This window comes from Macaca fascicularis, chromosome 2 (assembly GCF_037993035.2).
Source record: "Macaca fascicularis isolate 582-1 chromosome 2, T2T-MFA8v1.1".
Classification (NCBI taxonomy): domain Eukaryota; kingdom Metazoa; phylum Chordata; class Mammalia; order Primates; family Cercopithecidae; genus Macaca; species Macaca fascicularis.
This window is the reverse complement of record NC_088376.1, coordinates 82,305,284-82,377,372: the sequence shown is the minus strand read 5'-3', so window position 1 is coordinate 82,377,372 and position 72,089 is coordinate 82,305,284. Positions and strand designations below refer to the sequence as shown.

General features: G+C 38.8%; 2 protein-coding genes and 1 long non-coding RNA gene across 4 annotated transcripts in view; all 3 read left to right on the top strand.

Moving 5' to 3' along the window:
- Positions 1-16,381, top strand: part of EIF5A2 (eukaryotic translation initiation factor 5A2) — a 20,543-nt gene extending 4,162 nt beyond the window's left edge. Inside the window, exons 4-5 of the mRNA XM_005546368.5 lie at positions 10,337-10,468; positions 11,354-16,381. Coding sequence (XP_005546425.1) covers positions 10,337-10,468; positions 11,354-11,413 — 192 coding nt within the window. The 3' untranslated portion in view covers positions 11,414-16,381. The remainder of the gene's footprint in view (positions 1-10,336; positions 10,469-11,353) is intronic.
- Positions 16,382-23,526: 7,145 nt separating this feature from the next.
- Positions 23,527-27,382, top strand: RPL22L1 (ribosomal protein L22 like 1). 2 transcript variants are annotated; one of them, XM_005546366.3, is made up of 4 exons: positions 23,527-23,563; positions 25,332-25,421; positions 25,585-25,706; positions 27,179-27,382. In XM_005546366.3, exons 1-4 carry the CDS (start codon positions 23,555-23,557, stop codon positions 27,321-27,323), a joined length of 366 nt encoding a protein of 121 aa, XP_005546423.2. In that variant the 5' UTR covers positions 23,527-23,554; the 3' UTR covers positions 27,324-27,382. The 2 variants fall into 2 exon arrangements, with proteins under 2 accessions (XP_005546423.2, XP_005546424.2); XM_005546367.3 differs by having other exon boundaries at positions 25,329-25,421.
- A 4,828-nt stretch (positions 27,383-32,210) lies between these two features.
- On the top strand, positions 32,211-40,695 carry LOC135969668 (uncharacterized). The gene is made up of 2 exons (XR_010585027.2): positions 32,211-37,937; positions 39,571-40,695. It is a non-coding gene; the product is annotated as an uncharacterized lncRNA (long non-coding RNA).
- Positions 40,696-72,089: the final 31,394 nt, after the last annotated feature.

The following is a 72,089-nucleotide window of genomic DNA, read 5'->3' as shown; positions in this document are numbered from 1 at the left end:
TGTATCAAAAAAAAAAAAAAAAAAAAAAGTTCTGTGAGCCTTTCTATTTATATTTATTGTGCTTTGGTGATCTTCACTTACCTAACCAAGTACCTTGATTAAATACCTACTCATTATTTGGCTGTGTGTAATCCTTTATATTTGCTGAATTCAATATTTTGAGTGCCAGTTTGGCAGTTGGCTAAAGAGAAATATGTATTCTGTTCATTATAGTAATTAAAAAGTAAACAGGAAACAAAACATATTAATATTTATAGTTTTAATTTTATGTGTTTTAAAATAAGTTCAGAATGAAAGAAAAAATGTCTCCTGACTCCTTTTTCAAGATTAGCTTGGATTAGAATTGCTTATTTACATTACTTCTCCCAAAAGTAGTTATAGATGTCTGGGACTCAGTGATGGTGTAAATTATAAATACATCCAGATATAACTTTGGGAATCCCCAAATTCATAGAGAAATGCTTATTCAGACGTTAGTACACTCTGGAATCATATTTCTTTGGAAAGTTCTGTGTTGATATAAACCTCACCACAAGTTAAATGCCGTTTCTGCATTTACTAAAGTTTTACCTGCCATTTGAAGAACATTTTCCAGAAGGAAAACTAATTACTACAGACACATAAAGTACATATTGTGGATCTTTGGATTATTAGTGAATTGCCAAAACTGTGACTATTAAATCCTAGTATATTCTTCAAATATGTAATATATTATTTGAATGTTGAGATACGTTAATTGAATTCAAATAAGTAGTATATCATTTGAATGCTGAGATGTGTTAATTGAATTCCAATAAGTAGTATATTATTTGAATGTTTAGATATGTTAATTGAATTCCCTGAGCTTAAAGTCTTTCTATAATTTTTACCTGTTTCATGGGAATCCTTGTGTTCTCAGATGGAAGCAGTCTTTCTTTGGAAATAGAAAACCTCTAAACCAATAGGGCCCAATATTGCAAGGACTAGAAGCAAATATTTGTTACAGGATCATTAAGGGTAATCATGAGAAGAGCCACTAACTTTAGTTCCTAGACCTGTGTATTCTATTATGGGAAAAATAGCACCATATATTGAAATATATTGTAACCTGCCAAAAACAACACTCTAGGCCAACAAAGTACCATCCAGCAGGTACCATATGTGAGTCTTCACTAGGCCGATCCACAGAGGCAAGCTGTTTTGGAATGATAGGGTACATGAACCAGCGAATTATCTGGGTGTTTCACTCCCTCGTTACTTTGCCTGTAAAATTAGTTTTCTAGTCAGAAGTGATGCAATGTGAGATACTATGACAGGAGTGAGGCATTCTGTAAATTGGGATGAGATTTTAGCAGAAGCACTGCAGGCAAGAAAGGCAAATCCATATGTAGAGTAAAACTACTGCAATAAGAAAAAATTGCTGCCTGTTTCATGATGGAAGGGGTGCAGTCAGGTGACCAGCTGTTCTTCTGGGGAACATATCAAGACTTCTTGTTCATTTGTTCTATGTTCTTCCTCTGCCATATCAAGACTCTCCTGTTGCTGTGAGGTTTTCAGTAGTGGCTGTAGTCAGATCAGTATTGGTGAGAGAAAGCCTGTGTCATTGATCCCACTAAGCAAAGACGAGGGAAGCTACAAAAAGAAGCTGAGGTCAGGTGCAGTGGCTCACACCTGTAATCTTAGCACTTTGGGAGGCCAAGGCGGGCAGATCACGAGGTCAAGAGATCGAGACCATCCTGGCCAACATGGTGGAACCCTGTCTCTACTAAAAATATAAAAATTAGCCGGGCATGGTGGTGCGTGCCTGTAATTCCAGCTACTCAGGAGGCTGAGGCAGGAGAATCACTTGAACCCGGGAGGCAGAGGTTGCGGTGAGCTAAGATCCCGCCATTGCACTCCAGCCTGGGCGACAGAGCGAGAATCCATCTCAAAACAAAAAAAAAAAAGGCACCTGTATGTCTCTACAAAAAATACAAAAATTAGCCAGTGTGGTGGCACGCACCTGTAACCCCAGCTACTCGGGAGGCTGAGGCAGGAGAATTGCTTGAACCCGGGAGGTGCAAGTTGGAGTGAGCTGAGATCACACCACTGCACTGCAGCTGGTGACAGAGCGAGACTCGGTCTCAAAAAAAAAAAAAAAAAAGCTGAATGGCATTCACACATTCACAGTGAGAATCACCTTGTACACCTAATTTTTTAGAGCCTAATCTCTACAGATTCCCTTGGGTGAGCATTCATGTGGACACATTCTTCAATTATTTGGAGAGGTCTGTAAACATACCACTTCTCCAAACCTTACTGTCAGCAGTTTTCCTATCTTGTTCTTTCTGTGTCCTTAACCTTCCAGCCAAATTGTTAGCTACAGCTGCTAATCAGTGCAAATACACACTTCTGGTTCTGTCTTCTTTCAGGTCCAGTGCTTGAAGTTCTTCCCAAACCCACTTTCAGGCCGACCCCTGAATGGCGGCGTCATCATATAATGCATAACCATCTAGAAACCATTGTGAATATTTTCCTTTCTCAGTCATAGGCAACTCTCCATCGAGTCATTGGTATGAGCTGAGGGAGAAGTGTCAATGTGGTAAGAGAAGGTGTTTTCTGAGTCTGAGCCACTTCTTTTTTTTTTTTTTTTTTTTTTTTGATTCGGAGTCTTGCTCTGTTGCCCAGGCTGGAGCGCAGTGGCCGGATCTCAGCTCACTCACTGCAAGCTCCGCCTTCCGGGTTTACGCCATTCTCCTGCCTCAGCCTCCTGAGTAGCTGGGACTATAGGCGCCCACCACCTCACCCGGCTAGTTTTTTGTATTTTTTAGTAGAGATGGGGTTTCACCGTGTTAGCCAGGATGGTCTCCATCTCCTGACCTTGTGATCCGCCCGCCTCCGCCTCCTAAAGTGCTGGGATTACAGGCTTGAGCCAGCGTGCCCGGCCATCTGAGCCACTTCTTATACAACTTGTTTGTACGTTTAGGTCCTTCTCAAGCTGATCTCATATACGCTACTTCCACTCAATGATGGAGAGCTGCTGTGCCTTCCCAGTTGTGTGGCTTGGTGGGTTAGATGAAGGGTCAGGTGATGGTGGTGTTATTTGCTTAGGCTGTATAATAATGGTGATCAAGCATTCAGCCTCTACCAGGAACCAGCAACTCTAAGGAAGTAGCACCAGAGTGCTACACTCTGGGGGAAAAGAAGGAAGAAATAAAAAGGAATAGGTGTTACCTAAACAAGTCTGGTTGTTTTGAAATAGATTGAGAAAAAAAATTAAATTCAGAAATTAGAACTAAGAAGGCACCTGGCCACGCATGGTGGCTCACGCCTGTGATCCCAGCACTTTGGGAGGCTGAGGCGGGCAGATCATGAGATCACGAGTTCGAGACCACCAGTGAGGTGGAGGTTGCAGTGAGCTGAGATTGCGCCACCGCTCTTCAGCCTGGTGACAGAGCTAGACTCTATCTCAAAAAAAAAAAAAAAAAAAAAAAAAAGAGGAAGGCACCTGTAGGGATAATATACCTTCTCCAGCCTTCTGTTGTATATCGGTAGTACAAATGAGGCAAAGTAGTTTCCCAATAATTCCCCCTTTTCAGTGTTCTTTCCTATTCTGACTACATCTAAGACAGAATCTGTAGTCACTAACTCTCCCCACACTCCCTTTTAGATCATGTTTTGCTTCCTTAGCTTACTGTGCCTCCCAGCACTTAGTGGTTATGGTGCTTGTTCTAGAATTCATATATACTATAGCATTTTTTGTTTCACTTTTTATTGTGGAAATTTTCAAAGTGTAGTATAATGAATCCTGTGTACCTGTCACTCAGCTTCAACAATTACCAGTGTGATTACTTCTGTCTCTGCAAGTTTTTGACAAAGACACTGGGTCATTTCTTCTGTAGACTTTCCCACTGTATGGATTTTGCTAATTGCATTTCCTTGTTTTCTAACATGTTCCTCTGTCCCTTGTGTTTCCTGAAACTTGGTAGTAAGATGTAGAGTCTTGATCAGATTCAGTTCAGATTTTTATTTTCTTCCTTTCTTTCCTTTAACAGGACTACTCCATAATGTTCTATGCAGTCATTAGATAAATAAGTCTGATTGTTTCTCCTTTTGTGATATTATCAGATATGTGATCACTGTCTCAATCTATTAATTGGAGGAGACAAAATTTATGATCTGTCATTCCTTCATTTGTTTTTCTTAGCCAGAATACTCCTATAAAAAGAAACTTCCCTTCATCAATTTTTGTTTGTTTACCTTAAGAGAGAGTGTCTGTGTATGTAGCAGGGGTGGTTGTATTTGACTCTTTCCCTTTAAGGTACAGTTTATGAAATAAATTGGTTCCTGGCATCCACTGAAGATGACCAAATACATATTTTTTCATTATAAACTCAAACATTTAGACATACTTGTGTTTCAATCCACTGTTGTTATTGTCCTTATTGATTCTCACATTGTTCCATCTTGGTCAATGGGAGCTTATTCAAGTTAGCTCTTGAGTCCCTTTGACATGGGCCAAATTTTAATTCTCCTTGATAGCTCCTTGCTTTTTAGTACAACAGCTTGCTCCAGGTTCATCTTACACACTTCCTGATCTGGACCTGGAATTATCCAAGGAGCCCTGGATTATTTTAGTAGGAAATAAAAAATACCACATTCTTTTTTTTTTTTTTTTTTTTTTTTTTTGAGATGGAGTCTTGCTCTGCCATCCAGGTGGGAGTGCAGTGGTGTGATCTCAGCTCACTACAACCTCCACCTCCTGGGTTCAAGTAGCTGGGACTCCAGATGCCATCACATCCAGCTAATTTTTTTATTTTTAGTAGAGACAAGGTTTTGCTATATTGGCCAGGCTGGTCTTGAACTCCTGACCTCAAATGATCTGCCCGCCTTGGCCCCTCCTGAAGTGCTAGGATTACAGGTGTGAGCCACTGCACCCAGCCAAAAATACCACATTCTGATAGCATTATAACTTCATATACTGTTCAGGAGCTTGGTACACCTTCACATGCCTTACATCTCTAAAGTTTTTTGACCCTCACCTCTGCTGTCTCCCTGCTTGCTACTAACAATAATTACTTTCTACCAAAAAAAAAAAAAAAACTGTTCAAAAACATCTAAAAGTTATCAAATCAGTAGGTTTGTTTAAAGGTAAAGGACCAGAAGAAGATACTTATAACAATTTCCTTACCATCCCCACCTTCCAACTCTATGGAGTCAGAGAGAAGATGGAAACATTTGCACAAAAATATGCTTGGGGGCTTGACAGTGACACTGTTGCCTTTTTTTTTTTTTTTTTCTTAAAGCTTGCAAATTACAAAGGGGGAAAGTGTAACTTTGGAGTGGAAAAATCTGGTAGATAACTACCTTAGGGTATCAAAATTGGCATCACTTGTAATGGGACAAATTGACATTTGCCTCCTGATAGGATACTCTGAGGGCACATCATTTGTATAGTATTCCTTTCAAAAATGTTACCTTAATCATGAGGAAACAGTGAGACAAACACAAACTGAGGAATATTCTATAAAACAGTGAACCCCCAGGAGTTTGAGACCAGTCTGGGCAACACAGGAAGACCCTGTATCTACAAAAATAAAAATAAATTTAAAAAAAAAAGGCATAGTGGTTGTATGCGTGTGGTCCCAGTGACTCTGGAGGCTGAGGTGGGTGGATAACTTGAGCCCTGGAGGTTGAGGCTGCAGTGAGTCATGATCATGCCACCACAGTCCTGCCTGTGTGAAAGAGCAAGACCTGGTCTCACAAAAACCAAACCCCCCAAAAAACAAAAAGTTGATGCCATGAAAGTTAAGGGGTTGGGGAAACTGTTAGAATTAAGAGACTAAACTGATATGATAGCCAAATAAATACAAGATATGACCCTGGAGTTAGGGAAATAAGTTGCCATCAAGGACAATACTAGGATAATTGGCAAATTTAAATATGTACTATATATTGAATAATAGGTTATCAGTATTAAATTCCCTGACTTTGAAAAATATATTGTTGTTATCTAAGAGCATATACTTGTTCTTGAGAAAAATATACTGAAGTTTTAATTGCTGAAAAGTCATGGCTGTTGCACTGAAGTATTTACTGCTGAAGAATCATGATCTTTGGAACTTACTCTCAATAGTTCTGTAAAAATAATAAGAATGTATATGATAGATGTTATATATGTTGGATGTATACATAGAGAAAATAGTGCACATGTGATAAATGTTAACAATGGCAGTATCTAGGTAAAGGATATGGGATTTCATTGCATTATTGCAACTTTTCTATAGAACTTAAGATTTTTTAATAAATAATTCAATTTAAAAGATTGTATTAGTCCATTTTCACACTACTATAAAGAACTACCTGAAACTGGGTAACTTATAAAGAAAAGAGATTTAATTGACTCACAGTTCCACATGGCTGGGGAGGCCTCAGGAAACTTATAATTATGGAGGAAGGTGAAGGGGAAGCAGGCATGTTTTATATGGCAGCAGGAGAGACAGCAAGCAGGGGGGTACTGTCAAACACTTTTAAACCATCAGATATCATGAGAACTCACTTACTATCATGAGAACAGCATGGAGGAAACTGCCCCCATGATCCAATCACCTTCCACCAGGTCCCTCCTTTGACATGTGGGGATTATAATTCAAGATGAGATTTGGGTGAGGACACAGAGCCAAAGCATATCATTCTGTCCCAGGCCCCTTCCAAATCTCATGTTCTCACATTTCAAAACACAATCATGCCTTCTCTACAGTCCCTGAAAGTCTTAACTCATTCCAGCATTAACCCAAAAGTCCAAGTCCAAAGTCTCATCTGAAACAAGGGAAGTCCCTTCCGCCTATGAGCCTATAAAATGAAAAGCAAGTTAGTTACTTCCTAGATACAATGAGGGTACAGGCATTGGGTAAATGCTCTCACTTCAAATGGGAGAAATTGGCCAAAACAAAGGAACTACAGGTCCCATACAAGTCTGAAACCTAGCAGGGCAGCCATTCAGTCTTAAAGCTCCAAAATAATCTCCTTTGACTCCACGTCTTACATCCAGGGCATACTGATCCAAAAGGTAGGCTCCCAAGGCCTTGGGCAGCTCTACCCCTGTGGCTCTGCAGGGTACAGCCTCTGCAGCTGCTTTCAGTGGCTGGTATTGAGTGCCTGTGGCTTTTCCAGACACATGGTGCACCATTCTGGAATCTGGAAGATGGTGATCCCCTTCTCACAGCTCCACTAGGCAGTGTCCCAGTGGGGACTCTGTGGGGGGGATCTAACCCCACCTTTCCCTTCCACACTGCCCTAGCAGAGGTTATCCATAAGGGCTCTGCCCCTGCAGCAGACCTCTACCTGAACCTCCAGACATTTCATACATCCTCTGAAATCTAAGCGGAGGCTCCCAAACCTCAACTCTTGCCTTCTGTGCACCTGCAGGCCCAACACCATATGGAAACCTCCAAGAATTAGGGCTCACACCCTCTGAAGCAACAGCCCAAGCTGTACCTTGGCCCCTTTTAGCCACAGCTGGAGCTGGAGTGGCTGGGATACAGGGCACCAAGTCCCAAGGCTATACAGAGCATCAGGGCCCTGGGTCTGGCCCACGAAACCATTTTTCCCTCCTAGGCCTCTGGGCCTGTGTTGGGAGGGGATGCCATGAAGACATCTGGAATGTCCAGAAACATTTCTGTGAATTTTTTTTTTAAAAAAACTAGTTCTCCAGCCTGGGCAATGTGGTGAAACCCCATCTTTACAAAATTTTCCCCATTTGCAACATTTTCCCCATTGTCTTGGCTATTGATATTCAGCTCCTTGTTACTTGTGGAAATTTCTGCAGCTGGCTTGAATTTCTTCCCAGAAAATGGGTTTTTCTTTTCTACTATATGGTCAGGCTGTACATTTTTCAAACTTTTATGCTATTCTTGCCTTTTTTTAAACATGAGCTCCAGTTTTAGATCATCTCTTCGTGAATGCATATGACTGTATGCTTTCAAAAAAAGCCAGGTTACCTCTTGAACACTTTGCTGCTTAGAAATTTCTTCTGCCAGATACCCTAAATCATCTCTCTCAAGTTCATAGTTCCACAGATCTCTAGGGCAAGGCAAAATGCAGCCAGTCTCTTTGCTAAAGCACAGCAGAAGTGACCTTTGTTCCAGTTCCCAGTGAGTTCCTCATCTCCATCTGAAACCACCTCAGCCTGGACTTCACTGTCCATATTACTGTCAGCATTTTGGTCAAATTCATTCCACAGGTCTCTAGGAAGTTTCAGACTCTCCCTCATCTTTCTTTCTTCTGAGCCCTCCAAACTGTTCTAGTCTCTGCCTGTTACCCCGTTCCAAAGTGGCTTCCATATTTTCAGGCATCTTTATAGCAGTGGCCCAAACTCCTGGTACCAATTTTCTGTATTAGTCCTTTTTCACACTGCTATGAAGAACTACCTGAGACTGGGTAATTTATAAAGAAAAGATATTTAATTGAGTCACAGTTCCACATGGCTAGGGAGGCCTCCGGAACCATGGCAGAAGGCGAAGGGGAAGCAAGGCACATCTTACATGGCGGCAGGAGATAGAGCAAGTGAGGCAGGAACTGCTAAACACTTTGAAGAGAACTCCCTATCATGACAACAGCACTGGGGAGACTGACCCCATGATCCAGTTGCTTCCCACCAGGTCCCTCCCTCGACATGTGGGGATTACAATTCAAGATGAGATTTGGGTGGGGACACAAAGCCAAACCATATCAAAGATTAATTTGTTCTCATTATTTTTGTTTTTCATAGCTTAGTTTTATTTTTAAAAACTCTAATTGTATTTAATATAGCAATTTATTTTATAAGATGTTTAGTGTTTGTAAATGCATTGTTTTACTAGATGTTTTATATTTATACATTTCAAATTTGAAATGCTTTATATATTTCATGCCACAGTTTATGATTCTTAACTCTTAAAAAATAAAATAACTCCATTACATACATCGTTTTCAAAATATCAGTATTATTATTTGGCTTCTGTGTTTCAGTCACTAGTGGCACAGTAGGAACATTTAACTCTTGAAATAGACAAGCTCTGCTTTAGGGAATAACTAAACAGAAATTAGAAAGTTTTGCCTTGGAATGTTGTGGTTGTTTAAAAATTACACTTCAAGCTACGTGGATTGGTGCACACCTATAGTCCCAGCTCCTGGGAAGGCTAAAGCAGAAGCTCACTTGACCCCAGGAGTTTGAGGCCAGCCTAGGCAATATAATGAGATCCCCATCTTTAACTATATATCCATATATATATATTTTTTAAAAATTACACTTCTACCTTAACCTCCTTGCTCCTACTTCTCTACCAGCCACCTCACAAATATTTGAGGGTCTAAGAGGTTAGTTAAAATTCTTTGTTGTAGCTCTGTAGGATTTCTTATTTTTGAGATTTCTAGACATAAAAACAAATTTCCTGTGGTAGATGGAGTTTCTGTGGAGAGCCATAGTCAGTTTTGATAGGCGCTGTATGTGGAGGAGAACAATCCCAACGATATGTCTGGGTTATATCGTAGTGGTTTACAGGGGTTCAAGGGCCATTGTCTTTGATTCCTTTTGTAGATATTAGCAGCCGGTATTCTGGATAATAGCCTTTTATAAAACGTATTAGGATTCTAGGCATACTAATGGTGTACATGCTTTCATTAATAGAATAAATGAGTGGAGGTTGGTTGTTTCCTCATTCCTGTAGTAAAAGAAGTTCAGTGGTATCAAAACTGCTTTTTTGCAGGTTGGGTTGACAACTGTGGTTTTTTTGTTTTTTTTTTCTGCTACTGTTATCCATACACTAGTAGATTTTGTTGTTGTTGTTATTGTTGTTGTTGTTGGCTGAAGACCAAAAATTTTCCACTTAATTTTGCTCATACTCAAATTAGAAAATGCATTGTTTGTAATAGCAAAAATAACTTTTATGCCCAGTAATATGAAATTGGTTAAATCAGTTATAGTATGTCCATGGAGCTATGTGGTAGTTAACTAAGGTAGGTTTATATTTTCTGGTTAGAAAGTATTTCTAAGACATATTATTAAGTCAAAACAGCTCACTGTAAAGTACTTAAAATATCCCATTTAAAAAAAAAAGCAACTATATTTATTTTGTAAACATAAATGGAATACACTGTAAAGAAACCTAAACTGTTTAATAATGCAGAGATTGGGTATGAGAAGTACCGGGAGGAGTAAACTTATACTTCCATTCTGTACATATTTTATATTTTTTATATTTTTAGCATTTTTAAATACCAAGAATATTAATGTATTACTTTGTACTTACAAGAATATCAATTGCAATTTAACTATGTAAACATTACAAAGAAGTGGATATAATCTAATCAGCACAAATGATGTAATTTCTTCTAATAGCTGATATGCATTCAAGATGGTTACCTTTCCCTGCTGACAGAAACTGGTGAAGTTCGTGAGGATCTTAAACTGCCAGAAGGTGAACTAGGCAAAGAAATAGAAGGAAAATACAATGCAGGTGAAGATGTACAGGTAAAGACTTAGAGAAGGATTGTTTTTGAAAACCATTTTGTAAAAACTTCAGCCTCAACTAGTTAACATAAAATACTACATATGGAATGTGGTTTAAAAATACTACTAAAATGTTGAAAATGATCTCTCAGGCAGGTTTTCCATAAAACCCTTAGAGACTCATTACCAAAGAAAGTATCAAAGTTTGTTTTTGCTACCTCAACATTACTCTCAAACCCAAATTTGTTCTGAAGCTCTGCAGCTGACCCTTTTTTTGTTTTGTTTTGTTTTTTGAGATGGAGTCTCCCTCTGTCACCCAGGCTGGAGTGCAGTGGCATGATCTCGGCTCACTGCAACCTCCGCATCCCGGGTTCAAGTGAGTCTCCCCTCAGCCTCCTGAGTAGCTGGGATTACAGGCGCACGCCACCACATCTGGCTAATTTTTGTATTTTTAGTAGAGATTGGGTTTCAACATGTTGGCCAAGCTGGTCTCAGACTCCTGACCTCAGGCGATCTGCCCACCTTGGCCTCCCAGAAGTGCTAGGATTACAGGCCTGAACAAGGCGCCTGGCCCTGAGCTATTCTTGCAGGTAAGAAATTATGCTAGTAGAGTGTTAAAAAGTGAAGGAGATTTACTGTCTTTGTTAAAACTTTCAGAAATGTAATGTGTAGTAAGTATTCAAACATTTATAGTCATTTTTCCTTTTCCCTGGAAGTTGTCTTACAAACCACTATTTGAGAAATTCTGCTTTGGAAAACTGTAAAGAAAGTAGCTTGTTTTGGAATACCCCTTTCAGAAGTCCCTATGTATGAAATATCCACAAATATACAATATATAATGAACTAATTATATCTTCTATGTGTATTGTCTCCTGAATAACCTTTTGCCTGCTTTTTTCCTTCTAGGTGTCTGTCATGTGTGCAATGAGTGAAGAATATGCTGTAGCCATAAAACCCTGCAAATAAATGGAAACATCAGGCATGAACACTGTTTAGGTCTGAATCAACTGCAGATCTAATTTGGTTCTAAGTTGTCACCAAAGCTATAGCCTTCATAAGCAACCTCATTTCTTTTTTTAATTGTTTTCAGAATGTGCTGGGTTAGTTTTGCAAGCAATCGATAATTTTTAAAAATTATCAATATGTATAATTTTTTTTTAATTTTGTAGGTATGTTTCCTATAATATTCCTGTGGTTTTCAGTATGTCAGTTCAAGAAACAAACAAGATAGCTTCAGCAGATGTGATGTCTGAGCAAATCATTCCTGTGTTTTAGTTAAATGATAAACCAGGGTTTTAAATCAAACAATGTAGCATAAAGTGGTATTGAAGTACCACATTTAAGTTGAACTACTCTGCATTAATTACAGATTTAATATTAAATGAACTGATTATGTACTGGAATTGTTGCAGTTTCAGCCGGTGTAGGGCAAACACAAATCCTTAAACAAAAATCATGTTATCCAAAAGTGGCAGTTATTTTGGCGGCCACATGCAACCACGTAATTACTTTGGTCATACTATTTATCAAATTGTTGGCAAACTTGATGTAACCTTAGATGGTGGGTTTAGTCCCTTCTTATGGTTGGCAGAAGGGCACTGAACTGTTGGGTGAAAGTTAGCAAGTAAGATTATAAGGAAGACACAAAAGACAGTGGCAGAGAGGGTTCATTAAATCTATACATTTTTATGTGAGGACTTTGTAAGTCAGTATAAAAATGAAGTTGCTTTTCAGTTGTTTTTGCTTTTAACTTTGCCCCCAACATATAAAGGGAGTGATCTGCTTTACAGGATACTATGCAATGCTTGTTTTCCAACCATGTTGAATAAATACTACTATTTATCAGTAAATACTCCTTTCCAACTTTTTCTTTTTTTTTTTTTTTTTTTTTTTTGGAAACTGAGTCTCACTCTGTCAGCCAGGCTGCAGTGCAGTGGTGCCATCTCGGCTCACTGTAACCTCTGCCTCCTGGGTTCCAGTAATTCTCCTGCCTCAGCCTCCCAAGTAGCTGGGACTACAGGTGTGCACTACCACACCCAGCTAATTTTTTTTGTATTTTTTTAGTAGAGACGGGGTTTTCACCATGTTGTCTAGGCTGGTCTTGAACTCCTGACCTCAGGTGATCCGCCTGCCTCAGCCTCCCAAAGTGCTGGGATTACAAGCATAAGCCACCACACCTGGCCCATTTCCAACCATTTTTAAGTAGATTTTTTGACACTAATGTATTTATTAAATAAAAACTGAGAATTTCTTAAATTGATTTGGAATTTTTGTTAATTTTATGTCCTTTTTGTTCTAAAGTGAATTGAAAGTGAATCATGGAAGCAACATTACTTTATATGAATATTATTATTTAACTTATTTTAAGTATATGCATTTTTTTCTGATTGTTGTGTGACTTAATTCAGTTGCTGGTGTGAAATATAAGTAATAAATAATTCTATAAACTGAATTATTTTAAAAGGTATTTTAGGTGACACCACTGCATTTCTATTTAATCTTTTGAGTCATATGTATATTATTTCCAGAATTTTAGACATTATCACAGGGTTTGTGAGGACCTTTGACTCAGTAACAATCATCATATTGGAGCAAAACACAGAACAAAATCACTATCTCAGAAATACCTTAATTCTCCAAGACTGGCTCTTAGACTTCTCCCATCATGCCTTGACCTCTAAAAAGTGCTTTGTTCCTATCTTCTGAAGGAAAGTATATCATATATGATGATGTAACTGATCTAATCAGTGACCGGTAATAGCATTAGTAACAGAAGATCCCAAGTTTTAGCTGCTTAATTTGTACATACTTTTAAATCTTGTCTTAGCCTCAGCAAACACATTTGGGGAAGAAGCAAGATACTTTAAGAGAAATGCAAAGAGGAAATTTCTAAAACACAAGAAATAGTGAGGTTGTAGTTAGTCGTTTTTAGTATAACATTTTAGCGTTTGCCCATCTAAAGCACAATTAAAATTAGGCTACATTCTTTCCAGTATTCTATTTAAGTACTTACTACATACTGCTCTAGTTTCTTAGTACTCTGCAATGTGTATCTTCATTGCTACTGGTTGGCATTGTAACTCATAGGAATTCCAGAAAATTATTAATCTGTGCTGCTTGCAGGTCATTCCTGTGGCCCCTCTTAACCATGCTGGTGTTATGATTTAGTATTAACTCTCGATTAGCATGCCCCTGTTCTTCCTAACTTGTAAAATTTCACATATATTTTCAATTGTGTACAAATTAAGGGTGTACAAATTATAATAATGCATCTCTGTCTTCATACTTTGAATGGCAAAAGCTGTTTATGCATAAATATTTTCATTTTAAGTAATATATGAAGTGTAAATACTCTTGATATATAAGTATAGATTTTAAAGATATGGGACTTTATTTTCACATAAGTCAATAGATATCTCTCTAGAACAAAATATTTCATTTAGTAAAGCTTTATAAATTATATTAAAAGGAAGTAGGGAACATGTATTTTTAAACATAGAACAGAAGTGACTTCATTCTTTTTAGACATCAGCAATGTTAAAGTTGATTCCTAATATTTCTTGTACTTTTTTGTAGCAAATGTTAAAAATCATGAGTTACCATGTATAGAATGTGGACTGTCATGTTGATAGACTGTACAATGATAAGCCATTTTTATCTGTATACATTTTACCAATTTATTAACAGGTTGAATATTTGTTTCTTTTTAGAACATTTTATTTATACTGTGAAGACTTTGTTATACCTTATTTGCTACAACATAGATCATATCATTGCTACTTTGACTTAGCATTTGCATCATAAACATAATTATGATGTTTTTTTCAGGCTCCCTTCCAGGGGCTGTCAGTCACTTGAAGAAATTGTTGCTAACCAAGCTCTTGACTCTGTTTCCCTTAATGATACAAGTCTCTGTACCAGTGCTTTCTGTTAATTACCAAAACTCTCCTGCAGTCAGAGCATGATATCTATAATAGGAGACACTGCAATAAAATGATCAGGCTGTAAAATTTGGAGACACAATTTTTCATTACAACACAATTTGCATGTGCACATGTACGCACATAGCTTTGTATGTTAGTTCTTTTTTCCAAACTCCCAACTCTTAAAAGTATTGTCTGGTGGTGCCTCAACTGTTGGTAACTTTTTTTTTTTTTTTTAATTTACAACTTTTCCAGAACTTGTTTTTGTACTTTAAGGTTTCTCAATTCGATTATTTCTAGTTGAGCTGTAATATGAATGCATTGTTCTCAGGGCTGTTTGTGCTAAAAGCTGAAGCTTCATTATTTTAAAGCCAATTGCCTGAAAATATATTGCAGAATTTTGCCAAATTGTAATACCGTGATACATGCATATAAAAAAATCCTTAATGTCAACACACTTACACTACATGCTAAATAGTCAAGAAAAAAATGGAAACAGTGGCATCCATACCGGAATCTTGCCATATTTTTTCATTTTAGAATAGAATTTGGCAGTCTCATTTTAGAATCCTATCCTTAGATTATATCTGAAAGCATTCCTTTGGCATGGACCCCAAAGATAGTTTTGGAGCCAGGCATTGATGTAGAAGTTCACCAAACGTATTTAGGGATAATAGATAAATTCATAATGCTCTTTTGGGTACATTGAAATGTTTACATACTGAATTCTATAATATGAACTAGGAACACATTTACTATGAGAAAATATGGCTCTTAAGCAGTGTAAGAGTGAAAATATAAGCATATTTCCATGAACAGTATATTGTACTGATCAGCAGTTCTCATTTTAATGTCATTTAGGCATAGTATTTCACAGTTGTCAAGCCTTTTTTCTGCTAACATTCAGACAAGTAACAGGCAACAAAGATATAAGAAAAATTTATAGCGGAAAACCTTAAAAATTGAGACAATTCAATCTATTTAATCTATTAAATTTTTTCTCTGAATTGGGTATATGGCATCATTATTTGATTTTAGCAGGGAACATTTGGATTTAGCTTATGAAACACAGATGTTCTATGGGAACATGGCTTGAAGCCAATATGTAATTTAATGTTTTTCCATTAAACAAACATCTGAACACCAACTTAGCTACCAAGTGAGGTCAAGTGCCTGAAAAGTACTGTATACATCTAATAAGCATGCTTTCTTTCCGTAAAAGATGCATCTTGCGAGACTCCGTCTCAAAAAAAAAAGAAAGATGCATCTTATAGAATGGATACCAGGCTTTCACCTGCTAGAAACATACTTGTTGCCAAACTTTGCTATCTACCACTATTCCCCTCCTTAGAACAGGTAGAAACCTATTTTACAAAAGAAAAAAAAGACAGGTTACTGTATTTATATGAAGTCCCTAAAACTATTTCTTGGTATTGGTAGACTTAAGTTTATCTCAGATCAAGATTGCACTTTTTAAAAAACTCTGGACTATTTTCAGCAATGACTGAACAGCTTGTCACCCATCATAGCTGTGATCTTTTTTGAGGAGTTATTTATTGTGGTTAATATCTACTATAAATAAGCACTCTTGTGCTTGTTACAAAGCATAATGCAAATTACTAGTTCCATACTAGTATAATGAAAATGACTAGTTCTATACTATTATGTACTTTGTCCTCCTCCCCAAAAAGGAAACAGTTTAGCATTGTCTAAATCTAGTGGCACTTTTTTAGTAATACATTTTTTTTCTTAGATACAGGAGAACTATTGCTTTTACTTGCAGAGACTCAAATGTTTTCACTAAAACTTTAAAATTCTAAGATACGTAGTATGGGTATTACTAATTGTGCATTTTACATTTCAAAAATAGTTAAAATTCAGATGTTAAGTCTTTGACTTAAAAAACCTTAAAATGTAGATAATACCCTAATAGCTTTGTTATATTATTAAAATATATTTGTCTGTTAATTTCATCAGTTGTATTAAATAAAAATAAAGTTAACAGCTTGCACTATTCTTGTATATCTACATCTTTAAAACAATTTCATACCCGAAAATTGTATGACTTAAGTGTATGTCACTTTAAAAGAAAATCTAACTTGTTTTTATTGAGTACTTTTATATTCTAGGTCCTCACGTAGTGCCCTAGCATTATGGCTGGGACTATTAATTTCTAAATATTAGTTTGAGGTTTAGGTACAGTGTTATTTTTAAATGTTTAATGTTTTTTAAACTATAAAATAGTCACTCAGCAGGTACAAAAGACTAAAGACATTTTCCTCTCTTCATCCCCTTCCTATGTGTCCTTCCAGAGATATTTAATGTAAGAGAGGGCAATGCTACTTCCCTCACCCCTGATTTCCCAGGGTCTGAGGTGTTTCTTTCCTACAAGCTGGAGTTGCTGTTCCCTTTCCACAACATGAGTGGTGCGATAATTTCCTGAAGCAAACGCTTCACCCTTTTGCCAGTCCTCACCGTGTCTAATCCACACCAACTGGACATGTTCATTTCTAGGTGGCTCAGTGGTTTCTTCCTTATACACTGTACCATTCTAGAACATCCCTCTTGCTCCCTGACATGTGAGCCATGCTAGAGATACCATGGCAGTTGTCACCTTGTATCTATGATCATTACAAATACCCATAATCTACCAGATCCACAATGCAAAGTTGGGCAGTAAAAGAAGTACCAGTTAAGGTCTTCTAGCCTCTATCCCCACTCCTTTTTGCCACTTGCAAATTCGGTAGCCCAGTTACCCAGAGGGAGGCATAGGAGGGAAAAAGAAGACTGAAAAGGGCTAATTATGAGTTGTGTCTCTTACAATTTACCTGCATCTTATCCTTCCCCCATCCCCCCATCATTAAATCATTAAACATTCTATCCAAATAGAATGCCCTTCTATGGAACCGCATATTTGGAAACCATACTACCTGTCTAAATTATTCACTCCACTGGGAACTTACAATATCTGTTTCCCACAATACTTGTAGTCATATCAGTTACAACCACTGGGTGTGTATTGGTTCAAAAGGACCTACCTACAAGGTTATATCAATCCATTGTCCAATTTGAGAGGTTTTTTTTTTTTTTTTTTTTTTTCCTGAATCCAGTTAAAATAATTCTTGGCTACACCCAGGGACACTTCCCAGGACCACAATGACTTGTAGTCTAGTGCCCAAGAAAGCCAAAAAGGCCCAGCAGATCCCCAACAGATTCTAATGGAGAAGTTCATTGACTAACATTCATGGTGTGTATGCATTTTTCCTTCATAATTATGTGAGTTTCACTTAATGTGGCTGTCACTGTAGCTCATTTTAATTGCTATACAATTAATGAGGTAAATCTGTTGCACATATATCAAATATTACCATCCTGATGTTAGAGATTTTCTTTCCAAGGCAAATAGAACTTTGACACAAAAAAAGGGCATTTAGTGCATAAAGAAAACAGCAGTAGCTTCTATAAAGCAGAAATATTAAAAACACTGTGTTACCAGTCCCAAGTGAAATTAAAAACAAACTAGAAAATAAAAAGGTCTTTCTAACTAGAAATTTAAAACCTATTATGCAGTGTACAATGAAAAGGGAAATACAAAAATTAAGGAATTCCTGAAAGATAATGAAAATACTATATATCAGAATCTATGTAAAAGTATTATCAGAGGAAAATTCATTGCCCTACCATCTATATAAATAAAAATGACAGAATGAACATAAATAAATAGTAAATCAAACAGCTAGAAAAATAAACCAAAAGGAAGCACACAGGAGGAAGTAACAATAACAAAAGCAGAAATTAATGAGATGAATAAGAAAAATAGCAAATAGATTAAAATTCTAGTTATTGGAAAAATTAAAATAGATTGATCATTAGCTATTATTTAATAAACATGAAGAAAGCACAAATGCAAAAATGGGAAATGACAAGAAGGAATCACTGATAATGTAGAGGAAATAAAAACAAAACTCTGCAAATCTATGCACATAAATTTGAAAACCTAGATGATACAGTTTCTTAGGAAAATATGGTTATTAAAATTGACCTCAGTAAAGACAGAAAGCTTAAACTGTAATTTTAATAGAACTACAGAAAGTTGTCAAGAAACTGTCCCACAAAGAAACCAAGCTGGGGTTGCTGTTCCCACAAAGAAACCAACCAAACAAAACGGGGTCCAAATGGTTTCACAGGAGAATTTTACCAAACTTTTAGAGACCATATGGTGCTAACGTTATGTACAATGTTTCAGAATAGGGAAAATAATCTAAATTCTTTTTACGAAGCAAGTATAACTTTGATCCTAAACCTGTTAAAAATAACAAAAAATATATTGAAGCAAAAATCCTAATATAATACTAGTTTTTAGACTCAAACACCACATGAAGAAAGTAATACACCAGTGTCTATCAGAAATGTAAGAATGGTTCAATATTAGAAAATCTATTAATATAGCTCACTATCATAGGACATATATTAATATATTGGGAAATCTTTTCATAGCATTTACTATATTAATAGGTATAAAGGGAAAAAATAAGGCCGGGCATGGTGGCTCACACCTGTAATCCGAAACGGATGGATGGCTTGAGCCCAGGATTTGAGACCAACTTGGGCAACATAGCGAAACCCCGTCTCTACAAAAAAATACAATTAGCCAGGTGTGGTGGAGCGCACCAGTAGTCTCAGCTACTCAGGAGGCTGAGGTGGGATGATCACTGGAGCCCAGGGGGTGGAGGCTACAGTGAGCTGTGACTGCGCCTGCACTCCACCCTGGGTGACAGAGCAAGATCTGTTTCAAATAAACAAATTAAAAAATTGAAAAAACATGATTTTCTGCATAAATACTGAAAAAAATTTAGGTAAAACAAGATCCATTCTTAAAAAATCTCTTTAGAAAATAGAGATGTATGAATACTTATTTGATGTAAATGTATTTATGTTTATATATGTTAACATGGTACACCTAACAGCTATGTGTGTGTGTGTATACATATGTATAGACATGTGCATATATATGTGTGTATGTCTTTGCATAAAATTCCAAAAGCTAGCCTTTTCCTTGGTGGAGAAATGCTGAAGGCAGTCTCACTAAGGTCAAGAACTAGACAAGAATGCTCAATATCTTGACCCCCATTGTTTTGGAAGTATTAGCCAGTACAAGTGGACAATAGAAAATAGACGTATTAAAATTTTAAGAATAAAAGAAAAAATAAGACTATTTTCTGTTTTCAGATGATCTGATAGTATATCTGGAAAATCCCAGATAATCAATGATAAAGCTAACTCAAACAATAAAGTTGTCCATCAAGGTAGCAGGAAATAAAATTAACATGCAAAAATAAATAGTTTCATATATACAAATAATAACCAATTAGAAGACATAATGAAAGGAAAATGTTCAAAGCCTATACAAAGAAAGCTATAAATCACTCCCAAAAGACAGAGTTGACCTGAACAAATTCCATATTATTGGTTGATAGCTAGTTAGTAAGATGATAGTTCTACCTAATTTAATTTATAATTTGAATACAGTCTTAATAAAAATACCAAGTTTTTTTAATGAAGTTAAACAAGTTGTTAATAAAGTTCATACAGAAATATGAACGTGCAAGAATCACTAGGAAAATATTGAAAAGACAGAGCTGAGTGAGGACTAGCATTACCAGAAATTAAAACATATTACAAAGCCTGTATATCAAAACAGTGAGGTACTGGCAAGTGAAAAGACAGATCAATGGAATAGAATAGAAAATCCAGAGTCTAAAATGCATTTCTCCAGAGAGCATTTGCCTTTGCTTCTGTCTGGTGTTAACAATTCAAGCACACTTTAAACTACATACTCAGTTTGGAGCTTTTTCTTTTTTTTTTTTTTTTTTTTTTTTTTGAGACGGAGTCTCGCTGTGTCTCCCAGGCTGGAGTGCAGTGGTGCGATCTCGGCTCACTGCAAGCTCCGCCTCCCGGGTTCACGCCATTCTCCCGCCTCAGCCTCCGAGTAGCTGGGACTACAGGCGCCCGCCACCACGCCCGGCTAATTTTTTGTATTTTTAGTAGAGACGGGGTTTCACCGTGTTAGCCAGGATGGTCTTGATCTCCTGACCTCGTGATCCGCCCGTCTCGGCCTCCCAAAGTGCTGGGATTACAGGCTTGAGCCACCGCGCCCGGCCAGCTTGGAGCTTTTTCATGCTATCTGGGCAGAGCTAATTTAAGCTCCAAACATGTAGGATCATGGCTTGTCATTTCTGCTCCCTAAAAATTATTTTACTTTTCCACCAGCTCAAGCATACATTAAAAAATTATTTATAAAACTATATTTTAGGCCAAGCACAATGGCTCACACCTGTAATCCCAGCACTTTGGGAGGCCAAGGTGGGCGGATCAGTTGAGGCCAAGAGTTTGAGACCAGCCTGGTCAACATGGTGAAATTCCTACTAAAAATAGAAAAATTAGCTGTGCGTGGTGATAAGCACCTGTAATCCCAGCTACTTGGGAGGCTGAAGCAGGAGAATTGCTTGAACCCGGGAGACAGAGGTTGCAGTGAGCTGAGATTGCGCCACTGCACTCCAGCCTAGGCGATAGAGCAAGACTATGTCTCTAAAAAGCAAATAAATGCATACACAAAAATAAAACTATATTTTAGCCATTCGTAAGGTTGTTACATATGGAGGAGTTTTTCTGTATTTTTTTGCTTACTGATCCATTTACTAAGGCTTCAGCATCATATAGATCCAATGACTGAAGTTTATAATATATTAAATACATATCTATCATCTATTACAATATCTTATATTGAAAGAGCTGGAAAGGCACACTCCCTTTCATTGTTCTAAAGTGTCTTGGCTCTTTTCAGACATTTATTGAGTCGTAATTTAGAATTAGCTGTCAACACAAGCCATAAATAACAAAATCACGTACTTTGCAGCAACATGGCTGCAGCTGGAGGCCATTATCCTAGGCAAATTAATGCAGGAACAGAAAACCAAATATTGTACTTCTCACTTATAAGTGGGAACTAAACATTGGATACTCATGGACATCATGGAATGTTCTCAACACACAAAAAAATGAAAAATGTTTGAGGTGTTTAATATCCAAATTACTGTGATTTGATCATTACATATTGTATCCATGTATTAAAATATCACATTATCCCATGCAATATTATATATAGAAATATATACAATGATGATGTATCAGTAAATTTTTACAAAATAGACACTGGGACTACTAGAAGTGGGTAAGGGTTGAAAATCTAACTATTGGGTACTATTTTCACTACCTGGGTGAAGGGATCAATCGCACCACAAACCCCACCATCATTACATATACTCACGTAACAAAACTGCACATGTACCCTCTGAATCTAAAATAAATGTTAAAATTATTTTTTTAATTAGCTGTCAAATTTTTAAAAAATAACTATGGGGTATTGACTAGCATTGTGTGACTATATACATGTGCACACGCGCAGTTTGGAAAGAACTGAATTATTTACAACTTTTAGTCTTCCCATTTGCACATTTCTCGTTAATATTCTTAAGTTTTGGGGGGTTTTTTCTTCTAATTGACATATTTTTCCCTCATTACAGTTTCTAATTAGTTAGTTATTTGGCGATTACTAGTTATTGTGAAACAGGTATGTTTTCATATCCTCTTTGTACAAATGGCTTAATAGTGCTTAAGGAGTTTATTGTCAAGACATGGAAGACTGCTAAAGACAAGCAAAATAAGAATCATTTCTGCTCCTCAGCTTAGGCAGCCCTTGAGGAGGAAATGCCCTTGAGGAGGAAATGCCAATGGCTCCCTTCTATCTCTTTAATGTTTGGAAAAAGAAATGTAATTATTGTGGCTCTTAAGGCAGACAACTAAAAAATCTTGTTGAAATGGATTTCTTCTAGGAATTCAGGGCCTCTCTTCAGACTCCACAAGTCATATGCTCTATTAAAGCATAGTTTCCACGATAACTACTTGCTGGCATAAAGGCCATGAACAGTTCTTACTTTCTGGGGGTCATTCTTCAAATTAACAACAAAGTCCACCCCATCCCATACCCCTACCCCTAGGTATGATAATTTCATCTCCACGAAAACGTATTACTGCTAAACTCAAGGGGTTTAGCATGCCACCCTTCTAATCTGATGTCAATTTACAATCCTTCAAAGCTCAAAAGCTACTTTTTCCTTTTGTCAGCAAGACACTTCCACCTTCGTATGTCTTGTACATACTGATAGGTCACAGCAAACATTCATTGAATTTTAACTGGGGAGCATTTTGGATGGAAATCAAGAGACCTGGGATTAACTCTAAAACCCATGATAAATTATACCAAACGAATGAACAGGAAGCAAGCACTACGTGTTTTTCTCTTTAAGACAGAGTCACGCAGGCTGGAGTGCAGTGGCAGATCTCGACTCATTGCAACTTCCTCCCCCCAAGTTTAGCAATGTTCCTGCCTCAGGCTCCCGAGTGGCTGGGAATACAGAAGCGCACCACCACCCGGGCTAATTTTTTTTAAATTGTTTGTAGAGACGGATTCTCCCTATGCCTATGCTGCCAAGGGTGGTCAGGAACTCCTGGGCTCAAGAGATCCTCCGGTCTCGGCCTCCCAAAGTGCTGGGATTACCGGTGTGGGCCACCACGCCCATATATATATATAAATGCTTTTTTTTCCGAGGACCTGGTCCCCGAAGAACCGATTTCCCTCAACAGTCATTTAGAAAACGAGGACCACAGACAAAACACAAATAGAAATAACTTTTTGGCTGGAGGAGTATAACTGCAATAAAAGAGGAGATCCCAAAGCAACCTGAGACACTGTCTTGCCCTGATTGGAAAGGGGATTCCGGTGATTAGTGAAAGATGACCCCTGCATCCCTCGCGTGCGTCCGTATCCGGGAGCAGCCACTTGGTAACTGTAGGGACCACTGCGATCAATCAGCTTGTACAGCCAGGAGCAGAAACCCGGGAGTCAGTTCAACCACCGCCACCCGCGTGCGCCCGCGGAAAGCCGATTCCGTACTGGCGTCCGGCCGCGCACTGGTTTCCTAGGTTACCGGCCTCCGCGCTCCTCCTGCTTTCTTTTCCTGGAGGCGACAATCTGACGTTCTCAGCGCGTGACGCAGCACGCTTTGGTATAAATACAGACCGCTCGGTCGTAGGTTTCTCTCTGCTCGCGCGGCCGATTCGCAAAATGGCGCCTGTGAGTGAGCGATGTCTTGGTGGGAGTGTTGTGCGGCAATTTAATGATTTTTGCTGTAACGAATTTTGCATCTGTCGAGTGGGGACGTCTCAGTCGAGATAAAGGGAGGGGAGTAGTGGAGGCTGGGTCAGAAACACAACCAAAACGCGAGGATCCTGAATTGTTTTTCGAGACTCCTGGCATCTGCCATGCGGTCTAGTGGAGTTGGAGCTGGGCTCGGAAATGGTTTAGAATGGGTGGTTTTGGACACGTGGGAAAGAGGGAGGCACAGCTGTAAATTGGCCGGTGGTACTGCAATCTGAGCCATTTATTTACTGCCTTGCGCCTGATAATGCTTTTGCCACTCTGGACTGGGTAGGAGAAAGGTGAGTAATCCGGCCGGTCTGACGACCTGTGCCCCAGGCCAGAGGGAACTCCGAGGCGCTCAGCTCCCGCGATGGCCGACATCACGGAAGTTTCTGAGAACTTTCAGTTGGGGAAGAAGCTCCTCTGTGAAGTAATTTTTAGAAAAGTAAAAGCCTAGATTCCGGCAATGTGAAATGAACATGCTTCAGATATTGTACTTAAGTCATTAGTAAGGGAACCAGTAAGATGTTAAAATGTTCCTAAGAATATCTGAAAAGCTAGGTATATATGCGTAATTTACAGAAAAAATTAGGATAAAATTGCTGGGCTAGCTACAAAACTGCGTAATGCCCAGCATGGCCATAAACCCTACAGGGTTATCTGTTCCATTAGACAGAAATTGTTTGTGTCTCCCAAATTAACTTCTGCGCCAACTGAGTGATTTTCTTTTGGTACATGTTACCGTGCTACCTGAGAAAGCAAACTAAGGTGTAATACTTGGTAGCCATTTGGGTGGATCTAAATTGGAGGTTATCATCTGATAAATACTGATTTGTTTATATTCCAGTGAATGTACATGGTTACTGGCTACCGCAACATTTTGCTTATGTAGCCATATAATATGGTCTTGGTATAAAAGGTTTGGATATGGAAAATTTAAGTTCCACGGTGTTGGCTTTTCTTTTTTTTGAGACAGAGTCTGTCCCCCAGTTCGGAGTACAGTGGCATGATCAGGCTCACTGCAACCTCCGCTTCCTGGGTTCAAGCAATCCTCCCGACTTAGCCTTCTGAATAGCTAGGATTACAAGCATGCATCACCACACCTGGCAAATTTTTGTATTTTTACTAGAGATGGGGTTTCACCATGTTGGCCAGGCTGGTCTCAAACTCCTGACCTCAAGTGATCCTCCTGCCTCAGCCTCCCAAAGTACTGGGGCCGCGCCTGGCCTTTATTTGGTTGTTTTTAAAAATTTTTTTTCTTTCTTTTTTTTTTTTTTTTTTTTTTTTTACCGAAGTCCTCTTCCCTTGCCTATAACAACGTAAGAATTGAATTTCCTAGACATAGATGGATGGAATCCTAGCTCTGGCACTTAACTGTGCTTGGGCTAGGAGGTTTACTAATCTATTTCCATCTGCAGTGGGGTGGCAGTAAAGCACGATAGTTTAAAATTGAACATCGGTGGTATGGAAAACAATGAAAGTCCATAACCTTTTGACAACTTGAACATATTAGGACTTGGTTAGAGGTTCACATCAATCCCGGGTCGGTGGGGTTTTTTAATTTTTATTTTTGTTACATTTCTGTATATGTAACCTCACAGTACATTGTACGGATTGCATTGGTACAAACTTTAAAATTGTTTATACCAATTGAATAAATTGTTTTATATAGCTACATAATTATTTCACATTTATGTAGCAGAAAGACAAGAAGCCCAAAAGGTCAACCTGGAAGTTTAATTTGGACCTCACTCATCCAGTAGAAGATGGAATTTTTGATTCTGGAAATTTTGTAAGTATCATTCTACTTGGCTCATTTTTATAATCCGAGTTATTTATAGTGGTTTAAATATGTAATATTTGATAATAACCTAAGCTCTATTCCTAGGGTACCTTCCCTAGTGAATATCTAGGGTTCTCTTCCCTAGTTGTGCATTTTTTCTGTTTTAAAATAGGAGCAATTTCTACGGGAGAAGGTTAAAGTCAATGGCAAAACTGGAAATCTCGGGAATGTTGTTCACATTGAACGCTTCAAGAATAAAATCACAGTTGTTTCTGAGAAACAGTTCTCTAAAAGGTTGGTACCTTTGCAAATTTTAATAAAATTATAGTAGTTTTTGGAATATTTCATAGAATATGTAATTATTACGCGTATTCTGTTTATATGCAAGAATAAATAAGAGCTTACTAAAGGCCTACATAAATGGGAAATTCAGTAAATGAGTGCCAGTTGCTGATTCTAGTTGTAAGTGTAATTTATTGCTAGAATATAGGGCAGTTGTGTCCATGGTCCCGATCCCGTAAATTACAGGCCCTGTAAATCCAAGTTGTATATAACCTTTAATGCTGAGTACTTTAGTATTTGAGTGTGTTAAAAGAAACATGTCTAATGTGTACATACGAGGATTGTCTCAATGATACAAACCTTTTCTTACAATTTTTTAAGGTTTTAGTTATTTATTCAGGAGAGGTAGCTGATCAGAGGCAAAGTCTTAACATCTTGCTGCCAGTTTTTATTTGTTCAATTTATTCACCATATATTAAATACTTCATGGGCAGCATAGGACTGGGTAACTGAACAGCGAACCAAGCAGGCGGTTTAACCACCACCAAGAAACTTCTAGTGGAGAAGGGAGAGAGTGAAATGGAATTAATCAAGCAGTGATAAGTGCTGTAAGGGCATAAAGCTAGTTGCAAAGTTTTGGGGTAAGTTGATAAGTTGTTCAGGAAATGAAATGCAGAAGTGAGCCTTGCAATTGGGGGATAATTGTTAACAGGCAGGATGAACCAGAAGCCTGGTGGATTAAAGTAATAGTAACAAAGCCAGTGTGTCTGGGGTGTAGTGTTTTGGGAGGAATGCATGAGGTGGGAGGGTGTCTGGGGAGCAGATCTTGAAAGCCATGGAATGTGTAAGGGGAAGCAATTGTTTATTGTGGCTGAAAAAGACTAGGGTGATACATCTGGTGGAAACTGAAGATATAAGAGCTGATTTCAGTAAGAGACGATGATGGCTTGGACTAAAGTGGTTGCAGTACATGTTAACTGAGATTATAATCACTAAGGATTCAGAGATAAAAATGTAGTAGCTGTCCTCAAGGATCTTACAGATAATCAGATAATTACTATGAAGTACAACTCTGATTACATTAGATGTAGAGAGGGCCTAAGAATTTTCAGAGAGGTTGAGACTTAATGAGCATAGTAAGAATTTAACCCTATTAATAGGTTCCCTCTTGAGCCAGGGTGGAATTGGGAGTTAGGGGGCTTAGTAGTGGTGAAGGGGGTGTTAACGTTTTCACATATATATACACACACACATAATATATTTGAAGAGTAAAATCATATTGCTTAAATAATTTGGCTGTGGCAGTATGACAAGAGGATGCTACCCTAACAGTCTTGCACAATGCATAGTGTGAAAGGAAGGATGAAATATTCTGGAGGAAGCTAGGTACAGAAAAGATGAAAATGATGTATATTTTTCATACAATAAACCTTTACATAGTAGGAATTGTATTTCTTAATGAAATTTATGTTTTTATGTTAAAGGTATTTGAAATACCTTACCAAGAAATACCTTAAGAAAAACAATCTTCGTGATTGGCTTCGAGTGGTTGCATCTGACAAGGAGACCTATGAACTTCGTTACTTCCAGATTAGTCAAGATGAAGATGAATCAGAGTCCGAGGACTAGGCAAAGGCTCCCCTTACAGGGCTTTGCTATCAGTGAATAAAAAATATTATACTCTTAAACTTTTGTCTCATTCTTTTATTTGAGTATGCTGTTTACATGATTTTAATTTCCATCTGATAATTTCTATCAACAGTATTTAAATAGCTTATAGCTAGTAGAATTTTTTTCCCAGGATTTCCAAAATCTTTTGTGTACTCAGGTAAAAGTAGTGTTATATAGGAAATCTTTTTTTTAGACAGTCTCGTTGTGTCTCACAGGCTGGAGTGCAGTGACTCAGCTTCCCAAATAGCTGGAATTACAGGTGTGTACCACCATGCCCAACTAATTTTTTGTACTTTTAGTAGAGTTTGGCCATGTTGGCCAGCCTGGTTTTGAACTCCTGACCTTAAGTGATCTATCCACCTGGGCTTCCCAAAGTGCTGGGATTATAGCTGTGAGCCTCCGTGCCTGGCCAGGAAATCTTACTGTAGAACAATTGTTTATATAGCTGTATAAAATGTATATGATTGTCTTGGCAGTCTCAAATATCATTTTTAATAGTTTGTAAATGTAATCTCAAGTGCTTAGAGCAGTTCTTTCATATAAGTTGCTCTGTGTTACTCTTCTGCTTCAGAATTTGCTCTTCTAGTTAGCCCAAAGACCCTGGGTGTGAGTCTTGCTGTAAACCAATGTTTAACTGCCGATTAGAAAGCCCTCACTGCCCACCTTGTAGGAACCAGAAACTCAAAACCAAATCTCAACTCAGCTACTGAATCTACTGTGGTCCTTGTCTGAAAAATTAGTTCACTTGGTTGGAAACTTGTCTCAGACTATCTTCTCTTTCTCAAAAGCCCCTACCCCTACACTGGAATGTTGGTTGTCTATTAAAACTTAAAAGTGGATGGACCCTTTCTCCCGAGTAAAGTGACCTTTGAAAGCTCTAATCGAAATGGTTTGGCAGAATGCATACTGCAGGAGATTGGGGAAGACGAGAATGATGTGCCTTTTTGTACTACTGAGCCTGATGCTGCCACTGCTTCAGGTACTTAGATGAGTCCTGATGCCAATAGAATTGTATTGCCAAACGTATCTTGACAGTTACAACCTAATGTATGCATTAATTGGTTTGGGAATTGCTTGAAATGATAGTTTAATTGTTTTAATGCATTTTCCTAAAAATTTAAGTGCTCCCATCATCTTTGTGCAATACCTCAGTGCAGCAACTCCTTGGTTCTTGAATGACTCAACTTCCTAACTTGGCTCTACCCCATTTTTTCTATTTTTCATGTTTTTCACAAATAGTTAACCAGGTACCTACTACTGTGCACCGCTGCAGAGCATTGAGGATGTACGTGATGGTGAGTAAAAACACCCAGCCTACTCTGCTGTGTTAGTATAATGAGGGAAACTGATCAAATCACATGCGAACAAATTTGCTGCTACCAAAGGGAGGGCTTAATAAAAGGAATTTCATCTGGGAAGTCAAATGAAGTTTATGAGCACTTTGTAGAACAGGAAAGGTAGACAGTATCTGGGAAGGGGAAAGTAGGGTGTTCCAGACAGAGGGGTTAGCACTTCTGAAGTTCTCAGGGCATTGGGAGTCTGGTTGGCCAGAGTACATTCTGGACTAAATGTGATCATGAAGATAATCTGGAAAAGTAGAAGCTAGCCAATGCAGGACTGAAGTCCATGTTTTCATCTTGAGAGCAATGGGAGTAATGAAAGTAATGTGACCTGATGAGATGAGCATTTTGAAAAAGATCAGACTGTATTGTGGAGAATGGACTTTTTGTTGTTTTGTTTTGTTTTTTGAGAGGGAGTCTCGCTTTGTTGCCCAGGCAGGAGTGCAGTGGCGTGACCATGGCTCACTGCAACCTCCACCTCCCAGGCTCAAGTGATTCTCGTGCCTCAGCCTTCCTAGTAGCTGGGATTACAGGCGCCTACCACCACACTTGGCTAATTTTTGTATTTTTTTAGTAGAGATGGGGTTTCACCATGTTGGCTAGGCTGGTCTTGAAATCCTGACCTCAAGTGATCCACCTGTCTCGGCCTCCCAAAGTGCTGGGATTACAGGTGTGAGCCACCGCACCAGACCTGTTCTCAGTATTTTACATGAATTGACTCATTTATCATCATCATATTCTTTTGAGATAAGTATTAATAATATCCACATTGGCAGCTAGGGAAAATGAGGCACATAGAGTTAAGTAATTCATCCAAAGTCACACAGTAAATTATGCAACCCAAAGTTGAGAAAGAGGGTGGCTTTGGGAAATTGGGCAGGGACAATGCAAATTTTAAGGTTAAATTGCATTTAGGAAGTAATGAACAATGAGGATGGGTGAAATTGCCTATGGAGAGCAAATGAGAATCAAGTGGTTGCAAACACCAATTGCTGCTTCCATTCTTTTCCTAGAGTGATCTTTCAGAAACACATCTGATATTCACATGTTTAAAATTCTGGAAAGCTAATTTAGCATTTAATATTTATTGTGTGCCAGGGGCTGGGTATATTATGTCAAGTAAGATATTCATGCCTTTAAGGTGTTGGCAGGTTTGTTGAATAATAAAATTTATTGAGGACTACTGCAGGCTAGGTACTGTTTTGGATACTGAAGTAAACAAAATGGAAACTCCTGCCTTCATGAAGATTACAATCCAGTGGAGGAAGACAGAAAATAAAATAAAGTATATGTTACATGGTGGTAAATGCTATGAAGAAAAATAAAGGAAATAGGGAATGTAGGAAGGAAGGTGTGTTGCATCTATAAGTAGGATGAGGGAACATCCTCACTGTTCCCCTCCTCACTTTACTGAGAAAGGCTCATTTGAGTAAAGACCTAAAGGAGATACTAAATCTCACCAAGTAGATGTCTTGGGGAGAAGCATTTCAGGCATCGAGAATAGCAAGTACAAAGGCCCAAAGGCAAGCACCCCTGGTATAATCAAGGAACAACAAGGAGGTCTCTGTGACCTCAGCTGACTGAATGGTGGAGAGTAGAGAGAAGTGAAATTAGAGAAGTAAAAAGAGGTATATGTGGGGTGTGGAGAGTGGGATGATGGTATATTTGTTATTGATTACACTAAAATGTAGCCACTTGAAACAAATATATATCACAGTTCCTGAGGCTCAGGAATTGGAGGAGCTTATCTGCATAGCTCTGGTTCAGGGTTTCATGAGGTGGCAATCAAGCTGTGAGTGTGTGCTGAAGTCATGGAAGAGTTAGCAAACTACTGCCTGTTTTTATAAATAAGATTTTCTGGGAACACATTAATTTGCATGTTGTGTATGATGGAAAAATTGAGTAGTTGCAATATAAACCACATGGCCTGCAAAGCTCGAACTATTTACCATCTAACCCTTTAAGAAAAAGTGACTTGACTGAAGCTGGAAGATCAGCCTCCATGCACACTGACAGGGCTGTTGGCAGGAGAATTCAGTTCTCCAGAATTCTTACTATGTGGCCACTGTGTGGCACTGCTGATGACATGACAGCTGGTTTCCCCCAGAGCAAGTGATCCAAGGAAGAGGGAGAAAGAAACCAAGATGGAAGCCACAGTGTCTATAACTGAATCTCAGAAGTAGCATGCCATCACCTTTTCGTTATTTTACTGATCACATAGACTAGTCTTGGAAGAGAATGACAAATACCAGGAGGTAGGGATCATTTTTGGGGACCGTCTTGGAGGCTGGCTACCACTGAGGGGATATCAAGTAGGGAGAGCTCTGTAGGCTATTACAAGGGCATCAGCTGTTTTTCTGAGTACAGATAAAGTACTGGGGAGCTACAGATAGACTTGAACAGAGAAATATAATGATCTGATGTATTTTAGATTACAGTGAAGTATTTTGTTAGTCTATGACAAGAAGGAATGAGAATGCAGAGAATCTCTTAATCTTAATCAGACTGTGCATTTTAAGAATGTGACTTCACAGTCGTGAAGCTGACTTTATTCTGAAGGGCTGAAAGATTCTTAGATTTTCTTGCCTTGCACAGTCTTTGCAACAGCTGGGAAATTTTTTGTTTTGTTTTTAACTTTTTATGGTTTTTATTTATTTTTAACTTTTTATTATGAAACACTTCAATTATATATGTAAGTAGAAAAAATGTGTTTAATCTATATTCCTTCTACTCCCACATCCCCAGATTATTTTGAAGTGAGTTCCCAACATTTTATCATTTCATCTACAAACGTATGCTTATATCTCTAAATGTTAGTATCTAAAAGATAAGGACTCTTTAAATATGACTACCATACCATTATCACACCTATAACAAATTAACAATAATTTCCTATATTACCCAATGCCCACTCAGTGCTTAAATTTCCCCAAATATCTGGTAATTTTTAAGTTGGTACAAAGCACAGTTGTAATAAGGTGCACAGTTGTAATAAGGTGCACAGTTGTAATAAGGTACACAGTTGCAATTAAATGTCTCTTAACCTCCTTTAAAAGTTTGCCCTCACTCTATCTCTCTCTACTCCCCTACCCCAATTTATTTGTTTATCACACTGGGTCATTTGTCCTGTAGAATTTTCCCAATTCAGATTTTCATAATTCCCCTCCCCACAGTGTCATTTAATGTGACCCTCTGTCCACTGTATTTCCTAAAAATTGATGACCAGATCTAGAAGTTTGATCAATATGAGATTCAAGTGATATTTTTTTACCTGAATACTTATAAGTTCCATTGTGCATATCTATTAAGAAGTATGTAATGTGTAGTTTCCTCTTCTGTTGTGTTAGCAGCCATTGATGACCATTGCTTAGATCATTGTTTCCCTAAGGGTTGCCCAATGGTAATATTCTATCATTCCTTTTTCACTTAGTAACTAGAATACCCCTATAAAGAGGTACTTCTCATCAACCCTGAGGTACAGTTCTCATAAGAAAGGTAGGATAAATGCTTGCTTCTTTTCCTTTGTATTATAATTTTTCTAGTTAATTCCCAATCAGATATTCTGTAAAGGTGATCAGTGAGGGTTTTCTTTTGTTATTTGGTTTTGTTTCAGTTTCTTTGTTTTAGGATCATATCGAACCTATGATGAAAAAGATATGTTATATTCTAATCCACTGTAGTTACTCTTACTAATATGCAAATAGTCTCATACTGAGCCAATAGGAGCCTCTTCAGGTTGGCTTTTGTATCCTTTTAACATTATCTTATTTGGATTTTATTGCTTATTTGGTTTCTGGTATAATAGGATCGCTAGGCTCTTGCAAATTTCCTGCCTCAGATCTGAAGTCATCCGTTTTTTGTTTGTTTGTTTTTTGAGACAGTCTTGCTCTGTCACCCAGGCTGAGTGCAGTGGTGCGATCTTGGCTCACTGCAACCTCTGCCTCCCAGGTTCAAGCGATTCTCCTGCCTCAGCCTCCTGAGTATCTGGGACTACAGGCATGTACCACCATGCCTGGCTAACCTTTGTATTTTTAGTAGAGATGTGGTTTCGCCATGTTGGCCAGGCTGGTCTTGAACACCTGACTTCAAGTGATCCTCCTGCCTCAGCCGCCCAAAGTGTTGTGATTACAGGGGTGAGCCAGTGTGCCCAGCCAGGAGTCATCCATTTTTACAAGGAGCTCTGGACTATTTTCTAGGTGCTGGAGATGCTTGTCGTTACTGGACTGGTGTTTGTTTCTAGGCCTTTTCAGTGGACAGAGTAAAGGAATACAGTTTTGTTCTTAAGAGGAAATGATACGTTTATACAGATGCTTCCAATTCAAAATCAGGACAAAAGAGTTTTTATTTCATCGATTGTATGACCACATCTCTTTTTTTCCCATGGTGAAAATTCCGATTCTCAATGACACCAACACAAATGCTCATTTGCTTTATCTCACAATGTACATATAACAGTCAAATAAAATAATACCAACATAATTACCTATGATATAATTACTTTACAGCTTAAGATTGTTTTGCAGTTCTTTTTGTCCTTATGGTATATCCCACTAGAAATGAACAAAATTTCATGTTTTAAAGTCACTAGAAATGATTCATCTCTGTGTGGGTATAGCACAAGCTTGATGCACAGAATCATTTGTTTCATTTTGCTTTTGATTTAAAAGTTTGCTTAAGCCCACTTTGTGTTTTATAATTCTGTAAAATATTTACAGGATTCTAAAGTCCAATCTACAAAACAAAGTATATGTAGAAAAGCCTAGTTTCTCTGTTTGCCTCCTCCATTCTGTCTCATCGTTCCCCATGCAGGTGCCATTTAAAAAGAAAATTATGGTTCATCCTTCCATTGAAAAATATATATGTATCACTAGTTAAATGATAGTTTATTGTACTCACTTTTCTTCGTATTGCTTCTGTTTTCACTTAATAATACTCTGGAGTTGATCGCTCCCTTGTGGATGTACCATCATGTATTCAACAAGTTCCTTACTGATGGGCATTTGTTTCCAGATTTTTTGCTACTGTAAATAGTGCTGCAATTGAAAGCCTTGTGCACATGCCTTTTCATATTTTTGCCATTGTATCTTTAGAGTGGAGTTTTTGTTGTTGTTTTTGTTTTTGTTTTTTGAGACAGAGTCTTGCTCTATTGCCCAGGCTGGAGTGCAGTGGTGTGATCTCAGCTCACTGCAGCCTCCGCCTCCTGGGTTCAAGCGATTCTCCTGCCTCAGCCTCCCGGGTAGCTGGGATTACAGGTGCCCGCCACCATGCCCAGCTAATTTTTGTATTTTTAGTAGTAGAGACGGGGTTTCACTATATTGGCCAGGCTGGTCTCGAACTTCTGACTGTGTTATCCACCCGCCTCGGCCTCCCAAAGTGCTGGGATTACAGGTATGAGCCACCGCGCCCGGCCCCTAGAGTGGAGCTCTAAACATGAGACTTATAGGTCAAAAGATAAATGAATGTGTAATTTCTAGATATTGCTGAATTTCTCTTTACAGGGGTTGTAGCATTTTGCTCTCCCACTAGCCCTCCCACCAGCAATCTATGAAATCTATTTTCCTAGATTTCATAGATAACGAAATAACTTTGTCCAATTTGAGGCTTTTTATCTGACAGGTGAGACATGGTTTTCAGGGTAATTTTACTTTGCATTGTATTTGTGAGTAAGGTTGAATGTCAATAAGGGTCATTTGCTTATCATTCTCTATGAGCTGCCTGTTTATATCTCTAATATATATCTGTGGAATTCTTGTTTCTATTTTTAATTTTTTACTTTTAGAAGCTCCCTCTATATTAAGGCTGTTAACTCCTTGTGTGTGATGTAAATTACAATTTCTTTTTTCAGTTTCTCATTTGTCTTTTTCCCCTAGTTATGGTATTTTTGTTCTTTAACTTTTTTTTTTGAGACAAAGTCTCACTCTGTTGCCTAGGTTGGATCATGGCTTACTGCATCCTTGACTTCGTAGGTTCAAACCATCCTCCCATCACAGTCTCCTGAGTAGCTAAGACTACAGGCACACACCACCATACCTGGCTCATTTAAAAAAAAATTGGGGTAGAGATTGGGTCTTGCTGTATCGCTCAGACTGGTCTTGAATTCCTGAGTTCAAGCAATCCTCCTGCCTGAGCCTCCCAAAGTGCTATTATTACAGGTGTGAGCCACCATACCCAGCTGCTATTTTTCTTTTGTTTTATTACTAGTTTTTGTTTTGTTTTGTTGTTGTTTGGTTTTTGCTATAGAAGCATTATTTTTATTTTTATGTAATTAAATCAATTAACCTTTTTCTTATTGCTATAGTTAGAAAAGCTTTCCCCATTATCAAGTTATAGAATTCATTTATGTTTTCTGCTAGTATTTATATATTTTTATCTTAAAACATGTGGTCTCTATTCTATTTGGATTTTATCCTGGTTTACAATTTGAGAAGTGGATCCAATTATACATTTTTCTCATGTGACTACCCACCTATAGCATTACCCCTGATGAAAAAGTTCCCAGGAAGCTTTGCTTAGCATAGGTTTTCCTGCTTACCGTCTGGAAACCCTTGTATGTGGTCATGCTGAAAGGACTGGAGTTTAGATACATAGCTTCAGCGTGTGCTCTTTTACAAGCTGGATAATTAAAATGCCAGGAAGGCCAGTTTTAAACAATGTGTTGCATTTACAAAAGGCTTTCTCTTTTCTTTTGATCCCTTAACAGCCCTTTGTGGCAGAATATTATCTTCCCATTTTTCAGATGAGAAAACCAGGTCTCAGGTTTACTGGCTTCCCCATGGTCACACCAGGGCACCCACCTCTCACTCCTCACCCAGTGCTCCTCCCACACACAGGGCCATGTCACACATCCTGCCTCTCTGTTGCCTACTAGCTTTGTGACCTTGGACACATCTCTTCACCCTCTGAGCCTCAGTTTCCTCTTCTGTATATAAAGAAGTGGTTAAAAATAGGTCAGTGTTTCTCAGGCTTTAGTAACACCTGCTTCCCTTTCATAAACACAGATATTTCTCATGTTCCCTGTTACCAGTTCCAGTTGCCCCCACCCACCCCCTCCCCCACACCCCCGTGATATGACTAATGCATAAAATCCCCACCAACAGAGGTATTTTGGGGCTATTATGAAACAAAACAAAGTAAGATTTTTGGGATAATTTTCCCTCTATAAACTCATAATATTGGATATGACTCTTTTTTTTTTGAGACGGAGCCTGGTCTGTTGCCAGGCTGGAGTGCAGTGGCATGATCTTGGCTCACTTCTGCCTCCCGGGTTCAAGAGATTCTCCTGCCTCAGCCTCCTGAGTAGCTGGGATTATGGTATTACAGGCCCACGCCACCACACCTAGCTAATTTTTTGTATTTTAGTAGAGACAAGGTTTCACCATGTTGGCCAGGATGGTCTCAGTCTCCTGACCTCATGATACACACAAGCTTCTTGCAAATAACATAATTCCCCCATGATAAGGCTTTTTTTTCAGTCCTAAAACCCTATGACTTAATGAGCCAAACTGGGAATCAGGATCTGTTATCTCAATTATGATTGGGAGAAAAAATTATGTTTTCTCCCAAGGGAGGAAACATTGCAACTCCTCTCTCCCTATGTCTCTGAGATGGGATGGTGTGAATTACAGATTCCATAAATGTCACAATTATATGGTCAATGATTTCTGCCCTGGCAGTCCCAGTTATGGGAGATGATGGGTGAGTTATATGTATTCTCTGCACTCAAGGAAATCCCAGTTCTAACGGGGGGAGCAAATGTGGGTACAAATGACTTCAGGTAAGTGTGGTTCATGCAGTAATAGAGATATTACAAAATGCTTTAGAAGAACCTATACCATAATGAATGGGAAAAGGAATCCAAGAAGGCCTCTGGAGGAGGTGGCTTAGCCTGACTTGTCTTTAAGGAAGAATGGGAATTGATGGGGCAGAGAAGAAGAGGGAGAGAATTCCAGGCTGAGGAGGAATGGTGATAGTGGCTACTACCCATTGAGAGCATCTGTTTTGGAGTCTTTACACACTACATCTCATTTAATTTCCACAGCTACCCTTCAAGTTAGCTCTTAGTCCCCTTTTACAAATCAGAAAACCAAGGACTTCGAGCGCTAAGCAGTCAGTCTATGGTCACACAGCTAGTAAGTTCCACATTGGAATTTAAATTCAGATCTGTCTGGCTTCAATGCTCATGCTCTGTAAATGCTTTCGTGTAAAAAATTTTTCTAAATTTCTCCCTGCCAAGCAATCTTTTCTCATAGTGGTGCACATTCAGCTGGCTCCTTAGGAGAACCAAGCCTAAGAATAATCTAGCTTTTGAAGAGAACCAAGCTTCTCTTTTCCTCTTCTGGAGAACCATAAACTGGCTTAACAGAGGGTTCTCTGATACACAGTTTTATTGTAATAAAGCCGTCATCGGAGATGGCCTACTGCCTTCAAGAAACAGCATGGAAGATTCCTTATTTCATCACTCCTGTACTTTTCATTGAAGCATGAAACAGACTTTTTCTCTCCTGTTTCAGCTGAGACTCCAAGGACTGAGAGCAAAATTAAGGTGCCAAATATTCCCACATTCCAAGTCTCTGCAGAGCTTACAAAGAGGTGCTCCAGTTCCAGTTTTCTAAGACTTAGTTCATTACCTATCTCCAGGACACATGAGAAATTGAAGACTTTTAGGCATTTGACTCATCCTTGAGAAAAACTACGGCAAAGGCCGTAGCTGGAGCAGTTTGCCTATGGGAGAGCAATGAGCGGTACATTTCCATAGCTATTAGGAGGTACAGGTGCTTCCCCTGGACCAGATGTAGTCCATGGATGTAGTGCACGAGAAAAGACCAGGCTTGGGTTGCATTCTTGTTCGCCTAGGAGGACTGCTTGGGAGAGAAGTGGGACCCCAAACAGAAAGAGTCTGTATAGAATGAACCACAGGGGCTACAGGGGCTCAGGGGCTACAGGTAGTAAGTGAAGAGCCTGAGAAATGGCATTGCTATGTCACGAATGTTGCAGCAAAAGATTCTCTGTGATAAATCTTTCAGAAATCCAGAAATTTATACTTCAAGAGAAAGCAGAAGCCTTGAACTTTCTTCAAGCCCAGAAAGCTACAGCACCAAACTGTAGTGGTTGAGTCAGACCTTTTCTGTCCCTTCCTTTTCTCTACCAGACCCTGCTCATTTCAAGGCCAACCCCAGAGAAGCCAAAGGCAGCCTACTGAAGTTGAAGGAGGTACACATCTCGGAATTCCCTGGTACACAAACTAATACCACTGCCTTTTTGTTTATGGTATATCATAAACATTCTGACGCTTTGACAGAATTTTTGGTTTGCTTGTTTTATTCCCTCTCTAGACTGTAAATACCCTGTGGCTAAAAACCAGGTTAAATTTATCTCTGCGTGCCTTTCTGGGTAAACAAATCCATATAACTACAAAAGAATCCCAAATCACATAATTAATAACATCACCTTTCATTCATAAATGTAGAAAGGCAACCAAGGTTCATGCAAAATGAGTAGAACCAACAGTATCAAAGAAAATGATTGGAATGAACAAATTAAAACAAGTCACCCAGGACAGATATGCAAATAACAGAAGAAAGTTTCCCTCCGCCCAAGAAAACCCAAATCCTCGTATTGCAAGGTAGTCCAGGTAGGATGAAGGGAAAAGCTCATAACTTCCTGAAGAAGTTTCAGTACTCCAAAGGATAAAAAGAAAATCCCAAAAGCTTCCAGAGGGAAGAAAAAACAAAACAAAACAGTTTACCTACAAAGAAATAATATTGAATTGGACCTACTAAGGGAATGCACTAAGCTTAGCAGCAGGAATGTCTGGGTCTCATCAGCCGTAAGAATCCTTTCCTGTCCTTAGGCTTCCTGTCTTCTATAAATTAAGAGATTAAACCAGCAGATTTCTGTTTCTCTCTCTCTCTTGCTCTCTCTCTCGCTCTCTCGCTCTGTGTATGTGTGTGTGTGCGTATGTGTGTGTGTGTGTGTGTGTGTATGGATGTGTGGATGTGTGTGTGGATGTGTGTGTGTGTGTGTATGTGTGTATGTGTATGTGTGTGTATGTGTGTGTATGTATGTGTGGGTGTGTGTGTATGTGTCTGGATGTGTGTGTGTGTATGTGTGTGCATGTGTGTGTGTGTGTCTGTGTGTCTCTGTGTGTGTATATATGTGTGTATGTCTGTGTGTGTGTGTGGATGTGTGTGTGGATATGTGTGTGTATGTGTGTGTGTGTGTGTGTGCATGTATGTGTGGATACATGTGTCTGGATTGTGTGTGTGTGTGTATGTGGATGTGTGTGTATGTGTGGATGTGTATGTGTCGATATGTGTGTGGGGGGGTGAATGTGTTTGTGTATGTATGTGTGTGTGTATGTGTGTGTGTGTGTATGGATGTGTGTGTGGATGTGTGTGTGCGTGTGGATGTGTATGTGTGGATGTGTGTGTGTGGATGTGTGGATGTGTGTGTGTGGATGTGTGGATGTGTGTGTGTGGGGGTGTGGGGGGGTGTGTGTGTGTGTGTGTTTCCAGCTCTGACTTGCTGTGAATGTTTGTTGATGTACTCCAAGGCTGACCTCTCTTTTGGAGCTTTCCTCATGAAACCCAACAGGCCACTCCATAAATTCACAACACAAACAGCTGATTTTTTTTTTTTTTAACTGCCGTATGCTTTAAATAAGCATGTGAGTTTATTGCCTGAACACGTGCTGATTTATCAACTCAATCTTATTTCTTAAGGACAGGAATAGTGGTTTCAAGTACAGTACACTATAAATAGAAAACACAACACATGACTGCTGGATTAATCAGCAAACTTTTATGAGCATCTGCAGTATGTCTCTCTCCCTCTCTCTCTCTCTTTTTTTTTTTTTTTTTAAACAGGGTCTCGCTGTCTCACCCAGGCTAGAGTGCAGATCACAGTTCACTGCAGCCTTCACTTCCTGGATTCAAGGATATTCCCACCCCAGCCTCCCAAGTAGCTGGGACTACAGGTGTGTTCCATGACACCCAGCTAATTTTTTTCCCTCTCTCTCTCTCTCTTTTTTTTTTTTTTTTTTTGGTAGAGATGAGCTCTTGCTATATCCCCCACGTTGGTCTTGAACTTGTGGGCTCAAGGATCCTCCTGCCTCAGCCTCCCAAAGTGCTGGGATTACAGGAGCGAGCCACTGTGCCCAGCCTGTATATCTCTACCATGCAAAGTCATAGGATTTTGAGAAGACTGTACAGATCTTCTGCTCCAGTGTTTATCAGAGTGTGTAAAACAGGACTGTAGTTCCATGTGAACATAATAAGTAGTACAGTAACAACAAAATAACACATGGGAAATAGACAGTTAAGCAAAACTAAACATTTATTTACTTTGGGACTTTTCAGGTCGTTGCGATTCTCCATACATTGGTTCCCCCAAATATGTAGCTTTCCCCAAATGTAGTGGATCATAGAGTACTTTTATTTACCAACTCAAGAAAACATATGAGTTTCTAGAGCTCACTGATGGTTTACAAAAGATGCAGTGGGTAAAGAACATATTAAATGACACCAGGAGGATTTAATCAGCCATATCCAGAATGTGAGAGATTCTAAAAGATAAATAACCAGTTTCTCCAGTGACAAAGAAATAGCATTAACAGAAGAGGGTGGGCCAGTTATAGAACAAAAGAGATTTAAGAGAAAAATTCACCATATGTAACATGGGGACAGTTTTGGAAAACGATCCAAACAAACCAAATGCAAATAGATATTTTTGAGATAAGCAAAGATAATTGAACATGAACTGGGTATTGAAAAATATAAGCATTACATATTCTAAAACCTAACTATTATTCATTTTACTCAGTGTGATTATGATATTATTGTTATTTTTTTATTTGTTTTGCTATACATACTGAAGTAGTAAAGGTAAAATAATACCGGAATTTTCTTGTAAACATATATTGTAATGCTTTTTTCCTTGATATGAGTGTTTTGTAGGTGGGTATGTTAACTTTATTAAAAAGATATTCTTAACACTTATGATTTGTTCACTTTCTTTGTGTAAGTCCTATTTCAAAAATTTATATATATTTAAATATTATATATGTATATATAATGCATATAGGTGGTTTAAAAATCAGTTTCTATTGTAAAAGAGTACACAGTGAAAAGTATTCCTTCCTTTCCCTGAGGCCTACTGACCCATTTATTCTCTTAAAGGCAATGACTATTACCAGCATTCATCTGAAGGTATTTTTATTTTATGTGTGTACAAGTATGTCTATGCAGATATGTTTTGGATATAATCCATGTAACTATGTATAGATTTTTCAATCTTTAGTAGTAACATGTTATTTTATTGTGTGTTTTACTGTGTGTTATTTGCCTGGTCACTTAGTGCTGGACATTTAGGCAGTTTACAATTTCTGTGACTCTGCATAATGCTTCTCTGTCCTTGCCTATAAGTCTTTATACTCATGGATTTTTAAATGTTAATTGATGTTGCCAAATTGTCCTCCAAGATGTCTGTACTAGTTTACCTCCATTTCCACCCAGTAATATATATCACAGTGCTCAAGTTCACAGTATACTGAGTCATATATAGTAATGCCCTCAAGAGGGAGGTATTTTCAAAATAAATTCAGGATAAATTGACCTTTGATTATAACTGTTCTTACTCTAATACCTTAAACAAGGAAGACACAGCTTATTTGTTTATAAAATTAGTATAGAGGAATGTCAACTTAAGTACTTCTAGAATTAAAGCTTTTCTCTTCTAAATGGTGTGAAAAGTAGCTACAGTAATCAAGATTGTGTGTTGCTGGTGGAGAGACTATAAAGAGTTGGCTCAATACTATGCACAAGAAGTAGCACCAGGTACTTTAAATATATTATCTTATTTTCTACTGATACATTTTATAAATGAAGTAATTGAGATTCAGAGTGATTAAACAGCAAAGCTGGAATTGGAACCACTTGCAATCAGTCTGATCCCACAGACTGTTTGTTCCACTTCTTCAAAGCAGAAAGGTATGAGCAGGAGGAAATAGAGCTATAGTCCATGGCACGAGTGGAAGGGTATGGGGAACACTGGAGGAAAAGTTTGAATAATTAAAGTGGAGTGAGAGTAAGGAAGAAATTGAAACAGAGATGTGAATGTCGGGGAATGAAATGATGAAGGCTGAAAGTAACACGTAAAATATATTAGTCGAAAGAGACTGACGTCTGGCGGGGGGAAAAACCCTAGGAAATTATCAAAGAAAATTAGCAAAGAGACTTGAATGGTTACCCAAGCAGGAAGAATTGAGGGTTTGGTCTTGAGGTGAAGGAGTGGATGGATGCAAGAGAACTTGACTTCATTTGCTTAATTTTGCACATATAGAGTGCTTGCCATGAGCCAACATGATGCTCAGGGCTAGGACTATAGCAGTGAACAAGATAGACCCACGCTCTGCTGTCACAGAGCTTACAAAAAGTACCAACAGGATTTGATGATGAAATGGAGAGAGGGGTGAAAGAAAAATGGAGATAAAATAGACTATAATTTGAACCTGGAGGTCAAATTCTCAGAAGTGAGGACAATTCATATTTCTGATTTGATGTCTTTGAGTTTGAGTTTTGAAATAGACATTTTCCTGCTGTATCTTCATAGATGAAAGTTTTACATAAAAGAAAGGATGGGTGAGAACACTATGATGATGGTGTTTTCTTATCTATTTCTAAGAATTGTGATTTCTTATATGTCAGAGACCCTAACATTCTAGTTACAAAATCACTTCTCTTCAGTGGGGCTTGGTTTCCTCTATCGTAAAATATGTTGTCTGTCTTAAAATTCACTAGGGCCTAATCCTGGCTGCATGTTAAAGTCAGCTGGGGGATTAGAATCACCCGCACAATAGAATCTCCTGGGGGAGCTTTTACATAATACCCAAGCCCAGGACTTACCCAGACCAGTTAAATAAGAATTTATGTTGGTGGTTTCAGGCAGGGGTATTTTTAAAAATTTTCCCAGATGATTCTAATACTCAGCCAGGGTAGAGAACCACAAGTTGGATAATCTCTAATGTCCTTTCCACGTCTGAAGAGGCCATGATTCTCAAGGGCAGAAAATTAAACACTCTTAAGGTTACGTTTCATAGATTAATAGGGTGGGAATGAGCTTAGGGTGTGGGTGGTTATATGTAATAAAAATATATTTATATTAGTCTAAAAAGAGATGCTCTTGAAAGAACTATAAAAATAAAAATAGCCAAGCATGATGGCTGATGCCTGTAATCCCAACACTTTGGCAAGTCGAGGCAGGAAGATCACTTGAGCCCAGGGGTTTGAGACCAGCCTGGACAACATGGTGAAACCCCATCTCTACAAAAAATACAAAAATTAGCCGGGCATGGTGGTGCGTGATTTAGTCCCAGCTACATGGCGGGCTAAGATAGGAGGATCACTTGAGCCCAGGAGTTTGAGGCTGCAGTGAGCTATGATTGCACCACTGCACTCCAGCCTGAGCAACAGAGCAAGACACTGTCTCTCAAATATAAAAATATATTTACATTAGTTCAATCCAAGGAAAAGAGCAGCTCTTGAAGGAACTTTTAGATACTATCTGGCTGCAAAAAAAGGATAAGCACAGAAACACGTCCAGTATTTGTGTATGTGTGTGTATAAACTACATACACATATAATTTTATTAACACTCATAGAAATATTGGATTAATTCCTGCTGCATGATGGGCTGTAATTTGATATTTTTCCCATTAGATGGAGCTATATCTTTGTTAAGGAGACTTGTTATAAATTTCTAAAAGGGATATTTTATAGATGATGAATTTTCCAGTGAAACAGGAAAGAACCATTATTAAAATGCATGATATAAATTGTTTTTAAAATAGCCATGTTATTTCTAACTCTTTAAATACCTTGAGTTGTTCATCTGTTTGGCTTTGCACAGGCTTTATGTCTCATATACTCTGTGGAAGTAAACATACTTAATAAAACTTTGTTTTCTGTGTTTCCCTTCAAAAAGGCCCAAATCAAACTCAACTCCTGGAATAGTAGCTCTTAATAGTATTTCAATTAGGATATTTTTAGATATGAGTCTACAATCTTTTATTTGCTGCTTCAAATCAAAAGAGGCACATTTCACAAATAAAAAAAAACAGACATTAAATTAAACTTGAATTCTACATAAATAATGTGTGTGTGTGTGTGTGTGTGCATGTGTGTGTGTGTTTTGTAGAGACCAGTCTCCCTATTTTTCCCAGATTCATCTTGAACTCCTGGCCTCAAGTGATCCTCCTATCTTGGCTTCCCAAAGCCCTAGAATTACAGGCACGAGCCACCACTCCTGGCCTGAATATGTATTTCTTTTTTAGTAAAAGTGTGTTCCATGCAATGTTTGGGACATATACTAAAAAATTACTTGTTCCTATACCACCACCACCACCACAAAAAACAAAAACAACCACAACAATAAAAATTATTTGTTGTTTATGTGAAATTCAAATTTAACTGAGCAGTCTGTATTTTATCTTGCAACCCTATCTAAAAACCTAAGATTTTTGTAACTATTTTGTGGCAAAATGTAACCTAGAGGTAAGGCTATTTATCATCTTTACTCTGTGTGAATGTTGATGTGTATCACTGTACATTATATGTATTAATGTTTTCAATAATAGGTACTGCTCCAGATTCCACTGGGAATGTTACATAATGCATGATTTTTGTACCATATTGTCTTTTTAGAATAAAAAAGAATTCCAAAGTATATTTGTCTCCAATACTTTTGGAAAAGAGATTGTGGGCCTATAATAAATTTCTAACTTTGTAAGCAAGAAAAATAAATATGCAAGAAGTTATTTCTGAGAGTGCTGTAAGAAATTTTTAAAATTTCAAAATTACTTCATTATCATTAATAGGACTGGAAATAACCATCAATTTCTTTTTTAAAAGAGTCTCCTACACATGGATATAGGGAGGGTAACATCACACACCAGGGCCTGTCAGGGGGTAGGAGACAAAGAGAGGCAGAGCATTAGGACAAATACCTAATGCACGTGGCGCTTAAAACCTAGGTGATGGGTTGATGGGTGCAGCAAACTACCATGGCACATGTATACCTATGTAACGAACCTGCATGTTCTGCACATGTATCCCAGAACTGAAAGTTAAAAAAAAAAAAAAAAAGAGTCTCTTAATTTTTGCCGTCTTCAAAGAAGTCAGGGAAAGAATGAGAGAGACAAGGCACCTATAGTCCAAACCGAAAGAACTAAAGGAGAAACCATTGTCCTCCTCCAAAGGAAAGTCACCACACCCCAAAAGATAGTTGGCCATTTTTCTTTCCTTCAAGCAAAACAAACCCTGAGAAAGAAGACTGCCCAAATTTCTTCACATTATATTCCAGAATGTTGTTACTTTGCTACTTAAGAAGTGCTTTTTTTTTTTTTTTTTTTAGAGACAGAGTCTTACTCTGTCTCCCAGGCTGGAGTGTAATGGGGGATCTCAGCTCACTGCAACCTCTGCCTCCTAGGTTCAAGCAATTCTCCTGACTCAGCCTCCCAAGTAGCTGGGATTACAGGCGCCCACCACCATGCCCAGCTAATTTTGTATTTTTAGTAGAGACGGGGGTTTCTCCATGTTGGTCAGGCTGGTCTTGAACTCCCAACCTCAGATGATCCGCCCACCTAGGCCTCCCAAAGTGCTAGGATTACAGGCATGAGCCACCACGCTCGGCCCAGGAAATGCTCTCTAATTTGTCTGAAATCTGTCTGCTTTCAGTCCATGTTTAATAGAGACAATGTTGATGACCATTAAAGGACTGCTTATCAACATTCTCACAAATATGCCTTTTACTTCATTAAATACCTATTGGTTTTCTCTACAGATTTCTATTTCCAGTTTCAATCACCTCAATTCCCTTCAGAATTTTTCCATTGTAGCCCTTTCTCAAACATTATTATTATTATCATTATAAAACAACTAGCATTTGTCTTGTATACATTAGTATATTAAAAGCATAATATATAGGATTACCTCTCTGCAGTTAATATACACCCAAGAATTATGCTCCAAAACAGTCTCAGTCTTTACAATGTGTCCACTAGGCTTTTTTCTACTAGGTCTGTTTATATCAAATCAGTTTCTTCTAATAACTTTGAAAAATGCGTTTTCCCTAATGTTCTCTTTTTCTTTTACGAAGAAACACACACACACACATACATGCATGCATTTTGCCTTTATCTTTCAACTTTCTAAAATCAACTCAAAATCTTATTATACCCTTGTGTTGTCAACAAGTTTGTGGTGATCTGTCTTGTTAATTAAGAAATAATAGTAGCCCTTTGGTCACACATGTATAAAATGCATCATATCAAAAGGGAAACAGGTCTGTTTAGTGCCGTTGTATGAAATGGTCTATTCATAAAGGATGTCAAAATATGTACAAAAATGTATATTACATGACATAGATACATTTAACACAGATTTGACCACAGTAAAATTATAAATCTTGTAATTTTGTATTTTTAAGCTAATATTATAATGTAATCATTTTCCCAACAAACACAACTTCCAATGGGTCCCTCATGTAGATTTACCATCATTTGCTTAAATACTTCCTCTGTCGTGGAACATTTAAACTACTTTAAATTATTTACTACCATAAATAGTATGGTAGTGAACATCATGTTTAGTTTTTAAACACGTAGGGTTCTTTGGGATGTATTTCCAATAATTGAATTGTGAGGTAAAAGAGTGAGGAATAATGTAAGGCTCTTAATACATAGTGAGGCATTTTTTCCCAAAAGGATTATGTCAAATTATAGTCTCGTTAGCAGTATATTCAAATGAGTCTTGCTTGCAATTGTCAGTTACCTAAATAAGGTGATCCTTTTTTTAAGTTTTTCATATGACTCTCTTACGTGAGATTTTTATTTCAAGATGGCTAAGAGCATTACCCGAAAATGGCTAAATTTACCTTTGTAATGAATATATGCAGTTTACTGAACCCAGTATTGATCTGTGGCTTTTAACGAACATAGAATTTCAAGTGCAGAGAGTTTCTGATGTTAATTCTAATCCCTCTTCATTACTGAATGGTGAAATCCATAGTGAAACTAAATCAAAATGGCTGATACATTGCATGGAGGCACAGGTACAGCCTTTGTGACCTTTGGAAACAGAGAAATTGAGAGAGGACAACCTGCTAGCTCTCCCTTATTAACTTAGCATTATAGTTGCTTGTGGTAGTCACTGGATCTGATCTCAAACATCCTACTTTTCCTCTTTCTGGACAAGAGACTGCACATTCCCAACTCCCTTTAAAGGTAACTGTGGGTGTTTGGCTTGCTTTGGCCATTGAAATGTGAGAGAAAAGTGACACAGATCACTCCTGTGTGGAAACTTTAAGAGCTAGTGTATGTTTTGCCACTTTCTCTTTTCATGCCTTGGTGATTGTGGAAGCACATGTTGAAATGAAGATTCCATCAGCTTGGGTCCCTAAGAGATTACAGTGAGCAAAACAGCCTTGCCAATCTGCAATGGATATATAAGTGTGAGCAAGACATTAACATCTGTCATTTCAAGCTCCTGGGATTTTTTTTAAGTAGTTTGTTTATGCAGCAAAATCTAGCCCATATTGACTGACACAGTCCTTACAATTCAGCTGCATATGGGAGAATGGTTTCTTTCTCCACCTAAGATGAGTCAAAACATGTGGGTAGTCTCATTCCTGTGGATAGTTTCCTAGGAACTTCCACCTCCAGTGCCTTTACAGCCCTTTTCATCTCCAAAGAGCTTATGCCATTTTTCTTCTAGCCATAACATACCTAGATTTTGCTTTGGCAACTCTTTCCTGTGTTCAAAGGTAAGATAAAGGAATCTCTTTTTTGTTTTATGCAAGGATGTAGAACAAAAGTAGGAGTGTGATGCAGGGAAGACATTGAGAGTTTATGTCAGGACTCATTTCACTAGTATTTCCCCATAACTGCGATTGGCCCCCATTTTTCCTTCACTCAGGTTCATTCATTGTTATCCTTCCAAATCCCATGGTGGTTCACAACTCAGGCAAGTCATGGTTCCCTTCTTTGATAAAGAATAATAATAACGACGTAGATTTCTCTCACTTTCTCTTTTTGCAGTTCTCAAGTGCAAATTTTAAACTACAGAATCTTTATTAACTGTATTTCTACTTCCGTGGCACCACCACACAGTTTATTTGCTGCTGCATGCACCTTTATAAATGCTGGGTGTTAAGAATATTTCATTCTATGTTACTCTGCACAAATATGATCCCTGAAAATTGATTTTTCAATGTGACTCTGATAGATGGGATAGATAGGCTGTCCTAAATTTTTTTTGAAAGAGGCAACTTCCAAAGTTGGATTTGACATTGAGATATTCTCCTTCATTATTAAAACAAAAAGACAAACCAAACGAATTCTGTGGTTATTTCCTGTCTTGAATTATGGAAACCATCCCTGTATCTATAGCTGTCTGAATTTTGGAAACCATCCATGTATCTATAACTGTCTGAATTTTGATGTTTGGGCATTTTGCATCCATTTATGTGAGGGTTAGACAGATGTCTTATGATTGTATGAGGAAATGACATGATATAATAGTTTAGAATGAAACTCTGAAGAGAACCTTGGCTTGTACTCGGATATTCTTTAATGCAAACTTGGGGTGATGAAACCTATCACAAAGACTTGTTGTGAGCACTTAATGTGAATGGAATAGAGGAAAATAACATTGTTATTCTTTACCCCCTTCACTTTCTAAAGAAGGTGTTTAATTTGCTGATAACTGGGTATATAATTATGCAGGTTGCAGGTGATAGATTGGAGAGAGGAAAAGGAATCAGTGGGGCTAGGAGCTCTATTAGGGATGAAGGGAACAAGGAAAACCCCAGCTGGCAGCAAAGTTGGAGAGTAGGGAGAGGATAGTCAGCTCTGATAGGGATGTTTGCAGCAATTTGATGAGGATACATGATGTAAGACCTCTGTTGTGTTTCGTCTTTGAAATTTTTAATAAAGTCTATTTTTAAAAATCTCAAAATGCTGAGAATGATTGTGTTTCTTGTGTAAAAATGGTGCAAGGCCTAAGTTCTTACTGGCTTTAGGCTAAAACAGAGTCAGTTTGCAAAGAAGGAGTAACAGCTTCTATCTTCATTATAAATGAAAACAGTCCACTGCCTGGCAAATCAAGGAGGTCTAAAAAATCTCTCTACATCCATTGTCTGAGAGAGAAGGAGAAGGAGGTGTTTTGTAACAGGGAACAAGAGTGGACATTTATAGCATTTGAACAGTGTTGTATTTGCAAAGGTCTGTGATACAGCGATTAGAGACTGAAGTAGCTGGCAATTAGCAATAAAGTTAAAGAAGACATTGTTTCTTAAAGTCTGAGATTTGGACAATTGGAGACAGAAAGACTAAGGATTCAAGTACAATATAAAGAAATCAAGTGCTATCGTGAGGACTCAGACTGCCATGTGATATGGTTCATTGTGCATAGAGAGGTAGCTGTGGATGATACTGAACTAGGTTATGAGAGAAGACAAAAATCTGAACAGGACCAAGGCTTCCATAGGAGTTTCTCTAACCATTTATGGTGGATCATTCTTCTGTTTCCTAGGGTAAACAGTTTTGGGGGAATACAGTAGTGTTTGTAAACTATATAGTTGTTGTTTTGCTTTGGGCTTGGCTCAAATGTTTATTAACTTTATCATAAACCATTTCTTAATGTGGGATCAGTTCTTAATTAAACTTATTAACAAAATTCTTAGAAAATACATCTAGGTACCTAATTTAGATGGATACAAGATTACATTTATGGCTAAGTTTCTGAATTCCAGAACGTAGAGTAGGTAAGAAGCCATCCTCGTGAAAACCTGTCTCAAAACTCATCATTGTATCATGCCCTTGTGAATTGCACTTCCATGTGTGTTTGATAGCCCAGGATTTTCTTTTCAATATCCTTCCTCCTAGTTATAAAAGTTATAAGCACTATAAAAATAAACACTATAAAAACAATACAAAATAGTTGGTCTGAGGGTGTTGGGTTATTGTTAAGCTGAGTAACATTGTCTCCTCCCACAACTATGCTTGACTAGTTTTTTAAAAATATGAAATGGGAACACCTAAAGAAGAAATTGAAAATCATAGTTAATCTCACCATCTAGATATAAACATTTTATACCATAGAATATTTAACATTTGGGTTTTGAAAATTAAGTTGATGAGCTCTATAAAGGACAACCCTGAAAATAAAAAATTGGTCCTTAGCCAAGATTGAGATATATGTGTATATATATATCCTTTAGTTACTGAAATTTACAGAGGAACCCTACAGTCTTTTTTTGTTATTCCTTAAGTATGCAGTGATTTCAGTATTTGGAATTGCAGAAATGAACATTTGATTTATTAAGATAATCTTTACTTGCTTGCCAAACTTGTTTAACTAACAAGAAAAGTATTGACTACTCCAGGTGTTCCATCATAGCTGATTCATGTGTGTGATGAAACAGGTGAAAGTATCTATTCTCTCCCTTATTATCATGAAATAAAAGACATCTTTTCTCCTTTTATTATACACCTTTTATTGCAAGTGTGCTGTTTATTACAGTTTTCCTTAACCTCTTTACATGTTTTCTTTATTCTGTGTGTTACTTTTCTGATTTAACTCTGAAAAATAAGGTAGAAACGAATGAAGAATGTAATTTTGAGTAATTAGGACTTGATATATTGACACATCTCCTTCTTAAAAATTATTAAATTCTATGGGAAAATTCACAGAACACTAAGCCCACGAAGGAATCTGCATACATGTCTGCATTAGGGTGTTGGATATAATATTTTGGCAAGTTTGATTACAGAAAGACTTGCATAGGAAGATAAAGTTTGGTAAGGGCAATGTTTTCTCGGGATGTGTTTAACCTCCCCTAGTGGAGAGAAGGAAGTCTAGGGAAAATTCCCTAACTACTTTGATTAGTCTGTAAAATCTATCTAATTAGATGACTTCCTCTGAGCATGTTTGACTTGCTAATTAGTTTTCACTTTGTTAAGCAAGAAAAAACTGGTCACCATTAAAAACTTCTCACCCCCTACTCACTTATAAACTAGATCATCTTCATGGAGATGTTTAGAAATTAACTGAAGTGTCATTAGCTTATTCCATTTCTTAGTCTACCTCACAAGACAATTCCCTGATGTAGAAAATGTGCCACTTTATTCTGAGCTAAAAATAAAAATAAAAAAATAAAAAAAAAATCTATCTTTGACCAGAGTTTTTCTCATATGAATATTTTAGAACAAAGTCTTATCATTTCTAACCACAATCATCTACCAAAGAGGGAAAATTATCTGTGATTTTGAAAACATTCTTGCTGCTGCTGTGTTGAAGAAAAATGCATCTTATTAAAGCATCTTCAGCTGGCATTTTTCATGAATTGATGGACATCTGTTCAGCTTGGGTATTGTGCAGCTCAAAACACATTTATTCTCTCAGCATTCTTAAGAGGCTCTGTGCACTCTCTGAATGCCAAAGATAACATCTAGATCAGCAATTTCTCATAAATCATTGGAACATGGAACATAAAACAAGAAGAAACCAGGAATTCAATAATAAATATGGCAAGGTGCACAAACAAGAGAATTGAAACCAGATGAAAAGAAGCCTTTCAGAACAGAAGGTCAAGAAACACGTTTCCCCTGCTCCCTCAGAATAATCCCTCTGATTGTACTTTCTATCCAGCCATCAGCTTACTGCTCTGAGTTGGTTTTGGAATATTTATGTGGTGAATTTAAGGCTTTAACATACAACTGAAAACTTGGTGTAGTTTACTTTAGTTTGCTCTAGGCTCCAGGCCATTATGCAATGAGGGGGTAAATAGTGTTTATTGTACTTTAAGGAGTACTGTGCCCATATGCGTTAACATAAATTCTAGATATGGGTACATAAATGTAGCTCAATGTATGACACACACACACACATACACACACACACGAAGTTACATAAAGCAACGTTGTTACCAAAAAGGGGTCCTGATCCAGACCTTAGAGAGTTCTTAGATTTCATGCAGGAAAAAATTTGGAGCGAGTCCATAGAGTAAAGTAAAAGCAAGTGTGTTAGGAAAGTAAAGGAATAAAAGAATGGCTATTCCATAGGAAGAGCAGCCTTGGGGGCTGCTGGTTGCCCATTTTTATGATTATTTCTCGGTTATACGCTAAACAAGGGGCGTAGTATTCATGCTTCCCCTTTTTAGACCACATAGGGTAACTTCCTGACGTTGTCATGGCATTTGTAAACTGTCATGGTGCTGGTGGGAGTGTAGCAGTGAGGACAACTGGAGGTCACTCTCATTACCATCTTGGTTTTGGTGGGTTTTGGCCAGCTTCTTTACTGTACTCTGTTTCATCAGAAAGGTCTTTACCACCTGTATCTTATGCTGACCGTCCATCTCATCCTGTGACGAAGTATGCCTTAACTTACTGGGAATGCAGCCCAGCAGGTCTTAGCCTTATTTCACTCAGCCCCTATTCAAAATGGAGTTGCTCTGATTCAAATGCCTCTGACAATGTAACTAACTTTGTTTTTAAACAAAAATGCCAGAATTTGTCAGGAGCCATGTTAGAAAGATACACATATTCCAACAATGTTGACATAACTAAATATATTATGGAAATACTGCTTTGAATCTTGAAAACTGAAGTCCATTTATTAAAATATTCTCTGTGGTGACAAATTGCCATCATTTTCAGTGAAGTTGAACTTCTGGAAACATAATCATTTGGTGACAAGTATGGTAAATAGTGTAGGTGAAATAATCTTGTTAAAAACAACGTGGAATACTTAATAATGAAAGTGGTTTTGAAAGCATTTCCAAGGACAAGTTACAAAAGATGGCCAATGTTTTCCCACACAGTTATTCAATATGTAAGCTGAATATTGGGATTTTTTTGGACTTTGTTTTGTCTGTAACTGCCTCATTTTACTCTTTTATTTTTAATATTTTAGTTTAAAGTGCATGAGGAGAGCACACTTGTAAAATGAATACTAAGCAATCATTATAAACTAAATAAATTATCATATGAATAAACAATCAATCACTGCAAGTTCAGATTTACAAACACTTGCATGTTGTTTGTTGTTTTAAAAAATCTGAATGGTTTCATGGCATATTTTGTGATTATATCATCTTTAAGACACTAAGTTGATTCATTTTAGTCCTTTCCAGGTCTCCTTAAATTTAGTTTTATACCCTTGATTTTAGTTCTCTATATTAGGCTTATCAGAAATAAACCATTGCAACACAGGCAAAATCCCCTCACACCCACCTCCTTCAGTCCCCCACCGAGGATAACTTCTTCCCATGCAGGGACACATTATCCCCACCATGGACACTATTCAAAAACAGAATTCTATTTTGTGACCTAGGTTTTTCACTACACAGGTAAGCATTATCACATGTGGACCTGGCTCTATACCCAGAAAAGCAGGGTCCAAGATATAGCCCTTCCACTTACCAACTATTACCCAAGTTGCTCAACTGATGTGTGCCTCAGTTCTCCTGTGGGCAAATTGTAAATTATTGTAGCTTCTAATTGACGGATTGTAAGTTTTAATGAGTTTAAAACACCGTAAAGAGCTTCCGGTAAATGGCATATCTCAATAAACATTTACTCTTACTAATATACCAAAATAAATATATAGACAGGGCATGGTGGCTCATGCCTGTAATCCCAGAAGGATTGCTTGAGGCTAAGAGTTCAAGATCAGCCTGGGCAACATAGAAAGACCCTCATCGCTACAAAAAAAAAAAAAAATTAGCTAGGTGTGGGCATGGTGGTGCACTCCTGTAGTCCTAGCTACTCTGGAGGCTGAGGTGGGAGGATCACTTGAGCCCAGGAGTTCAAGGTTACAGTGAGTGATGATCATGCCACTACACTCCAGCCTGGGCAACACAGTGAGACCCTGTTTGTAAAAATAAAAAATAAAAAAAAGAAAATAAATTAAATCAGTAAAATAGATATACAGAGTGAGCCTTTTAGTTGTATAATAATTCTTTTAATTTAGAAATGTATGGAGAATATTCTCCCATACCTGTAAACATATATCTTATAGCAGATAGTATTTCAGTTTATGGATATACCATAATTTACTATGTTAATCCACTACATTAGATATTTAGATTGTTTCTAAATTTTTGCTGTTGTAAATGATGTGACAACTTTGTTCATTATTGCTTCCTTAAAATAATTGGAATTTATGGGCAGTTTTACAGCGTGGGTGTTTTTTGTGGGTTTTTTTTTTTTTTTTTTTTTGGTAGAGACGAGGTCTCGCAATGTAGCCCAGGCTGGTCTTGAACTCCTGGCCTCAACGATCCTCCCACTTCAGCCTCCCAAAATGCTGGGATTGCAGGTGTGAGCCACTGTGTCTGGCCTCAGGGTACATTTTTAATCCTTTTGATTTTATTTTCCAAATCAGCCATTAGAACTGAATCAACTTACAATCACATCTATAGAGACTATATTAATTTCTAGAGCTAACCATGTACATTTTAGTCTGCACATCAGCATAATTCCTCTCTACTGCTTTAATACATTAGCTTCCTCTACACATTTAACACAGACTACTCACACAGAAAAACAGGTTTTACTAGTTCAGTCACCCAAATCATTTATATTATTGTAAATGCCTGGTTCTTTCCCATTGCCTTTGTCTTTTGTCTTGATTCCATTTCCTGTCTCGTCCTTACTCCTTTCTCCTTACATCCTGTTGCATGTCTGTTTCTTCAGAAAGGTGCAAGCTCCCAACCTCAGGAATTTTCTTCTGACCTGCTATCACTAGAGCTCTTCGAAGCTTAGGGTCCCTACTGCACAAAGATCTGGTCTTCTTCCTTTAAGCCAGGTGAAATAAAAGACGAATACTACAGAAGGCTTACAATGAAAGCAGAGGCAGAAAACAATAAAAGAAGAGAAACCTCTACTGTGGGGCATGATTCTAAGGTAGGGCTCATGTACGTGGAAGTTCTTTATACATTGAAACAAAAACATTTAAGAGACATCCTCAGGTGTAGAACCAAGGCATAGAACAGAGTGTAGTGAATGTTGCCATTTGCATTAAAAAACAGAGTATAAGAATATGTGTGTGTTGCTTGTTTATGCATAGTACACATCTGACAGCATACCAAACACTCTGGTAGCTCTGATGACCTCAGGAAAACTGGGGGTGGAGAACAAGGATGTGAAAGGATTCTTTTCACTCCCTATCCTTTCATACAGTTTGAAGTTTTGTTTTGTTTTGTTTTGTTTGTTTTTAGACAGAGTCTCCCTCTGTCGCCAGGCTGGAGTGCAGTGGTGCGATCTCGGCTCACTGCAGCCTCCACCTCCAGGTTCAAGTGATTCTCCTGCCCCAGCCTCCAACTATCTGGGATGACAGGTATGCACCACCATGCCTGGCTAATTTATGTTTTATTTTTTTTAATAAGTAGAGATGGTGTTTCATCATGTTGACCAGGCTGGTCTCAAACCCCTGACCTCAGGTGATCCACCCGCCTTGGCCTCCCAAACTGCTGGGATTACAGGCATGAGCCACCGTGCCTGGCCTGAGTTTTGAACTATATGAATGTATTGTCTATTCAAATGTAGATAAGTAAAATATGTTAAAACTTTTCTCATTAGTGAATACCTTGTATTACTCCTTAACTTACATAATGATGCTTTTCTCTTTAGAACCCACTCCCTGTCTTTATCCTAAATTGTCCTATTAGCATACATAATAAAATACCTCAGGGACTAAAAGGCATTCTTCTGACAAAATTGTTAATCGTAAATTTCAATTATCTACAGCCTGAATATGACACATCTCTGTCATATAAGATCCTTCCAGGTTATCTTCATTTTCATTTTACGTCGGGTGAAGACTAAGAGTTTGGGAGGGAGGGGCAGCAATTGCTTCTAGGTTTCAAACTCAGAGGCAGGGTTGGAGGAAAAAAAAACCTAGACTTTCCTTTTTTCTTTTCTTTCTGTTTTTTTTTTTTTTTTTTTTTCCAGAAGGAGGAAGTTCATTATGTTTGGATCACCCACAGCTATAGATTCTAAAAACATTTTGGCTTTTTTTTTGAGGTGCTTTAGTAAAATATAACCCCAAATGATTCACTTGGACAAGTGGTCTTAACAGCAAGGAAAACAAACACTTTATGAAAACAGCTATAAGCCTTCTGTCTTTTATCTTTACTATTTTCTGCGAGTCTGGCATGAAACAGATACACAGCAGCCTCCACAGGGGGTTAAATAGAGAACCATCCAAACACAACAGAGTGTCGTCCAGAATTCTGATGACTTCCATTCGTTGACTCTGATGCACAATATGCCTGGCTTGGGATGCGGAGACCGTGATGCGCCTCCCAGAACAGACACTTGCAGAGTGTTCCAGGAACAGCAGCTCCCTCCAGCCCCCAGCACACGATGAACAGATCTCAGAACAAGCCTCCATCCTTTTCCTAGAGAACTGAGCATAAAATAAATAGCCCGTTCTATATCTGGCTCCAAGTCCATTTCTGTTCTGTCTTGGAGTAGAGTCTTAGCTCCCAGTTTGTTTTAGGTCAACTTTCAGCACCTACTTCGGCTCACCTGTTTGATTTACTCAGCTCTTGCTTCTGTGTATTATCAGATGTAGGGATGTAGGGAGATTCAAAGGATCCAGATACCTGCTTTTAGGAGAGATTAGAACAAAGCTGAAGGCGGAGGCATTAGTTCCTGGGTCTTCGGATCTCTGAGCAAAGGACCCACTATGGAGCCTAAACTCTGTGAGAGACCACAGAGCAGCCTGAAATTCAAAGGAGTTTTACACAGGAAAAAAAAAGAAATTACTGTGAGGACTTACATTAAATAATAATGTTGTTTTGAATGGGGTTATGGGTAATTCCTATATTCTTCTTTGTAACTTTTGTACTTTTCAAATTCCCTAATGTGAACTCACTACTTAGTAGGTCTGTAAGCTTAAACATTACTATCGCTTGGAATCTCATTTCAAAAAATCTTTAAAATGGAGACAAGAGGAAAACATTCTTAGCCCCTGTGGAAGAATAAAATGAAATCATAATCATACAGGGCCTGGCATGTTGTGGTCGCTGAATAAACACTGCTTTCCTCCCCATTGTCCTCCTCTTTATGCTCCTCTTTCATTACAAAGTCAGCGGATTGAATCAGGACCAGCTGGGAGGGCTACTTCTATGAGAGAAGATCTGTTCACAATCATGGTTTTCAACATTCAGTGCACCAGAATCACCTTGAGGGTTTGTTAAAACAGACTGCTGAACACAACACGTCTATGAGAATGGCCAAAATCCAGAACACCAAATGCTGCTGAGGATGTGGAGCAACAGAAACTCTCATTTATTGCTGATGGCAATGCAAAATGGTCCAGCCACTTTGGAAGACTATTTGCCAAATTTTTACAAAATTAAGTGTACTCTTACCATACAATCCAGCAATCATGCTCCCTGGTATTTACCTAAAGGAGTTAAAAACTTATGTCTAGACAGAAACCTGCATATGAATATTTATAGCAGTTTTATTCATAATTGCTAAAACTTGGAAGTAACCAAGATGCCCTTCAGCAGGTGAATGGACAAATAAACTGTGTGGTACATGCAGACAGTGGAATATCATTCCATTCAAATGAGCCATCAGGTTGGTGCAAAAGTAATTGAGGTATTTGACATAATTAATATGGTTAACAGCAAAACCCACAATTACTTTTGCACCAATCTAATGTTAAGCCATAAAAAGACTTGAAGAAAACTTATGTGCATATTACTAAGTGAAAGCAGCCAATCTGAAAAGGCTACAGACTATAGAGTTACAACTTAGGAAATTCTGGAAAAGACAAACTATGGAGACAGTAAAAGGATCAGTGGTTGCTAGGGGTTAAGGGGAGAGAGGGATAAGTAGGCAGAGCACAGAGGAATTTCAGAGCAGTGAAACTATTCTGTATAATACTACAATGGTGGATACATGTCATTATACATTTGTCCAAACCCTAGAATGTACAATAGCAAGAGTGAACCCTTAATGTAATGTATGGACTTTGGGTGATAATGATGTGTTCACGAAGGTTCATCCATTGTAACAAATGTACCACTCTGGTGGGGGATGTTGATAATGGGAGAGGCTATGCAATTGTAGGGGCAATGGGTATATAGGAAATCTCTGTACCTTCCTCTCAATTTTGCTATGAACCTAAAATTACTCTAAAACATAAAGTCTTTAGGAAATAAACTTATTTAGGAAAAGAAAAAAAGAAACCAGACTGCTAGGTCTCACCCCCAGAGTTTCTGATACAAAAGGCCTGGGGTGTCGCCTGAGAATCTGCATTTTAGTAAGTTCCCAGGAGACATTGATGCTGCTGGTCCAGCAAGCACACTTTATTGGTCCAGAGAGCACACGTGGATCTACAAAATCTATAATAAAAGTCCATTTCAAATTAGTCTAAATGTAAATATCTGGTTGCTTCTTTCTTATTTCTCTTTCCTCCCTCCCTTTCTTCCTTCCTGCTACCTCCCACATTTTTATCTTCATATATGGGGGTTATAGAAACCAAGTATATTTCTCACCTCTGTATTTTTTGTCAACAGCTCAAGTCTCTTCTTATGTTAAGAAACCAGGAGGGAGCAACAACGTTGCTTTGTGTTAAGTATCTTGTTTCATTCAGATACTAAGAAAGAGAAACAAGTATTCACTGGATTGTTTGCTAATCTGAACTGATATTGTCGATTCAGAATAGAAAGTCTTTTTGATGACTGATGGTTAAAAAAAAAATTGGAAACTCTATAGGCTCCCTGTTGCCAAATAATATTTTTGACGTTTTGGGTTTGTTTAATCTTTTATCAATATAAATATTTGAAAAATATAATAGTCAGGAAAATGGCTAAGGAAAACATTTCAGATCAGTGCTTGAAAGGACAGATCAAGTTCAGCCTGAAGCCTATTAAAGCCCTCCTCGTCTTTCACTCAGCAGCACCTTGTCTTTTCTTGGGGCCCATGAGCCCACTGAAGTTGAATACAAAGTGCTGTGTTTGCTTATGTGCATTTTTCTGGGAAGGTTTATGGCCTTCAGTAGCTTTTCAGAGGGATTGTGACACACACAGAAAAAGATTAAGAAATACTGCCATGGGGATGTGCTTGGTCAAAAGTCACATCTTAATTTCTTGATAAAGAAGGTAAATTGCTAGCATGGGAGCATGGGGTGGTGAGAGGCCCGTTGAAAGAGGAGCGAGGCATAAACTCTACCAATGAGCTAGCAAGATACCACTGTCTCAGCGTTTCTCATTGTTAGAATAGAGAAAATAAAAATGTTTTCCTAAATGAATTGTTCTCATGTTTAATGAGAGGTTCGTAAGGCCCTTAGCATAGTATCTAGTATATGGTAGATGCTAAATAAATGGCAGCCAGTAACAGTGAAGTCCTGCTTGCTGTGCTATTTGTCTTGCTGTGCTATTTGTCTTAGAAGCAAAAATCTTTGGCATATCTTTCATTCAAACTGAAGGATCAGTGGTCTCTGTGAGATAGGGGTTATTACCTTCATTTTACCAATAATGAAACTCAGGTTCATTTTCAAAAGGACTTAGGGGTAGGTGTTATTTCATGTTACATTCACTTATTAGAGCCATGTTTTCCGCCAGTAAAGTTGTATCATATCATTACATACATATACCAGCATTTTACCCATTGAGCAGGGAGTATCATGATTTCCGAGCACTCAGCCTCTGAAACAAATCTGAGAAGGACTGATCAAGATGAGATCTTGGAAAACAGCTTGGCAGACTCTGGGAAGCATTGATGGATAAAGATTCCTCCGTGCCTTTTCATGGCCTTGTCTGGTTCTCAACTCTGTGCTCTGCCTCTGAACCACTGCCACGGTGAGGAGTAATGCTTATCCCCCTGTGTCATGCTCCCTAGGAAGTAGTTTTGTACTTAAGCAAAAACTTGGCTAAGAAAGTGAAAATAGAACATATGCTCACGCACAAAACAATAACACACACACACCACTTAAAATATTTTGTTTTTTAAAAAAAGTGACAACAAACAGACTCCAAATTAAGATAATATTTTAACTTAACTTACCCTGTTGAGGTTGATGATAACACTCAGCAGAAATGCTTACTGTTACTCCCAGCTAATTAGTCTCCTGTGTTATTACAGTTCCTCCTCTTAGGCAAGGACCTCACAAATGGAGTAGCTAGGTCCTTGCTACTCAACATGTGGTCTGTGCATCAGCAGGATCAGCATAACCTGGTCACTTGTTAGAAATGCAGAATCTCAGGCCCACCACAGACCCGCTGAGTCTAAAATGTACATTTTAATAAAAGATTCAGGTCAATTTATATGCACATTAACATTCAAGAAGCATTGGTTTAGGTAACCAAATACTTTCTGCTGATCACATTTTCAGGGCATGGAGACAGCTTTCTGCTTCTTGCCTTTCTTCCTTCCAGCACATGGGAGGGTCAGTACCAGAGCACCTCTCTGCTCCCTAGAATCTTCCTTCTCCTCCTCCTCCTCCCTCCTCCTTCTTTCTTCTTTCTTTCTTTCTTTCTTTCTTTCTTTCTTTCTTTCTTTCTTTCTTTCTTTCTTTCTTTCTTCTTCTCTCTTCTCTCTTCTTCTTCTTTTCTCTCTTCTTCTTTCTCTTTCTCCTCTTCTTCTTCTTCTTCTTCTTCTTCTTCTTCTTCTTCTTCTTCTTCTTCTTCTTCTTCTTCTTCTCCTCCTCCTCCTCCTCCTCCTCCTCCTCCTCCTCCTCCTCCTCCTCCTCCCTTTTCCTCTTTCTCCTTCTTCTTTTTTCTTCTTCTTCGTTAGAGACAGAGTCTCACTGTGTCGCCCAGGCTGGTCTTTAATTCCTGGGCTCAAGTGATCCTTCCTCCTCAGCCTCCCAAAGTGCTAAGATTAGGCTGGGTGCAGTGGCTCATGCCTGTAATCCCAGCATTTTAGGAGGCCGTGGTGGGCAGATCACTTGAGATCAGGAATTCAAGACCAGCCTGGCCCACACGGCAAAACCTTGTCTCTACTAAAAATACAAAAAGTTAGCAGGGTGTGGTGGTGCACACCTGTGGTCCCAGCTATTCAGGAGGCTGAGGCAGGAGAATTGCTTGAACCCAAGAATTGGATGTTGCAGTGAGCCGAGATCATGCCTCTGCACTCCAACCTGGGTGACAGAGTGAGACTCCATCCCCAAAATAAATAAATATACATATATTTGTATATGTGTGTGTATATATATATATTTAAAGGTAGCGGGATTACAGGTGTGAGCCTCCACACCCGGCAAACCACCCTCCTTCTCCTTTTGTGGCTTCTAGCTCACTGAAGCGTCTGAGGATGAGTCCCATGTTGATCAAAATTGATTGCCTCCGTCTCCTGAAAAGCCCAGAGCCAGCAAAATCAGAAGCCAGGCAGAAGCAATTCTCCATTCCACCAAAATTCTTCTGTGCGGCCACTAATGGGTAAAGTGTAAAGGCTCTACTTCCCAATAACAGCACTCCTAGAGCAAGTTTTTAATGACTTAAAATGAAAGAACTTGCTGCTCAGGATTCTAACACATAATTAATAAGAGCATGCTGGAAAAAAAAAAAAGGAGAGGTTAGGAAGTGACACGAGTAGAGAGAGATGTATTTAAAATAGAAACATTGTGGGCCTTGCTGGGGCACTGTTCTATTTATAGGTAAGCCACTTACCTAACAATTTCTGTGTGGGAAAGTGCTTTACCCAGTTCCACAGTGATGATTTTCAGAGAGCGCGCTTGCATTCCAGTAGTGAATTCGAACCCCCTATTGACCAAGAGCAAGCTGACTATGTGGATCCTGGGACTGTCAATTCAATGTGTGTCCCTGTTTTAAGGGGAGCAAGGATTTGTTGTTAATCAGGTATAGTAAGAAACACAGACACGGAGATGACTGTCCTGAAGGAAAAATTTTTTATGCTCACAGATCCCTAGAAACAGGAGGCACGGCAGGTTGCAAAGGGCCACATAAGGAGGCATTCAGGAGGCGGAGGGAGCTGGAAAACATGGGCAAGAGCCTTGATTGTGGTTTTCACAGGAAGGACCAGGCGAGGCCGAGTAAGCAGGTTCGCGGCAAATCTGAACACTTTCAGTGAGCTCTGGGGTATGGGAGCTGGGTCAAGCTGTCTTGTAGCTGGCTCTGGGGTGATTAGGGCAGGTCCCAGAGCGTAAGAATCCTGAGAGAGTTCAATAAAGGAGGTGTTTGTGGATTTGGGCTCTGGATTGGTTGGTTTTTATGTAAAAGGTGCATTCACAGGCTAATTGTCTGCTTTCTCTAGTAATTAGCAAACCTTGGGAGGGGCAGTCCCTCCAGGGTCAGCAAGGCCTGAAAATGTCAACACATCAGAAATATAAAAATGAATAGGCACGATTAATACTGGCCCAACTAAATGGAATGAGCCTTTGAAGTCAAAGTCTGGAGAAGTTCAAGTTCTCTGTTCAAGCTGTATCTACGTACACACAATCATTTTGACCATTTTGAGGGAAGAACTAAAATTCAATTCTGTAAGCTGTTCATCTAATGTACATTTATTAGTGGATAAACTGAGTAATTCACTTGCAGGGTAACTAGGGAAAGTAGCATTAGTGAGCCCTAACTTCAGGAATATAAACCATGCTCTTAGGGGTATCCAGTAAGTATCACCAAGAGAGATGAGAACTGTTGTTGCTGTTGTTATTGTTATTATTATTAAAATGGTGTCCAGACTTGGGTATAGAGCAAAAGACACAGGGAGAGAAAAAGCAGGTTGAGTCCCTGAGGGTAAAAATAAAAAAAGAGAACCTTGTCAGGGGCCAGCCTTTGACATGAGCAGCTCTGGAACTGTGCAGCAGAAAGTCTAGTGGGATCTCCTCTCAGACTCAGGGAGGTTAAGTGATGTGACAGAGGTCACAGAGGAAGAAAAAGGCAGATCCCTACCCCAAATCCAGCTCAATGGGCTTCTTAGCCTGGAGAAGTCCAGGGTAGTGTTTCTCAAACTTTAGCTGCTTCCAAATCACCCGGAGGGCTTGTTAAAACAGAGTGCCGGGCTCCAGCTCCAGTGTCTGATTCAGTAGGTCTGGAATGGGATCGGACAGTTTGCATTTCCAACTTCCTAGGCAATGCTGATGCTGCTGGTCCAGGGACCACACTTTGGGAACTCCTGTTCTATAAAATTCCGCCACTAGATAGAGACAGTTTGGATACTGCTTTCCTAACAGGCCATTACCATATTCCTAACTCCTAAGGAGGGCTTGTCTACTGGACTATAGCAGAGAAGCACATTAATGTGTAACAGGGACAAGAATGATCAGTGTTCAAATGTCTCCTCCCTCCCACTGTTTCTTCTCTCCCCTTCTCCTTTCTCACTGGGGACAGATTTTGGCTTAACAGTCAGCTCCCAGGTTATTTTCTAATATGTTGAAACTTCCAATTAGGCAAAACAGAAAATAAAGGAAGCCTGAGAGGCTAAATTGCTGTAAATTAATGTTAAAAGAAAAGGAAACAGAATGATTAAAATTCCGCTTGGCTAGGCATTGCAAAAAGCCTTGGGGGAGAATTGAGAGTAGAGTAGAGAGTAAGAGGCTCTGGAATCACTGCAGGAGGTTAGGAGGAGAAGAGAGAAGAAAGGTTCAGTGGACTATGGACTAAATGTGTTTCATAGCCTTCAACAGATACAATTAGAGATTGAAGTGATTTTTACTCCTGAACTGTCTCTTTGATTGTAATACCACATGAGTCTGGGTCACATGGGTTCTAGGATCGATAAGGAACACAAAATTGGTCTTAGGGTAGTGGTGATGGCTTTATTTAAGCTCATTCTCTCCATTCCATTATGGCAAGAAAGCCAGCTAGGAAGGCATTATCAAGATGCCCAAGGCAATTCAAGAACACTGATGTTGCGTATTTAATTTTGAGTTATTTTAAAATCTGTACTATGATTCTTCTTCGTTGCCTGCAAACATTCAGTAAAAGTTTATTATATGAAACAGAAATGTCCTGGAGAATGAGAAAGAAAGTAGTGCGTCCGTATTGGGAACAAAGTGGTAATGAAGAGGATAGCAGCTGATAAGAGCAGTGATGCAAAAAGTAGAGGGGATGGAAATGAGATCAGGAGTGGAGGTTTGGAGTGAGAGGTGACAGGTGAGTGTGAAAATACTATAAAAATTGTAGAAAGCACTGGGTTTCTTACAGGCTATAGTAGTTTTTTAACCATTAAACATAAAGTTGATTCCAAAAGCTGGAGAATAGTGGTAACTCTTAATGCTGGAGAAGAGAGTTGGATCCTTTACGGAATTTTTATCAGCTCTTATAACGTATTTAAATGTACATGTGATCTGTCTTGAAACAAGAGAGCTATTAAGAGTCAAGTCATCAGGAGGTGACTTCAGGATATCATGAAGAGAGATATGCAATGAAAACGTCATAAGAAAGGCTGCTTTTGTAATGTTCCTAGGTGGATTCACCTTGATCAAAGACATTTGAACAAGGAGTTAAACATCTGGATTACAGGAAATATTTAAACAGTGTTGGTATTTTCAAAGGACCACAAAGTCTGATTTAACTTAACCAGTTGGTTTTTAGACTAAAAATCCCCTGCTTGCCTCTGAAATACTTAGACAGCACTTTTAGCAATCAAATGCATAGCAACCTGACACAGGATCAATAATTTCTTTATTTTTTGAGGTTCACTTTTCTATAATTTTAGGTATGCTGCCCTCATTGAATCCTACCTTTCCAGACTGTAGAATTGAAGTATGTGTCCTATTTTTATGATATATCATACTTGTCATAGTATTATTCTCTATTATATCACTATCATATATATTATTACTATATGGCATATCATGTATATGTCATAAAAATAGCCCGAATCAACAGCTCAATAAGCCTGCAATGAGCAGGCCTGGAAAGATAGATACCCATGTCTGTGGTGTGAATTGAAAAATAGTTCTGCTAAGGTACCCAACTTCTTTCTTAGGACAAAGGCTATTTTACTCAGGAAGGTAATACATTAGACAATTTAAGTGGGTTACATTGTAAGAGGTCTCTGATGTCACAAAATCCCAGTTCTACCATTTACTAGCTTTATATCTCCAGCCTCAGTGTTCTCATCTGTAAAATGGAGATAACTGTAGCTATTTCACAGCACAGTGCCTGGCATCCAGAGCAGGTTCAGTAAATGTTAATGTCCTTCTCCCTTTGGTGTCTTTCTGGGTCACTCATAAGCTAACAAAGAGGGGCTGATCTCATTTCCAGACTGTGAGAGAGTAGGCTAGATAGAGACGAAGGTGCTACGCAGGTAGAGTACTGACCTGTCTTCGAAACCTTTTAAATGCCAAGCATTGTCTATAGGCTACGTGAAAAAAAAGCCTCACCTATTTCATTTATCAAAAGTCTGTGGATGCTGTTATGATTCCTAAAATGTAATTTTAAAAATATCCATTTTGAATATATGGTAGCTTTGGTCATTCTATATGTTCTCAATCACTGGATGATAAAAGTATGACTACGCTAATAGATGGCATCCTCCCTCTCCACCTCCCCCGTCTTTTTAAACAAAAAAGCCACCTCTGATTGGATTAGGCTAGGACTGTCTGACCTGGACCTGGAGTCTTGTCCTAAGCTAAGGAGGCAGGCAGGATCTAGGTGGCCAGAAGCCTGGGGAAGCCTTGGCTTTGGGATCGGGGATGAGAAAAAGAAAGGAGAATGTGCCCCCTTCTCCCCCTGCCACAATACAAATGTGTGGGGTTAGTTTGGCCTAGGCTCCCCCTAGGACAGTGAAGCAAAGTGACAGCAAATGAGCAACAACTCCAAAGCAAAGTTGGCTGTGTGAGCAAAAACCAGATTCTGCCGTAGACTGGGAGATTTGGAATCCTTCCACGGGCGGAATTGTAATTCTATTTGCTTTACCCCCTCCCACATTCTCCACTTCCTTTTGGTTTCCCCTCTGCTCATCTTTCCTTCTTTCTCAGTTCTTCATCTTTTCACACCCATGGAGAAACCTGACTCCAGTGGTGAGAAAAACTTGTGAAACAAATATTTTGCTTGTATTATAAATTGGATGTCATTTGTTTTCCATTTCCACTGACTATTTACATCTGCCTCCCTGCCTGGCTTTATTTGGAGGCAGGGTAATGTGTAGTCAAGCCTTAGTGCACGAACTAAAAGAGGGGTGACTCCAGAGCAGTACAACATGATCAATTAAGACGATTGCTATTTTAAAAACTTTCATTTTGGCTATATACCTTTTTTTTTTTTTTTTTTTTTTTTTTTTTTTTTTGAGACGGCGTCTTGCTCTGTCATCCAGGCTGGAGAGCTACAGCGCAATCTCAGCTCCTCCACCTCCTGGGTTCAAGCAATTCTCCTGCCTAAGCCTCCCAAGTAGCTGGGACTACAGGCACCCACCACCACGCCTGGCTAATTTTTTGTATTTTTAGTAGAGATGGAGTTTCACCAAGTTGGCCAGGTTGGTCCCGAACTCCTGACCTCAGGTCATCCACCCACCTTGGCCTCCCACGTGCTGGGATTACAGGCGTGAGCCACAGCACTTGGCTGGCAATATACTTTTTAACCATTTGAAGGGTGTTTTCTGAAGACCACATGGATACAAATGGAGTCTTGCCAGCTGCAAACAACTTTGTAATGTAACAAGATTTACAGATATATGCCATTCTTGGAACTTTGAATCCCACTGTAGATACTACTTTCTGTCTTGTTTTATTTTACTTAATATTTTGTTATGTAAATTTTCCTTGTCATAAAATTTATTCATAAAGGAAAACATCTTTTATGTTCACATTCTATGCTCCAGTGTATAAGGTAGTAACATGTATGTAATCACCCTTCATTTGTTGGATATTTAGATTAGTCCCAGTTCTTACTAACATAATCCATGCTGTGATGGCCATCTTTGTGAACAAAAGCACCACCTGCATTTGTGGCCCGTTCCATGGGACAGTCACTTGAAGTACAACTCCTTGGCCAAAGAATATGAACATTTTGTGGGCTCTTGACCCATGTTGCCAAATGGTTTTCCAGAAAAGTTGCACTGTCTGTCTACTCTACACCTACTACCCCTGCCCTGTCTCCAGTCTCCACATGAGTATTGTAAAAATAAAATGTGAAATGCTTGGTATACAGTACTTGGCAACTACTAGTGACTCCATAAATAGTAGTTGATGGTGACGTTGCTGATGGACGAGTTTATTATCACTGTTACCTCTTCCTTTTCTCACTGACTTGGTGTAGGGCCACAGTGCTTCCATAGTGCTCTAGTGTTTTCTCTGTTGTACATCATCTGCATGTCCAGAATCACCCATTTATGTCCCTGTGGTGCACTGCCAAGGAACTGACTGGCTAAACTGATACATTTCTTGAAACAAGGGCCATTTTAAGATAAATGACTTACAGGTTTACCAGCTGTGGATTTTCAAAATTAGTGTCTTAAAACCAAACTCAGTGGTTCTGAGCTCAGGCCATATAATAAGGTCACCTGGGAAATTTGTACACAATACTAAAGCATGGCCTTTGTTGAAGGGAGGGCCTGGACATTGGCATTTAAAATATTCTTCCCAAGCAATTTATTTATTTATTTATATTTATTTATTTATTTTTATTTATTTATTTATTTATTTATCTATTTATTTATTTTTTGAGACAGAGTCGTGCTCTGTCACCCAGGCTGGAGTGCAGTGGTGTGATCTCGGCTCACTGCAACCTGCAACCTCCGCCTCCCGGGTTCAAGCGATTCTCCTGCCTCAGCCTCTCAAGTAGCCCAAGCAATTCTTATGTAAGTGAGGGATGAGAACTGCTCCCTTAACCCAAAAGGCAAGTCATTTGGGAATTCCAGTAGCCATATGGGACCTAGTGGGGGACTTATTTAGAAGCTAGGTGTCCTTCATGGTGCTTCCCAAAGATTCAACCGTGAATACTGGATGAAACCTTAAGGGTCCATGATAATACCTCGACATGTTGGCAAGTATTAACTAACATTCTGCCTGCTTGAGAGGCCAGATACATCAATGAACTCTTTCTAGAAAAGCTCTGATTCTCTCTGTGTTTATAATAACTTTCATAATACACCCCCGAGGAAGAAACTGAAGCTCAAAGTGGTGAATTAACTTGCTCTGAGTCTCTAGCAGCGAGAGACCAATTTGAGATTCACATCCAGGACTCTAAATTCCATGCTCTTTCTGCCACATCATTTTGCCCTTAAAAAAATTATATTCATCTTTTTGTTCTCATGTAACTGATTTTGATTTTATTTGTTTGCTATGTGGGGCTGACTTGGCTCCTCATTTTCAAAGAAGCCTGCCAATAAAAGTGCTCCCCGAACCACCAAACAATAGTTGTATTTTGATCAGATATTACGGGTGTGTCTGAGACATAGCCCAGGAGGAATGTGGCTGTATCTATTCGTCACTTTATAAATATTGATGAAGAATGGTAAAAATGTTTTAAGGGAAACTTTATCTGAAGGAGTGTCTTGGAACGCAGCTGTTTCTTTTCATGTCTTTCATATTTCTTACCCCTGGCACTGAAATCCAAACACCCAAGGGTGGGCCACATCCTAGGGTTTGTTTATGACTATGGAATCAGCAATTCTGTATTGGGTTGGCTTTGGGGGAGGGTGGCTCCAGAAATTGCCATTGGCACACCTGGTCATTGTCCCTGAGCTGTGACAAAAAATAACACGGTAGCTCCACAGAGGGAGTTCTGAGTTGCAGATCATTTTATGAACTCCTTTTATTTCAAGGATATGAGAAAAGAAAAAAATCCCATTTTGTAGCAAAGAAAACTGAGGTGAAGAAACATTGCTTAGCTTGCTTGAGGACATAGGAACACTGGCACGTGATGGAAGGGAAGTCAGTCAGGCCTTTGGTGGTGGTTACACTGGGGACTGCTCCGCTACTCATCATTTGCCTTTATTAGTTTCTCATTTAAAAGCTGAGGACAAAGAGTATGCACAAAGAGGTTTCTCACTTCCTTAGTTACAACAGCAAAATTGAAAACAATTTAAATGGCAAACAGTAGGAGATGGTTAAGAGAAAACATACACTCTATTTATTCTATGAAATATCTAAATATTAAAAGCAATAGTTAAAAAATGGTTTGTAATGACTTGGAAAATGCTTTAGTAGAAATTATCTTTCTGCTGCTTTTTCATCTTTGGGACCTCTGAGCCCATGGTACTCAAAATGCGGTCCTCCCACTGGCCAGCAACATCAACTTCGAGCTTATGAGAAATGTAGACTCTCAGGCCCCAGCCCTGCAGAATCAGCATCTGCATTTTAGCACCATCCCCAGGTGATTCACATCACATTGATATTTGTACCTATCTGAGTAAGGAGTCTCAAAGATTCAGTCCTCCATCTGTGCCTTAAGTTAGTGATTCTGGTGGCATGTAAAGTTTCTTATTTCTTTTTTTTTTTCTTTTTTTTTTTAATTATACTTTAAGTTCTAGGGTACATGTGCATAACGTGCAGGTTTGTTACATATGTATACTTGTGCCATGTTGGTGTGCTGCACCCATCAACTTGTCAGCACCCATCGACTCGTCGTTTACATCAGGTATAACTCCCAATGCAATCCCTCCCCCCTCCCCCCTCCCCGTGATAGGCCCCGGTGTGTGATGTTCCCCTTCACGAGTCCAAGTGATCTCATTGTTCAGTTCCCACCTATGAGTGAGAACATGCGGTGTTTGGTTTTCTGTTCTTGTGATAGTTTGCTGAGAATGATGGTTTCCGGCTGCATCCATGTCCCTGCAAAGGACACAAACTCATCCTTTTTTATGGCTGCATAGTATTCCATGGTGTATCTGTGCCACATTTTCTTAATCCAGTCTGTCACTGATGGACATTTGGGTTGATTCCAAGTCTTTGCTACTGTGAATAGTGCTGCAATAAACATACGTGTGCATGTGTCTTTATAGCAGCATGATTTATAATCCTTTGGGTATATACCCAGTAATGGGATGGCTGGGTCGTATGGTACTTCTAGTTCTAGATCCTTGAGGAATCGCCATACTGTTTTCCATAATGGTTGAACTAGTTTACAATCCCACCAACAGTGTAAAAGTGTTCCTATTTCTCCACATCGTCTCCAGCACCTGTTGTTTCCTGACTTTTTAATGACTGCCATTCTAACTGGTGTGAGATGGTATCTCATTGTGGTTTTGATTTGCATTTCTCTGATGGCCAGTGATGATGAGCATTTTCTCATGTGTCTGTTGGCTGTATGAATGTCCTCTTTTGAGAAATGTCTGTTCATATCCTTTGCCCACTTTTTGATGGGGTTGTTTGTTTTTTTCTTGTAAATATGTTTGAGTTCTTTGTAGGTTCTGGATATTAACCCTTTGTCTGATGAGTAGATTGCAAAAATTTTCTCCCTTTCTATAGGTTGCCTGTTCACTCTGATGGTAGTTTCTTTTGCTGTGCAGAAGCTCTTTAGTTTAATGAGATCCCATTTGTCAATTTTGGCTTTTGTTGCCATTGCTTTTGGTGTTTTAGACATGAAGTCCTTGCCCATGCCTATGTCCTGAATGGTATTACCTAGGTTTCCTTCTAGGGTTTTTATGGTATTAGGTCATTGCTCTGGGATGTGGCCATAGGGCATGCCACTTGTGTAAGTACCCCAGATGTTTCAAAAATACAGATGAGGTCAAGATCTACCATCTATGTCAGTGGTCCCCAAACTTTTTGGCACCGGGGACTGGTTTCGTGGAAGATAATTTTTCCACGGATGGAGAGGCAGATGGGGGATTGTTTTAGGATGAAACTGTTCCACCTCAGATCATGAAGCATTAGATTCTCATAAGGAGCACACAGCCTAGATCCCTCCCATGCACAGTTCACAATAGAGTTCCTGCTCTGGGAAAATCGAATGCCGCTGCTGATCTGACAGAAGGTGGAACTTGGGTGGTAATGTGAGCCGTGGGAGTGGCTGTAAATACAGATGAAGCTTGTTTGCCGCTCACCTCCTGCCGTGCAGCTCGGTTCCTAACAGGCCACAGACTGGTAAATGTCCTCAGCCCGGGGCTTGGGGACCCCTGATCTACATGATTTCCCCTGTGATACAGTTTTAAGCAGAAAATTCATCATACCAAGTTGTTGGTTCTATGTGTTATTAATTATGGAAAAATGCATGCAGAAAAAGACTGGAAGAAAATATACCAAAATATTAATCATTATAAAAATTGAGCTGGGCCCAATGGCTCAGGCCTGTAATCCCAGCACTTTGGAAAGTGAAGCAGGTGGATGGCTTGAGTCCGGGAATTCAAGACCAAGGCAACATGGCAAAACCCTGTCTGTACAAAACAAGTTAGCCAGATGTGGTACGGTGTCTGTAGTCCCAGCTACTTGGGAGGCTGGGATTTGGGAGGACTGCTTGAACTCAGGAGGTTAAGACTGCAGTGAGCTGTGATTACGCCACTGCACTCCAGCCTGGGCAACAGAGTGAGGCCATCCAAACAAGAGAGAGAGGGAGAGAGAGAGAGAAAGAGAGAGAGAGAGAGAGAGAGAGAGAGAGAGAGAGAGAGAGAGAGACATTCTTTTGAGAAGGAGTTGGTTTCTTTATATTTTTCTTTATAGTGGTCATAAATCTCAGGCCACAGACTCAGATGTGCAAGAGATATTAACTTTATTCTTTCATACCCCAACTTAATTTCTACTTAGTTCCTCAATCTGCTTGTAGTGAAAACTTTTCAGTCAGTTAAGAGGGACCTCTGTCAAATCAAGTTTTGTTCAGTAAAGCTGCCACTAACCTATGTCATCATTCTTCAAATTAGAAAAAGATCCCCCTCCAGGAGGGTGCAGGCCCACGCCGACACAAACTGGATTTCTGCCTACACCTGCTTCTTAAGCTGGGGGTCCCTGTGCAGTGAATAGTCTGCATTTCTGTGTATGGTGGTTCCAGGGACAGCTAATGTAGGACCCCGCTTCTTTATCCAGTGTTTCAGGTAAATTCCAGAAAGCTTTCAGGTGGCACTGGTCTGAGTGGAGGGAGGCCACGGAGGGAGTAAAGTCCCTGTAGTCTTCATCACTGACATTGTCCTTACTAGTGTGCTCTGATTCCCATTAGGTCACCAAGGGAATTGGTTGAACAGACTAAGCGTGTTTAGGCTGGGCTCTCTCTCAAGACTTCTAAGCCCTTCTGGGAAATAACTGGCTGCTCCATGAGCCTCCCAGGGAACAGGGAACTCCATGAGATCATCTCAGCCCCATCTGCCGGCATAGTCTTTGCAGCCATTCCTCAAGTTGCATGGAACTTGAGGGAAGCTGCATAATGGCTGCTGCCCTCTTGAACTTCAGTCAAGTGCCCCTAAGTTTCTGTTCTTAGATATCTCAAACTTTCTTATGAGTTGTTTTTTTTTTTTTTTTTTTTTTTTTTTGCCACCTCT

Excerpts from the sequence above, each read along its gene's own strand:
- RPL22L1 (XM_005546367.3), top strand. Across the intron at positions 25,422-25,584 it reads TTTTTGATTCTGGAAATTTT|GAGCAATTTCTACGGGAGAA; the intron begins GTAAGTATCATT and ends GTTTTAAAATAG. Across the intron at positions 25,707-27,178 it reads GAGAAACAGTTCTCTAAAAG|GTATTTGAAATACCTTACCA; the intron begins GTTGGTACCTTT and ends TTTATGTTAAAG.